The 72089-nt window shown below is 44.2% G+C and overlaps 1 protein-coding gene across 1 annotated transcript; it reads left to right on the top strand.

Annotated features, from left to right (window-relative positions):
- Positions 1–13572: 13572 nt before the first annotated feature.
- IL1RL2 (interleukin 1 receptor like 2) lies at positions 13573–41905 on the top strand. Its single transcript, XM_065927431.1, has 10 exons — positions 13573–13630; positions 14670–14901; positions 18503–18698; positions 24398–24557; positions 27061–27135; positions 28778–28907; positions 29828–29964; positions 34583–34726; positions 38784–38945; positions 41451–41905. The coding sequence occupies exons 1-10, from the start codon at positions 13573–13575 to the stop codon at positions 41903–41905; spliced, it is 1749 nt and encodes a 582-aa protein (XP_065783503.1).
- The last annotated feature ends 30184 nt before the right edge of the window (positions 41906–72089 follow it).

Here is a 72089-nt window from a genome sequence, read left to right as displayed (position 1 = left end):
ATCTAATCCCCTGAATCTATTTGTCACTTCCACTGTATAATCATAAGGAATTTGATTGAGGCCATGCCTGATGGTCTGGTGGTTTTCCCTACTTTCTTCAATTTAAGTCTGAATTTGGCAATAAGGAGTTCATTATCTGAGCCACAGTCAGCTCCCAGTCTTGTTTTTGATGACTGTATAGAGCTTCTCCATCTTCGGCTGTAAAGAATATAGTCAATCTGATTTTGGTGTTGACCATCTGGTGACATCCATGTGTAGAGTGTTTTCTTGTGTTAGAAGAGGGTATTTGCTATGACCAGTGCATTCTCTTGGCAAAACTCTATGAGCCTTTGCCCTGCTTCATTCTGTACTCCAAGGCCAAATTTTCCTTTTACTCCAGGTGTTTCTTCACTTCCTACTTTTGCATTCCAGTCCCCTATAATGAAAAGGACATCTTTTTGGGTGTTAGTTCTAGAAAGTCTTATAGGTTTTCATAGAACCGTTCAAATCCAGCTTCTTCAGCATTACTGATTGGGGCATAGATTTGGATTACTGTGTTATTGAATGGTTTGCCTTGGAAATGAACAGAAATTATTCTGTCATTTTTGAGATTGCATCCAAGTACTGCATTTCGGACTCTTTTGTTGACTCTTATGGCTACTCTATTTCTTCTAAGGGATTCTTGCCCACAGTAGTAGATATAATGGTCATCCAAGTTAAATTCACCCATTCCAGTCCACTTTATTTTGCTGATTCCTAAAATGTCTATGTTCACTGTTGCCATCTCCTGTTTGACCACTTCCAATTTGCCCTGATTCATGGACCTAACATTCCAGGTTCCTGTGCAATATTGCTCTTTACAGCGTCAGACTTTACTTCCATCTCCAGTCACCTCCACAACTGGGTGTTGTTTTTCCTTTGGCTCTGTCTCTTTATTCTTTCTGGACTTATTTCTCCACTGATATCCAGGAGCATATGGGGCACCTACCAACCTGGGGAGTTCATCTTTCAGTGTCTTATCTTTTTGCCTTTTCATACTGTTCATGGGGTTCTCAAGACAAGAATGCTGAAGTGGTTTGCCATTCCCTTCTCCAGTGGACCACATTTTGTCAGACCTCTCCACCATGACTCATCCATCTTGGGCAGTGCTACATGGCATGGCTCATAGTTTCACTAAGTTAGACAAGTCTGTGGTCCATGTGATCAGATTGGATAGTTTTCTGTGATTGTGGCTTTCAGTCTGTCTGCCCTCTGATGGAGAAGGCTCAGAGGCTAATGGAAGCTTCCTGATGGGAGAGACTGACTGAGGGGGAAACTGGGTCTTGTTCTGATGGGTGGGGCCATGCTCAGTAAATCTTTAATCCAATTTTCTGTTGATGGATGGAGCTGTGCTCCCTCTCTGTTATTACCTGGGGCCAAACCTTGGTGGAGGCAATGAAGCTAATGGCGCCCTCCTTCAGAAGGTCCCATCACGCACTGCTGCGCTCAGTGCCCCCCGCCCTGCAGCAGGCCACCGCTGACCCATGCCTCTACTGAGACTCCTGGACACTCATGGGTGAGTCTGGGTCAGTCTCCTGTGGGGTCACTGCTCCTTTCTCCTGGGTCCTGGTGCACAGGTCCTGTTTGTGCCTCCCAGAGTCTGTTTCCCAGTCCTGTGTAAGTTCTGGCGGCTCTGTGGTGGGGTTAATGGCGACTTCCTCCAAGACGGCTCATGCCACACCCAGGTCTGCTGCACCCAGAGCGCCTGCCCCTGCGGCAGCCCACTGCTGACCCGCACCTCCCCAGGAGACGCTCTGACACAGTTCTGGCTCAGTCTCTGTGGGATTCTGGGACCTGGTGTGCACAAGTTTTGTTTGAGCCCTCTGAGGATCTCTGGCAGGAATGGGGTTTATTCTAAATGTGAATTAGCCCCTCTTACCATCTTGCTGGGGCTTCTCCTTTGCCCTTGGACGTGGGGTATCTCCTCACCGTCGCTCCAGCGCCTATCGTCTTGCTGGAGCTTCTCGGTTGCATCCAACTCTTTGTGACCCTATGTACTATACAGTCCATGCAATTCTCCAGGATGGAACATTGGAGGGGGTAGCCTTTCCCTTCTCCAGGGGATCTTCCCAACCCAGGGATCGAACCCAGGTCTCCCGCATTGTAGGCAGATTCTTTACCAATTGAGCCACAAGGGAAGCCTGAGATTCATTTACTCAGAGTAAAAGTCAAGGAGGATGTCTCAGGTGGCTCAGCGGTAAATAATCTCCCTGCCAGTGCAGGAGACCTGTGTTCAATCCCTGGGTCAGAAGATCCCCTGGAGAAGGAAGTGGCAACTCACACCAGTATTCTTGCCTGGAGAATCTCATGGACAGAGGAGCCTGGTGGGCTATAGTCCATGGTATCGGTCCATTGTATCGCAAAAGAGTCGGACACGACTGAGCAACTTCACTCACTCACTCACTCACTCACTCACTACAAATCAATGAGAGGAAGGCAAACAACCAGGTGGGTAAAATGAAACAACAACAACAAAAAAAAAAAAAAAACATGAGAAAGAAGAAATTTCACACAGAGGACACAGGATGAACATCGCCAAGGATATCCCAACTTCCTAGTAATTAGAGAATGTAAAATAAAACATGATAGCTTTTATGTCACTGGACTAGCAAAAATGGCACAATGCACCAGATATTCCTACCAAAATTACCAAATGTTGGTAGGAACATGAAGTAGGAAATTCTTACCCTGTAAAGCAGTGGTCCCTAATTTTTTTTTTTGGCAGCAGAGACCAGTTTCATGGAAGACAAATTTCCCATGGACTGGGGTGGGAGAGATGGTTTCAGGATGTTTCAAGCACATTACATTTATTGTGCAGTTTACCTCTCTTATTATCACATCAGCCCCACCTCAGATGATCAGGCATTAGACTCTGGAGGTTGGGAACCCCTGCTCTAAAGGATACTAATGTGGAGAAAGCTAGGGATCACCTAATACAGTTGAAGATGTGTCTACCCAGTGATCCAGTGTTTTCCCCTCACTAGACAAGCTCTCCAGTGGGTTCACACGAGAATTCTGGAAAGACGATAATGTAGTAGAAGACCTTGAGCTCACCTCCTCTCACAAGCACAGCAAAACCACAACTGCTCAACCATCAATCAACTGGAACCTAGCAAACACATTGTTGTTATTCAATCACTTAAGTCGAGTCACACTCTTTGCGACACCATGGATGGCAGCATGCTAAGGTTCCCTGTCCTTCACTATCTTCCGGAGTTTGCTCAAGTTCATGTCCATTGAATCAGTGATGGTATCTAACCATCTCATCCTCTGTCATTCTCTGCTGCAAACAAGATATTCTACTCCCAAAGACAAAGAAGAAACCACAATGAGATGGTATGAGGAGGTACACTGACTAGGTAATCAAATCTCATACCACATGGGTCAGTGACTCACAAACCGGAGAACAATTATTTTGCAGAGGGTCTCCCACATAAGTGAGAGTTCTGCATCCCACATCAGCCTGGGGGTCTGGCATAGGGAGGAGAAGCCCCCAGAGCATTTGATTTGAAGGCCAGCAGGGCTTGACAGCGGGTGCTCCATGGAACTGGGGAAAACAGACACTAACCCATGGAGGGTGCCCAGGACCCAAGGCAGAAGTAGTGATTTCCTAGAGGGCTGGGCCATGCCTACCTGCTGGCTTGCAGGGTCTCCTGAGGATGTGGGGGGTGGGGTGTGACTGTGGCTCATTCTGGGGAAAGGATACTGGGGGCAGAAGTGTCAGGGAATACTCATCAGCACGAGCTCTCCTGGATACCTGCGTTTGGGCACCAAGACCTGATCCCACCAACATCCTGTAGGTGCAGTGACGCAATGCCTCAGGCCAAGTAACCAGCAGGGAGGGAACCCAGTCCTACCCATCAGCAGACAGGCCTGAAGACTCTAGATGCACCACTTGACAGGACCCTACCCACCAGAGCGCCAAGACCCATCTCTACCCATGGGTGGGCCAGTACCGCACCCTCCCGCCAGGACACCCAAAGAAGCCTCTAGACAGTCTCATGCACTAGGGTGCAGATACCAGAAGCAAGAAAATTACCATCCCACAGCCTGCAAAGATGAGTCTGCTGACACAGACCAGAACCTACCCTGGGACCAGCTGGCACCTGGGTGATGAGAGGGAGGTGTTACTGATGGGACAATAGGACATTCCCTACAGAGGCCACTTCTCCAAGGTCAAGAAACGTAACTAATCTTCCACATGCATAAAAATACACATAGAAATTTACACAAAATGAGACCGCAAAGGAATGCATTTCAGTGGTGATTTAGTCACTAAGTCATGTCCAACTCTTGTGACCCCATGGACTGTAGCCCCCCAGGTTCCTCTGTCCATGGGATTCTCCAGGCAAGAATACTGGAGTGGGTTACTATTCCCTTCTTAAGGGGATCTTTCTGACCCAGACATCAAACCCAAGTCTCCTGCATTACAGGGGAATTCTTTACTGACTGAGCCACTAGGGAAACCCAATGTTTTACAAGATGGATCAAAATAAAACCCCAGAAGAATAAGTGGAGAAGGCAATTTACCTGAGAAAAGGTTCAGAGTAATGTTGTAAAGATGATCCTAGAACTCAGGAATAGGATGGAGACACAGCAAGAGAAATATAGGAGCTTTTAAAAGAGAGTTAGAAAATATAGAACCACCCAGCAGAGCTGAAGGCTACAATTACTGAAATGAAAATACATGAGAAGAAATCAATAGCAGGAAAACTAGGCAGAAAAATGGTTAAGTAAGAAGACAGAGTGGTGGAAATCACTGCCATGGAATGAAGAAAAAGGAAAAGAATGAAAGAAGGTGAGGACAGTTTAAGAGACCTATGGAATAACATCAAATACACCAATGTTTGCATTATTGGTGCAATAATGGGGTTCCGGAAGAAGAGAGAAAGGCCTGGAGAAATGGTACATCCCTATGGAGAACAATATGAAAATTCCTTTAAAAAATTAGAGCTACCATATGATCCTACAATCCTACTCCTACGCATATATCCAGCCAGGAAAGACAAAAATTCTAACTTGAAAAGATACATGCACCTCAGTGTTCACAGCATCACTGTTTACAATAGCCAAGGCATGGGAGCAACCTAAATGTCCATCGACAGACAAATGGATAAAGATGTGATACATAGATACAACAGAATACCACTCAGCCAAAGAAAAGAGTGAAACAATGCCATCTGCAGCAACATGGATGGACCTAGAGAAGCGAAGCCAGACAAAGACAAATATCATATGATATTTATGGAATATCATATGGAATCTAAAAGAAGTGATGCAAATGAATCTATGTACAAAGCAGAAATATACTCACAGACATAGAAAACAAACTTTCAGTTAACAAAGGGGAAAGTGAGGAGGGGTAAATTAAGAATTTGGGCTTAACAAGTACACACTACTATATATAAAATAGATTACAAGGATCTCACGTATAGCGCAGGGAACTCTACTATTCTGTAATAACCTGTAAGGGAAAAGAACCTGAAAAAGAGTTGATATAGAAGTATGTAACTGAGTCACTTTGCTCTACACCTGAAGCTAACACAGCATTGTAAATAAACTATACTTCAATAAAAAAGATTTTAATATCTTTAATATCAAGGTTTAATATCAAGGTTCTTTATGGAAACTTCTGGCAGGACCAGATTAAAGGAGCCTACATGATAACGATGAGGCCATAACCCCCAGAATAATTATTAAATCCCTGTCAAAACTTCTTTGCCTTTTTTTCCCATTTCTAGTAGGTAACCCCTTTAAACATCTGAAGCTAGCATTGACTGAGTCAAGGAGGGCTAATGTGATTTCCCCAAATAGTGCTTTGTTGTTTAAAATAAAGTAACTAAGAAAGAGTACATTTAGAAAAATAAAACAAACAAACAAAAAATAGAGCCTATGTGATAAAGAACCAGAGATCATTTTGGGAAAAAAAAAACAAAACTAAACAAAACCTTAATCTTTATTTGGCTGTATTTGGTAGAAATGAGTGTAATTTTAGAGAGAAAAAGAATGTTTCAGAAGATATTAAATTCTAGTTTTGTTGATTGAGGTGTATTGACTAAGGCTCAGTTCCCAGATAGTTCCTTGCTGTTATGTTATATTGTTTCAATGTTTAATTAATTTATTAAAAGGATACTCTGAGTTTGTTTCTGATGCTTATTTCAGTAATCATTGGATCGAGATCGGATGCCCCATGACCTACAACCAGAAGATCATGTGTAATTAAAAGGCCTATCTCCAATTAAGATGGAAGGACCTTTATTAGATAGTCTGAACTATCTCCTCTACAGCAAAAGCAACTGGAATTGACTCTTGGATTAATATTTCCACTTAGAAAGGACACTGTACTTGTCTATATAGAGGACTATTGACCTCAAAATCATCTTAAAACACTGCTCAGAGAAAAAGCTACCAGATCAGGTTAAGGAGAAAATGACATCTGAAATGGAGAGCTGACCCAAGATGCTGGACCAGACCTGTATACCAATCGCTTTGATAATTGCTTACACATTTGCTTAGGAACCAACTGCATTTCATGCTCTTATGCAGAGTTAAGTTAACTCAATTGCTTGGTTTAAGCCCACACAGTGGGCTTCCCTGATGGCTCAGATGGTAAAGAATCTGCCTGCAATTGGAGAGACCTGGGTTCAATCCCTGGGTTGGGAAGATCCCTTGGAGAAGGGAATGGCTACCCACTCCAGGATTCTTGCCTGGAGAATTCCATGGATAGAAGAGACTGGCGGCTACAGTCCATGGGATCGCAAAGAGTTGGACACAACTGAGCCACTAATACACACACCTATACCCGATATTCTTGGGTTACTTCAGTGGATTTCTCCACTCCATGGCTCTTATTGGTTGGCTCTTAGGACATTTATTCTAGCGGAAAGAAATTATTGTCTGTTTCAGAGACTACTGACATTACTAGGTGGGTTTCCCTCATCTAGCCAATTAGTAATACGTGTTCTGACCTTGACCATAAATATGAATTTTCCTCTAAAGTTACTCAAGCTCAATCAAGGCAACAAGAAAAAATTTAGCCAAAATTTTATGGAATGGATTCTTGTCATTAACATCATTTAAGCTTAAAAACTCCCTTTTGTTGGGAACAATTAAATACTAAGCCTAGTAACACTAGGAAATTGGGCTGGGTGCCTTACGGACAATGCCAATAGATAATTTCTCTTGAAGATAAGAATTGATATAGACTAAGTCAGATGACCCGGGGTATACTGGGCTGTACCTAGTGGAACCTCATAACTTAAATTGTTCCTTATGACCTTAGTGGGGCTTCCCAAGTGGCTCAGTGGTAAAGAACCAGCCTGTCAATGCAGGAGATACAAGTTCAATTCCTGGGCTGGGACGATCCCCCAGAGAAGAAAAGACAACTCATTCCAGTTTTCTTTCCTGGAAAATCCCACCGATAGAGGAGCCTGGCAGGCTGGGGTCTCATCGGACATGACTGAGCAACTAAGTGAACACACATATGACCTTACTAATACTGCTATTAATAGCTGTATTACTTCTTGATCCCCATTCAGTAATCTCATGAACAAACTGTGTTAACAAGATAGTATCTAAAGAAAAAAGATCACCAGACATCGAGAAGACTGCACACAAGCCTATACACACTTCTGGTCTTTTCATGGCCCTCCAGAGGGGATGGAGCTGTGTCTCCTTGGCTGGGGTTTTCATGAGCACCATCTGCAGGCTGATACCTTCGGGTTACTTGCCTTCCAGGAATCCAATGCCATTGCCAAAAAAAAAAAAAAGGCATTTTGTTTTGCATATTTATCTTCTGTGTTTGTTTTTCAAAACTGAACACTTTAACAGCGGCATCTACCAATTCAGAAAGTGCATTAAGTTCATTCCAAATGCACTTATTTTGGCAATTTTTCTCCTAATATGAGGCGCTTTGCACCCCGTCTCTTCAAAAAAGGCCAAATATACCATTCTAATATTTTCAGGGGCGTTGGGACCTGCATTAGTATGTCTGTAGGCCCAATAAAGCTTTTCCAAGAATTCAAAGGAGTATTTATTATACTGAATTTCTTCCTGCTCAAGTTGCTTTGCTTTCATTCCCTTTTTCAAAGACCCCCATCAACATGCACTTTTGGGAATACTCTGATAAGGGCATCCCTCCCTCACCAGGGTCACAGTGTGGTTCAGCTGTGGGTGCTGCCAAGAGGGCTTCGGGTGGAACAGATCCTCTCTACAAGGAGGGTTGCAATCTTTCCAATTAAAGGTGTCTGAGAAACCCACCCAGCTGGTTGTTTGCATTTAGGTACCCTAAAAGCTGACTGTTGGGCTAGTGGTAAAGAACCCACCTGCCAATGAAGGAAACATAAGGATGCAGGTTCGATCCCTGGATTAAGAAGATCCCCTGGAGGAGGGCATGGCAGCCCACTCAAGTACTCTCACCTAGAGAATCCCACAGAGGAGCCTCATGGGCTACAGTCCACAGGGTCACAGAAAATCAGACATGACTGAACCAACTCAGTACATAAGGAGCACAAGCTGATTATATAAGAGGAACTCTCTGCCTTGGGAGTGGCTTCTGACTCAACCTGGGGGCCCTGTTGGATCTTAGATAGCAATACCAGGCCAAGTTCCTGTGCCGAAGAAACTAATACTGGATTTTCTAATTGATTCCTATGAGGAGGGATAGTCCTGGGCTTCCCTGCTGGCTCAGTGGGTTCAGAATCCACCTACCAACCCAGGAGGCACAGGTTCGATCTCCGGTCCTGGAAGATTCCACATGACGTGGCACGACTAAGCCCATGCAGGACAGTGACTGAGCTTGTTCTCTAGAGCCTGAGAGCCACAACTTTTATAGTCAAATGCCTCAGGAAGCAAACTCACTCAGAAGGACAGTGTGGATAGTGGAGTGCAGTTTATTACACCGGTGGGTCCAAGGCAGAGTTTCCTATTTAGTCAGGGACCCCAACTGATTTTTGTGACAACCTTTTATACCTAAAGCATACATGCCCAAGCCCACAACCCTCAAATTCTCTAAAGCCCAGTCTGGTCAATGTTAGTAAGAGATACAATTAGGTAACAGACATAAATTTACATTCTTGGTCATGCAGTCTAACTTACATCAATGGGTATTATTAAGATTACAGATAGTAATTGATTACATAGTGGTCATTGCATTCCTTTTGGCTCTGGGAGGTCTCAGAATGGAGTCAGCCTGGTCTGGTTTCCAGGTGCCCAGGAGGCTTACTGGTTGATGCTGTTTTATCTCCGTGACCTCCCAGATATATAGTCCAAAGTTCACCGAGAGTGTAAGATGGAGTCACTCCAGTCAGGGCAAACTTCTCCTTTCCTTCTTCATAATTACTGAAGCCTGTGTACCCTAGTTCCCGTTCTGCAACAGGAGAAGCTGCGAGGAGAAGCCTGCATAACACAACAAGAGGGTAGCCCCTGCTCACGGCTAGAGAAAGCCCTTGATGCAACAAAGACCCAGCACAGCCAAATAAATAAATTTTTAAAAAGGAGGGGTAGTCCTAAGCACATCAGGAATTGGGGCTGGAGAGACATAGAAATTGGGTTAAAAAAAAAAAAAACCTAGCAATTCTTTCCTCTAACAGGGTGCCCCACTCACAAAACAAACACAAAACAAACTGGCTTATTCCACAGAAGAAAAAACAAAAAAGCCCCGAACAAGAGGAAATAAAGTTTCTGGCTGCACACACCAGAGGGACTATCTTATCTATGGGGCAGCACCTCAGCTCCTAAATGTTGATTCCTTGCTTCAGTTGCCCGGTGCTGCGGCAACCAGAACTCTGAAGGGAAGCTCCTTGGCCAAGTGGTCCTGGCAACCGCCAGTGCCTTTCCCGAATATTCCCCAACCAGGGCCGGCTGGCCTGAGCCGCAAGGCTCCTGGCAGGTTTCATCAAAACTTGTTACCAAGTCTAATTGTATACTCCTCGCCACATAATAGACCAGTAAGTCCAGAGGTGAGTTGCTGGGGCAAGGAATAAGGACTTTATTGAGAAAGCCAGCAGACCAAAAATAGGACAGACTGCCACTCCTCAGGGAGCCATCTTGCCTGAGTTAGAATTCTGGCTTCTTTTATACTAAGCAGGGGCGGGGCAGGAAGGGGGGTGGGGAGGGCGGAAATAAGTCAAACACTTCCTGGTTCACCTCAGCCTCTGGAGGGGACCTGTGAATTTCTTCCTCTCTGCAGTCAGTCACAGACAAGCTCATCTGTCTCTCTGCTGGGAGCTAATCAGCAGTCTTTTTGGCTTAATGATCATTATCTGGGAGGCAGGGTTCTCAGAGATGGACCATTATGTCGAATTAAAGCTTACAGGCAACATCCCTTTAGTGATTAACTTATAACAGAATTCAAAGGTTTTCCCTACTACAGAAAGTTTTTGTCAGTATCTGAGATGGAATCTCAAAATATATGTTCTTAATTATATGTCTTGATCTGTACAAATGAAAGAACAAATTTATATAATCAAGAATGAAGCTTTTTCAAATTCTGAGGTTTGGGAGAGTGAGGGGAGAGGAGGGTATATAATTTTGGTGTCAGCTGCTTAAAATGATAACGTGTTGTTGTTTTTTGTTTAGTCACTAAGTTGTGTCCGACTCTTTGCTCTTAATACAGAGGAAACTCAATGCTGATGCCAGGGGAAAAGTAATAAAGATCTTCACTTCTGGCTTACCTAGGGGATCTCAGAGTAGAGAGCCCTAGGGCATCCCCAAAAGCCTTTAAAAAGATCTCTGAAGTCAAAGTCATTTGCATTGTAATATTAAGTCTTTCTTTGTCTTTTTATACTTGTTCTCTGACTTGTGGACAGTGGACTTTCTCAGAGGCTATATGACATGTCACATCATAAGAGACTGGCTATGAGAATTCAACTCTCTTAAGTTAGACATTTCTAAACTCTAAGTATGGGTATGTAGTGTTATGTAGAATACCACTGTTCTCAATAAGTCTGTTTGTTTTGGAAAGTAATTTTGCATAAAATATGGAAAATATGCATTAATACATAGAGAGTTTATTGTTATTATTTAAAATAAGGGACACTTCTCCTTCCAAGTCAGGGAGGCATGAGTTAGATCCCTGGTTGCGGCGGGGGTGGGGTGGGGTGGGGGCTGGTATCCCAGGTGACTTGCAGCCAAAATAACAAAAAATAAAACAGAAACTATTATAACAGGTTCAATAGGCTTTTAAAAAATGGTCCACATGAAACCTTTAGCAATAAAATAACAAGAAAATAAATATTTAAAACACTCGCCATCTTAATTTCTAACATAGTAAATATCGACAGACATAACGGACATAAACAAAAGCACTTTGGAATCCTCAATCGTTTTTAAAGAATGTAGACATTTGTAAACTGCTGGCTCCCAGTTTATCACAGAAAGCTTTGCTGGCATCTCCCCTTGCTACTATGGCATCTGTTTCACTGGAATGCCAAAAGGACCACCAGAACTGGCTTGGCCAGTTCTGAAAGGAGATTACATTTTATATACTTTTTCTAAGTCTCAGAGCCCTCATGGATATGTCTGAGTATCTCCTGATGATCAGGGCAACAAGTGCCTGTGGGTATCATTATCTGTTGTTGTTCAGTCACTAAGTTGTATCTGACTCTTTGCAACCCCATGGAATGCAGCACACCAGGCATTTCTCTCCTTCATTATCTCCTGGAGTTTGCTCAAACTCATGTCCATTGAGTCGATGATGCCATCCAACCATTTTGTCCTCTGTTGCCCAGTTTTCCTCCTGCCCTCAATCTTTCCTAGCATCAAGATCTTATCCAATGAGCTGGCTCTTCCCCTGCCCATCTCTCTGAGTGTAAAAGTGCCTTTGTTCAGGATTCTGTTCACCTATAGATGAGAGGAAGGAAGAAATAAACACACCCCGCTGCCTGAGGCAGGTCATTCTAGGAAGTATATGCAAAATCAATGTCCTCTTTACTTTGTTTCCTGACCTCCCCTGCCCATTTTTGAGTCATAAAAGAACCTGGCATCCAGACCCCGAACAAGATGATTATTTCAAGACATTAGTCAGCCATTTTCTCAGCCAGTCAGCTTTCCAAATAAAGTCATATTCATTGTCTCAACACCTTCTGTCTCAGATTCATTCACCTGTCCTGCACCTATCAGATCAGCTTGAACTAGGCAACAGTGGGATGTCTGCTTTACAGAAGTTGACCAACATGACTCAGGCAGATATTAATAAATGATACTCCTTAAAAGCCATCTGAGTTGGCTTCCACTTTGGGAGCATCCTATACAGGCCAATGCAAATAACAATTGCTCAAATGGAGCTCGGAAAGGAAGGAATAGTTCATTTGCTGGAATAATTTAGAATAGATTTCAGCAGACATTACTGGGGATGGGGATTCCTCCCTGATGTCTCAGACGGTGAAGAATCCACCTGTAATGCTAGAGACCTGGGTTTGGTCCCTGGGTCAGGAAGATCTCCTGGAGAAGAGAATGGCTACCCACTTCAGTGTTCTTGCCTGGAGAATCCCATGGACAGAGGAACTGGTGGGCTACAGTCCATGGGGTCACAGAGAGTCAGACACGACTGAGCGACTAACACTACTGGGTATGAAGGACTGCTTAGCTGCCAGACAATCTGGTCAAAACCCTTCAAAGCCACTTCCTAGTGCAATGGCAGTTTCCTCCTTAAACTCCCGCTGGGAAGGCAGGCCTGCCCCGCCCACGGTGGTGAGGAACGAGCCTGGTATGGAAATGCCACCACGGGGCTCAATCCCGGGCTGTCGGTCTGCACTTTCTATGCGATCCTGCGCGCCCATCCAGTCCGGCAGGTACACACCCAGCTGAGGTCGGCGGTGAGCTGCGCGCGGGCGGGGCGCCAGGCACTGGAAAGGTGCTCAGGGAAGGCGGTGGCGAAAATGCGCTCGACTGGGGCGGGGGCGGCGATCTGCACTCCCGGGCGGCCCCTGTCCGGCTGGGCGACCCTGGGGGAGACAACTCCGCCTCTGGACGAAGGTGTGGAGCACCGGTCCACTGCCCGTGCGTCTACCTACCTTCGTTCCTACTGGCCTTTGCCAAGCAGGCCTAAGCTGGCTTCTCCGGAGTGAGTGGGTGTTTGGAGTAGACTGCCGGGCCCAGAAGGATCCCGAGGTCAAGCGCCCGCAGGGGAGTCTTCGCGCTACACGCGGGTGGGGACCCGGGCGCCACCATGGGGATCAGGGGCCGAGGGCTGGGTGACAGAGGGGATGTCGCTGAGCCCCCAAGGGAGGACTGGGCAGCCTGGAAGAAAGGACCCGCCCAGAGGCCCCCACGGCGCCTCCGGGGGCGTGGAGGCTCGCACTGATGCCGGATTCTGGAGGTGGGCGCTCAGAGCGAGACCGGGGCAGGGGAGGGAGCAGTCTTGGGGGACACGTCCGGGTACACGTGGGGCCAAAGTTGGAGGACTCCTGGTGAAGAAGGGAAGGTGGGTGGCCCGGCTGGGATCTCTGAGATTCAGAGGTCTCACTACCCACGCTCTGTGTCAGAGGAGCGCGCGCCGTGCCCGCTGCGCCCCTTCCCACGCCATCCTCTTTCTTTCTCGCAGCTGACAGGGGAATGCTGTCCTTGCTCCTCTGCGTCGTGTCCATCGCTCTTCCGCTCCTTATCAGAGCAGGTACGTTCGCTTAGTTCGGGTCTCCGCGACTGCCCTCCCTCCCGGCCTCCCCGCCGTTCTGTGAGAGCCCCCGCGCGAGCCCTGGAGCATCGCGTGCGGTGACTCTTGCCCCAGCGGTCCGGCAGAATCCCGCGGGATGGGGAAACTGCAGGCTTCAGCTCTAAGTGTCTGATGCCCTGCGCGGAATGTCACCTTTGAGCTTTGAAGTGACTTGAAGTGGGGAGGAGTTGGGCAAAGTTGCAAGTCAAGACTCGAGTTAAAACGCACAAAGAGATGATGATGCCTCTGTTTTATATGTCAAAGGGACGTTTTAGACCAAGGTAAAAAGCAAAGAAACTAGCAATGGAACAAATTACTTTTAAGAAAAACTAAGCAATGTGTTAGAAATGAATTTTAATGTGAGGAAATTGTTTAACAATCCTTTGTGGGACAAAATATTTACAGGTTTTATTTGGGACAGGTTGAATTAATTGGAAGGCAGTGCTGAAGAAAAACAGGTCAAATAGGGCTCAGAATAGGAATGTTTTCTCTGAAGGAGGAGGATGAAGGAATTAGGGTCTTAGAATAGAAGAAAGTGTGAAGAAAGTGAAATTTGCTCAGTGGTGTCCTACTCTTTGCGACCCCATGAACTATACAGTCCATGGACTTCTCCAGGCCAGAATACTGGGATGGATAACCTTTCCCTTCTCCAGGGGATCCTCCCAATCCAGGGATTGAACCCAGATCTCCCCCATTGCAGGCAGATTCTTTACCAGCTGAGCCTCAAGGGAATAGAAGGGAACGAGAAAATCATTCCAAATGGGAAAGATGATTTGGGGATGGGGGGAGGATTGAACTCAGTAAATTCCCTCTTAGGGACAGATGGAAGGAGTTTGGGTTATAATTCCACATCAGCAGACTTTTTTAAGGAAACTCTCATGCTGAGCTAACTTTTAAATAAAATTTCAAATCAGCGAGAAAATTGAGGTATTTGTTTAAACAAATAATAATCAACACCAGCACTCTCAGGGGTGATTATTTTTTCCCTTTCCTTCCCTAGATGCTTGTGAGGACTTGACTCTGCAAGAGACGGCATCAGTAGACCAGCCTACAGCTTTTAATTGCATCTACTCTCTGCCAACATCAGGGAAAGTAGATGCAATGTGGTATAAATATCCTAGCAAAATCCCAATATCCAAAAACACACAGTCTAGAATTCACCAGGACCAAAATTGGATTTTGTTTCTCCCCGTGAAAGGGGAGGACTCTGGGATCTACCAATGTCTTACAAAGTAAGTTCCTCATTCAAAATAGAACTCTCTCTTACTCATATATGTATATGTATATATGCTGTTGTTGTATAGTCACTAAGTTTTGTACAACTTTTTTGCAACTCCATGAACTGTAGCCCACAAGACTCCTCTGTTCATGAGATTTCCTAGGCAAGAATACTGCAGTGGGTAGCCATCTCCTTCTCTAGGAGATCTTCCTGACCCAGGGATTGAACCCATGTCTCCTGCATTGGCAGACAGATTCCTTACCACTGAGCCATTGGGGAACCCTGTGTGTATATATGTGTTTATACATATGGGTATAATTCTTTTAGAAAAATTCTTGATAAACTATTAATCAATGTAGAAAACTCAATGAGAAGAATATAGTTTTTGTGATTGTTAGGAGATGGTTTCAATGAACAGGCTTTTAAACAGAAGAGATTTGTAAATCAGCTGTTGAAACAGGAAATGCATCTTTTCTCATTGAAATGCTGCCCAAGGTCAGCCCAGCTTACAAAGCCTATTTATCCCAATATGATTGCTACCTTCTTTCTTGAAATAAAAGTTTTTGTGACCAGCAACTCATCCAGATAGGTATATGCCTCCTTCAAGCCCTTTTTGGTAAGGAATCTGTTGTAGGAATTTAACAGTGTCCAAGCATCAGGTGTGTTCCAGACCTCAAGGTAAGGCTTGTGCTAGAAAGTAATGTGAGTGAGTGACACAGGTCTGGTGGGAAATAATTGAGTCTGGCGGGGACTGCGGTGAACAGGAAAACATATGCCTCACCAAAATCAGTAATCTGTTCTGTTCAGTGGTGGCACAGGCAGTAAAGAATCCACTTGCAATGCAGGAGACCTGGGTCTGATCCCTGCATTGGGAAGATCCCTTGGAGAAGGGAATGGCAACCCACTCCAGTATTCTTGCCTGGAGAATCCCATGACAGAGGAGCCTGGCAGGCTATAGTCCTTGGGGTTACAAAGAGTCAGACACAACTGAACGACTAACACACATACTCAATTCAGCTCAAGGACATCTTCCAAATTGTCAAGGTAACCTGGAAATTAGAATGAGTGTATATGCGGTTAACTTTCCAATAAGCTTTGTGTGTGTGTCCTAATTAAAACACATCTGTGGACCTAATTTTGGCTGAGGGTCCCCTTTTGTTATCCTCCTTTGCCAACGGGTATGACCTGCATGAATTATTTGACCTCCACAAGTCTTGGCTTTCTTATCTGTAAAGTGGAAATCAGGCCGGTCAGATAGGATTGAAGTAAAAATCACCCCAGGTCCCATGTGAAGTACCCCAGAAATGCAGCTGCATCCCTCCTCTCTCATGGTCCCTCGGGTCTCTAGGCCCCTTTCTGTGTTTCTGGATGACCGCATGCCTCTCTGGTCCCTGCCAGACTCCTCATTTCCATGTGCCTGACTCAGGGTACGCTGTCACCCCGTGGCCCACCTCCAAGTGCCCGTGGGCCCAGCCCCACCATTTCACTCTCTGCAGACCAGCTGCCCATGTCTTATGGGGTCTAATTTCCCATTTCCTTAGGTTATTAATTAACTGGAGTTGGAGATCTTATGTCACATGAATCTGTCTGGCTGTCCAGTCTGGATTTATTCATTTTCTGCTCTAACTGGGGCTTTATTTTTCTTTATTTTTGTTGGAGGATAAATGATTCACAGTGTTGTGTTGGTTTCAGGTGTAGAGCAAAGTGATTCAGGTATACATATACATATGAGAAGTGAAAGTTTTACTTGCTCAGTCGTGTCTGGCTCTTTGCGACCCCATGGACTGTAACCCGTCAGGTTCCTCTGGCAAGACTACTGGAGTGGGTTCCCATTCCCTTTTCTAGGGCATCTTCCTGACCCGGGGATCAAATACTGGTCTCCTGCATTGTAGGCTGATTCTTTACCTTCTGAGACATCAGGGACCCTGATGTGTTTCTCTCATTTCAAAATGTATTTTCTCTCAACAAGAACATTCTCTTACATCATCACCAAATAGTTATCACATTCAGGAAATTTAACCAACACAATACTTTTATATACTCCCTGATTCATATTCTAGTTTTATATATCTTCTAAGGATGACTTTTATAAATGTTTTCCTTCCTTTTCCTGTAGAGGATCCAATTCAGGATCATTGCATTGCATTTAGCTGTCTTTTTTTTTTTTTTTTTTAAATTGGAGGATAACTGGTTTACAGTGTTGTGTTGGTGGTCTTCCCTGCTGAATCAGTGGGTAAAGAATGCACCCACAATGCAGGAGACAACACAGGCAGATACGGGTTCGATCCCCAGGTAGGGAAAATCCCCAAGAGGAGAGCTTGGCAACCCACTCCAGTATTCTTGGCCTGTAGAACCCCATGGACAGAGGAGCCTGGAGGGCTACAGTCCACGGGGTCACAAGGAGTCAGATATGACTGAAGCAACTGAGCGCGCGCACACATTGTGTTGGTTTCTGCTGCCAACAGTGTGAATCAGCAATAAGTATGCACGTGGGACACGTGAGCCCCCGCTGAGCCTCGCTCCCACAACCCCACATCCCACCCCCTTGGTCATCATGGAGCCCCGAGCTGAGCTCCTGGTGCTACAGAGCTTCTTCGTGCTAGCTATTTTACACATGGTAGTGTGAATATGTCACTGTTACTCTTTCAATTCATCCCACCCTCTCCTTCTCCCTTATGTCCAGAAGTGAAGTCAGAAAAAGAAAAATGAATATTGTATATTAATGCATGCACATGGAATCTAGAAAAATGGTACAGATCAAACTATTTGTGGGGCAGGACACTATTTGTGGGGCAGGAATAGAGACTCATAGAGAAGGCACTGGCACCCCACTCCAGTACTTTTGCCTGGAAAATCCCATGGACGGAGGAGCCTGGTAGGCTGCAGTCCATGGGGTCGCTAAGAGTCAGACACGACTGAGCGACTTCACTTTCACTTTTCACTTTCATGGATTGGTGAAGGAAATGGCAACCCATTCCAGTGTTCTTGCCTGGAGAATCCCAGGGACGGGGAAGCCTGGTGGGCTGCTGTCTATGGGGTCACACAGAGTCAGACTTGACTGAAGCGACTTAGCAGCAACTTCGCAGCAATAGAGACTCAGATGAATAGAATGGACTTGTTTATTTTTAGTCTCTTTTCATTGAGAACAGATCTTCAGCCTGGTGTGTGTGTGTGTGTGTGTGTGTGTGTGTGTGTGTGTGTGTGACATTGACATTCTTAAGGCGTATAGGCAATTATTTTGTATAGTATCTCTTAATTTGGGTTTGCCAGATATTTCTTCCTCAGGCGGTTCAGGCTGAGCCTCCTTGGCTAGAACGCTATGGAAGTGGTTTGCATTCTTTTCAGACAGACAGTACCTCTTGTTCACATGCTTGTTCTTGGGGATGTTCGTTTTGATTATTTGGATAAGATGTCCTCCCATGTTTCCACAATCCAAATACTTTTTTTTTTTTCCTTTTGTAATGAATGACTTGTGAGATGGATGTTGTCTTGTTGAGGTAAAGGGTTGGGCACAGAGCCTGGAAGAGGATTGGGGAATTTTTGAAGATGGATGGAATCGTTTGGTTTTGTGACTGTTTGAGTTCCTGAAGTTACAATCTGTTGTTTTCTTACAGCGATACGGACATCTGTCCCAGAATGCAAGTCAACCTCACTGTGTTTGAAAAACATTGGTGTGGTGCTTCCGGAAACAGTCAACTGAACATGCCTCACGAGTACAAGCAGATCCTGCAGGTCGGAAGAGATGACATCCTTATATGTCATCTCAACTTCCCGAACAGTTTTTATTTGGATTCAGTAAAGTGGTATAAGGTAAAAAAAAAAAATCCTAATGATATTTTCCTTCCTGTTCTTTAAAACCTCGTTTTTTGTTTTTGTTTTTTTTAGTTAAAGTTACCTTTTTAAAAAAAAATAACTTGTTGGCTGTACTGTGTCTTTGCTGCTGCATGGGCTTTTCTCTAGTTGTGGCTACAGGGGGATACATTCTCAGTGTGGTCCTCAGGATTCTTATTGTGGTGGCTTCTCTTGTTGCAGATCATGGACTCTGGGGTGTGTGGGCTCACTAGTTCTGATCCATATTCCCTGGGCCCATTGGCTGCTATCATTAGTTCCTTGCAGGCTTTGCATCATCCTTGTGTAATTCCATACAAGCATACTGATAGCAGCCGTCCTGAGAGGCTCAGCATGCTGGCATAAGTCCTTTGGGAGAAGGTCACCCTATGTCCTAGTCCTTCCTTTTTTATGGAAATGGGGCATCATATACTCACCCTTCTACATCTTGTGTTTTTGCCTTCAAACTTTCTGCTTTCTTGACTGTATCAGTAGATAATAATGTATAAGGCATAATCCTTGGCAAGCAGGAACACAAGCTAGTATAGTATTTAATATTTGAACTAGTTTTCCCCCAGCTTTGCCTGCTAGCACTTGCCAGTACAACCATCTGGGTCATAAGTTCTCTTTGTGGGAATGTTTTCATCTACTGACTCAGTTTATTTAACAGTCATAGGATTATACAAATTTCTTACTTATTCTTGAATGGGTTTTGGTAAGATTTTGTTTTCTAGGAAGTTGTTCTTCTCATTAAATGTTACAGATGATCTGGCATGAAATTGCCAAACAGTTTCAACGATCTGCTTTTAATGTCTCCTTCTATAGTAAGGTTTACCTTTAATCCCAACTACAATGTGTTTCTCTGTATCTCTGTCTGTCTCACACACACACACTCTCTCTCATTCAATTAGTCTCATAAGAGATTTGCCAGTTCTGTTATTCCTTTCAAAGAACCAATCTTCAAAAAGCCAAATAAATAACCTAACTCTACACCTAAAGCAATTAGAGAAGGAAGAAATGAAGAACCCCAGGGTTAGCAGAAGGAAAGAAATCTTAAAAATTAGGGCAGAAATAAATGCAAAAGAAACTAAAGAGACCATAGCAAAAATCAACAAAGCTAAAAGCTGGTTTTTTGAAAAAATAAACAAAATTGACAAACCATTAGCAAGACTCATTAAGAAACAAAGAGAGAAGAACCAAATTAACAAAATAAGAAATGAAAAGGGTGAGATCACAACAGACAACACTGAAATTCAAAGGATCATAAGAGACTACTACCAGCAGCTCTATGCCAATAAAATGGACAACTTGGATGAAATGGACAAATTCTTAGAAAAGTATAACTTTCCAAAACTGAACCAGGAAGAAATAGAAGATCTTAACAGAACCATCACAAGCAAGGAAATCGAAACTGTAATAAAAAATCTTCCAGCAAACAAAAGCCCAGGACCAGATGGCTTCACAGCTGAATTCTACCAAAAATTTAGAGAAGAGCTAACACCTATCTTACTCAAACTCTTCCAGAAAATTGCAGATGAAGGTAAACTTCCAAACTCATTCTATGAGGCCACCATCACCCTAATTCCAAAACCAGACAAAGATGCCACAAAAAAAGAAAACTACAGGCCAATATCACTGATGAACATAGATGCAAAAATCCTTAACAAAATTCTAGCAAACAGAATCCAACAACATATTAAAAAAATCATACACCATGACCAAGTGGGCTTTATCCCAGGAATGCAAGGATTCTTTAATATCCGCAAATCAATCAACGTAATACACCACATTAACAAATTGAAAGATAAAAACCATATGATTATCTCAATAGATGCAGAGAAAGCCTTTGACAAAATTCAGCACTCATTTATGATTAAAACTCTCCAGAAAGCAGGAATAGAAGGAACATACCTTAACATAATAAAAGCTATATATGACAAACCCACAGCAAACATCACCCTCAATGGTGAAAAATTGAAAGCATTTCCTCTGAAGTCAGGAACAAGACAAGGATGCCCACTCTCACCACTACTATTCAACATAGTGTTGGAAGTTTTGGCCACAGCAATCAGAGCAGAAAAAGAAATAAAAGGAATCCAGATAGGAAAAGAAGAAGTGAAACTCTCGCTGTTTGCAGATGACATGATCCTCTTCATAGAAAACCCTAAAGACTCTTCCAGAAAATTACTAGAGCTAATTAATGAATATAGTAAAGTTGCAGGATATAAAATTAACACACAGAAATCCCTTGCATTCCTATATACTAACAATGAAAAAACAGAAAGAGAAATTAAGGAAACAATACCATTCACCATTGCAACAAAAAGAATAAAATACTTAGGAGTATATCTACCTAAAGAAACAAAAGACCTATACACAGAAAACTATAAAACATTGATGAAAGGAATCAAAGACGACACAAACAGATGGAGAAACATACCGTGTTCATGGATTGGAAGAATCAATATTGTCAAAATGGCTATTCTACCCCAAAGCAATCTATAGATTCAATGCAATCCCTATCAAGTTACCAATGGTATTTTTCACAGAACTAGAACAAATAATTTCACAATTTGTGTGGAAATACAAAAAACCTCGAATAGCCAAAGTAATCTTGAGAAAGAAGAATGGAACTGGAGGAATCACCCTGCCTGACTTCAGACTCTACTACAAAGCCACAGTCATCAAGACAGTATGGTACTGGCACAAAGACAGAAATATAGATCAATGGAACAGAATAGAAAGCCCAGAGATAAATCCCTGAACCTATGGACACCTTATCTTCGACAAAGGAGGCAAGGATATACAATGGAAAAAAGATAATGTCTTTAACAAGTGGTGCTAGGAATACTGGTCAGCCAATTGTAAAAGAATGAAACTAGAACACTTTCTAACACCATACACAAAAATAAACTCAAAATGGATTAAAGATCTAAATGTAAGACCAGAAACTATAAAACTCCTAGAGGAGAACATAGGCAAAACACTCTCCGACATAAATCACAGCAAGATCTTCTATGACCCACCTCCCAGAATATTGGAAATAAAAGCAAAACTAAACAAATGGGACCTAATGAAAATTAAAAGCTTTTGCACAACAAAGGAAACTATAAGTAAGGTGAAAAGACAGCCCTCAGATTGGGAGAAAATAATAGCAAATGAGGAAACAGACAAAGGATTAATCTCAAAAATATACAAGCAACTCCTGAAGCTCAATTCCAGAAAAATAAATGACCCAATCAAAAAATGGGCCAAAGAACTAAACAGACATTTCTCCAAAGAAGACATACAGATGGCTAACAAACACATGAAAACATGCTCAACATCACTCATTATCAGAGAAATGCAAATCAAAACCACAATGAGGTACCATTACATGCCAGTAAGGATGGCTGCCATCCAAAAGTCTACAAGCAATAAATGGTGGAGAGGGTGTGGAGAAAAGGGAACCCTCTTACACTGTTGGTGGGAATGCAAACTAGTACAGCCACTATGGAAAACAGTGTGGAGATTTCCTAAAAAACTGGAAATAGAACTGCCATATGACCCAGCAATACCACTTCTGGGCATACATACTGAGGAATCCAGATCTGAAAGAGACATGTGCACCCCAATGTTCATCGCAGCACTGTTTATAATAGCCAGGACATGGAAGCAACCTAGATGCCCATCAGCAGATGAATGGATAAGGAAGCTGTGGTACATATACACCATGGAATATTACTCAGCCGTTAAAAAGAATTCATTTGAATCAGTTCTAATGAGATGGATGAAACTGGAGCCCATTATACAGAGTGAAGTAAGCCAGAAAGATACCTGAAAGTATACCTTTACAGTATACTAACACATATATACGGAATTTAGAAAGATGGTAGCGATGGCCCTATATGCAGGGCAGAAGAAGAGACGCAGAAGTACAGAACAGACTTTTGAACTCTGTGGGAGAAGGTGAGAGTGGGATGTTTCAAAAGAACAGCATGTATATTGTCTATGGTGAAACAGACCACCAGCCCAGGTGGGATGCATGAGTCAAGTGCTCGGGCCTGGTGGGCTGGGAAGACCCAGAGGAATCAGGTGGAGAGGGAGGTGGGATGGGGGACTGGGATGGGGAATACGTGCAACTCTATGGCTGATTCATATCAATGTATGACAAAACCCACTGAAAAATAAAAAATTAAAAAAAAAAAACAACAACAAAGAACCAATCTTTGCCTTTGTTGATCATCTCTGTTATATATTTCACATTCATTTAGTTTGTTTCTGTTTTCTTCTCTCACAGGAATGTGGCAATGAATGTCCTTTCCCCTTCGTTTTATATTTTTTCTTTTCCATTATTGTTTCTTACAAAATGTTGGCTATAGTTCCCAATGCTGTATAGTAGGTCTTTGTTTTTTGTTTTATATATGGTAGTTTATATCTGCTACTCCCAAACTACTAATTTATTCCTGCATCCCTTCCTTTGACAATCATATATCTTGAGTCTGTTTTTGTAAATAAGTAGTTGTATCATGTTTTAGATTCCATATGTAAGTCATATCATATGATACTTGTCTTTCTCTGTCCGACTTACTTCATTCAGTATGATAATCTCTAAGTCCATCCATGTTGCTTCAGATGGCATTATTCCATTCTTCTTTATGACTGAATAATATTGAAATATACATAGATAGTTGCAGATACATACCTCAGATCTCCTTTATCCATTCATTTGTTGATACCCATTTTTTCAGTCAAGTCCTCACTTGGTGAATCAATCAGAAGGACTTTAGTACAGTGCCACATTGATCTTTAAGCTATTTGATAAATTGAGTTAGGAGGTGGGGATCATCAAGACAGCATGTGAGGTAGAATGGATGGAATGAGGGGGCATTCCTTATTCACCTGGGCTTGCAGCCTTACCTGGTGCCATTGGATGGCAGTGCATTGGGGGACTTGGGCTCTTGTGGATGGAGGACATTCTTGCTTGACCACTTCCTCCTACCAAACTCCTTTATGGAGCAGGTGTAATCCTTCCCCATGAAGTCTTCCTTCCTGTCTACACAGGCTTCTCTTCTCTCAACTCATATTTATAGCACTCACTCTAGCCTGTAGAATACTCTTTGTCAAATTTTCTGGGGATATATATTATATATTTGTATATATACTGATGTGCTCAGTCATGGCTGACTCTTTGCGACCTCATGGACTGTAACCCACCAGGCTCCTCTGTCCATGGAATTTTTCAGGCAAGGATACTGGAGTGGGTTGCCATTTCCTTCTTAAGGAGATAATATATATATATATATATCTTATATATAAATATATGCTTCTCTGGTGGCTCAGACAATAAAGTGTCTGTCTGCCTGCAAGACAGGAGACCCAGCTTCGATCCTTGGGTTGAGAAGATCCCCTGGAGAAGGAAATGGCAACCCACTCCAGTACTCTTGCCTGGAAAATCCCATGGAAGGAGGAGCCTGGTGGGCTATAGTCCATGCGGTCACAAAGAGTCGGACATGACTGAGCTGCTTCACTATATAAATATATATGTCTTCAATTAGATTACAAATTACCTAAGGTCTAGAGATCACATAGATTTCTTGTCTCTCTGTGGTTCATGGACTGGTGCTAGCTAGGAATGTAACTGATACCCTAAGATATTCTTTGAATTGAAAAAAAGTGTTTTTTTTTTTTTTTTTCCTTAGGACTGTATAGAGATAGAAGGAGAACGGTTTATTTCTCGGGGAAAAAAGCTTTTAGTGAAGAATGTCTCGTTAGAGGACAGAGGGAACTATGAATGTCAAGCCAGCCTCACGCATGCAAAGAAACAGCACACTGTTTTCAATAGCATCTCTGTGACTGTCAGTAAGTATGCACTTACCCTTCACCTTGACTGCTCTTGGGTTTGCTCGAGATGAGTGGTTTTGGGCAGAAGGGTTTCCCCATCCTGCTTTTCCTGAGGATTTACAGGCTCTCAAATATGTCTTTATTAGGATCAGAGGTTAGGAATAGTGGGGTAAAAGGGCATGAGCAGTTTAATTTTCTCATCTGAAAAAATAAAAGACTCAAAACTCCTGGTTTACGCATGAAAATTAAAGGAGATTGTGTCTATAGAGAAGTTCATGGGGTGCCTGAAAAAGTATAGATATTCAGTAAAGGTGAGAGCTGGACTGTAAAGAAGGCAGAGTGCCAAAGATTTGATGCTTTCGAGCTGTGGTGCTGGAGAAGGCTCTTGAGAGTCTCTTGGACAACCAAGACCAAACCAATCAATCCTTAAGGAAATTAACCCTAAATATTCATTGTAAGGACTGATGCTGAAGCTCTAATACTTTGGCCACCTGATACGAAGAACCAACTCATTAGAAAAGACCCTGTTGCTAGGAAAGATTGAAGGCAAGAGGAGAAGGGGGCAGCAGAGAATCAGATGGTTGGATGGCATCACCAACTCAATTAACATGAGTTTGAGCAAATTCAGAGAGATAGTTGATGAACTGAATGACTGACTACTCTTATGCTTTACTCTTACATTGGGAATTCTTTATAAGGTGAAATTTCAAAGGCAAGATGAAGAATACCTTAAGGAATCATTGAGTCCAATCATCTATATGTCACATCTTTGCAATAAACATTTACTTGTAATCTGTTATGTGCCAAAACTTGTTAAAATGTGATAATAAGAAAAATTTAAAAATTCTTTCTTCTACTGAGGAGCTATCAGCCCAGTTGTAGTGGAGCTAGAGATATAAATGGATTGTGTTAACATTATGTGGCAAAGAGAGAGTTATAGACAGGGTCTGGGGGAGCAGGAAAAAATCAGAAGTAGATGCAAGAGTGGCAAATAAATAAATGGTCTTGGAAGGCTTCTAAGAGGACGTATCTTCTCCACTGAAGTTTGAAGGATGAGCAGGATTTACAGAAGTAAAGAAGAGGGAGGAAAGGCAGAGATAAGAGACTCAGACAATGCATAGAAATGTGTGCCATCATAGTTCATGTTGGCTTTAAGAGTAATCTTGCTAAGGCATATAGAATTGTGAGCTGAGGAGTGATGGGAGTTGAGGTTGTGGAGTTAAAGAGTGGCAAGGTCAAGGAGGCTGATTATATACTGGCTTTACCAAGTTGCCACTTAGGAGTCCTTGAATGCATGCAAGGGCAGAGCCCCAAGGCTGTACTCATGATGGACGAGATCAATTCTGAGATGGTGTGAGGAGGAGTTGAAGAGGGTCTTGAGATCTAGAGACCACTTAGGAAGCTGCCATAGCATCATCTGGGTGTGATCATCTGCACTTGTCTGCAAGTGGGATGAGACGGTTCTTCAGACAGTCATGTATGGACCCTTTACTGGGGTCCGTAAGGTCATCAAGGTTAGGTCCTGTGCTGGGCAGGGAGATCATGATGATGAGAAGAGCCGGGACCGCTGTTCTGATGGAGCCCTGAAGTTTGAGCGGAAAAGAGGCAGAGGTGAATCAGATGATTCACGAATGAGATGGGTAATTTTTTCGCTTATTTAATTTTGGCTGTGCTGGGGCTTCGTTGCTGCGTGGGCTTTTCTCCAGCTGTGGGGAGTGGGACCACTCTCTAGTTGTGGTGTGCAGGCCTTTCACTGCAGTGGCTTCTCTTGTTGTGGAGCGCAGGCTCTAGGACGTGCAGACTTTGGTAGTTACGGCTGCTAGGCTCAGCAGTCGTGGCGCACCGCCTTAGTTGCTCCACAGCGTGTGGGATTTTCCTGGACCTGGGATCGAACCCATATCCCCTGCCTCAGCAGGTGAATTCTTTACCACTGAGCCACCTGGGATGCCCAGTTGCTAAATATTGGTGGACAAATGAAGAAGGGAAGACATGGAGAAAGTCAAAGGGTTGGGGAGTCAACACAAGGAAGACAGTTGTAACGTGACGGAGAAGGATGAAAAAGGTGAAGGACAGCAAGAGACGAAGGGCATGAAGAATACAGAAGGGCAGACTTGGAGAACGGAAGAATGGAATTGGCAATAGGCCGTTAGGGTTACTATTCCTCTCTGTCTAGTACTCAGGTCAGAGCTTCACTTATTGCCACTGCTTAGGAAGTATATTGGATGACCAAGCAGTGAGAATTTATCACACAATCTCATCCGTGTATATTTTTGTCATATATGTAAAACAGTGACATGACTTCTCTTGGTATCCCAGCCTTCAGATTTTTCCCTTAGCAATTCAATTATAACCTGGTTGAAAAATATTCATTTACGGAGTGATATTTTGTCACACCATGAGTTTTGTTTTTTCTTGACCAATGTTTATTGAAGGTCTGCTCGGTACCATGTTTTATGGTATGATTGCATTCAAGTAGCTGAGTATGTTTCTAACACAATCTCATGTGGTTATGATTTTTTAGCAGAAAAAGTGGGAAATGGAGGAAGAATCCCTAAGATCATTTATCCAAAAAACAATTCAATTGAAGTAAAACCTGGTGAGTAAACTTATTGGAGCCTCTGAAGTTGCTAAGGGCTGAAGGGCTGGGGCAGGAATGGGGCAGAATGAAAAGGGAGAGGAAGCTCCAGCAAACTGAGTCTCAAATTCAGAGAAACTCAAACATTAAAGATAGAGATGAGACAGCCTATAAGGCAAAACAGGAAATCAGATGTGTGTGTGCTCTCAGTCATATCCGACTGTGACCCCATGGACTGTAGCCCACCAGGTCCCTCTGTCCATGGGACTCTCCAGGCAAGAGTACTGCCATTCCCTTCTCCAGGGGATCTTCCCGACCCAGGAGTCAAACCGAGGTCTCTTGCACTGCAGCCACATTCTTTAGCATCTCAGTCACCAGGGGAGCCCATCTGCTTTAAAGTCTCTGGACCCACATGTTTTAAGGAGAGTTCTTGAGTTCTTTTGAATTTTCAAGGAAAGTTCAATAATAATAATAACAATTAGGATATTTGTTTACAAATCACTCACCATGTGAATACTCTTGTGGATTTCATAAACACCTACACAAGGTAAGTATACCTGTTATTAACTCTCAGTTAACTTTGTTCCCCTCTCCTGTCTTTGAAGATTCTAGTCATTGTGCTTAGATAATTAAGAGAGAAAAGATAAGCCCTTGGAAGAGAAAGATAGTCATATAAATTAATTTAAAATCTTCCCACAAACAGAAATCTGGGTTTATTTGGCTTTCCTGGTGAATTCTAAAAAACATTTAATAAAGAATTAACGCCAGTTTTCAACAAATTGTTTAAGAGAGAAGAAAAAGAGGAAATAATCCTTATTTCATAAGGTCAGGAAAACCTTGACACCCAAACCCAAGAAGGACAGTATTACAAAGGAAAATTTCAGACCAAATCATTCATAAACACAGATGAAAAATGTAAAGCAAATTGCTAGTAAATTTACTTTAACAATGTACGTAAAGGGCAAAACTGGGGTTACATGGGGCAATGCAAACTTGTTTAATGTTAGATAATTCATCTTTTGCATAAACAAGCTAAAGAAGAAGAAAATATGATACACTTACTGCATAGATACCGAAAAGTCATTTAGAAAACTTGAACTAGGAATTCATTATTTAAAAATAAAGATCTTTTAAAATTAGAAATGAAATGGAATGTGCTTAATCTGACTGGATTTGGAATTAGAAAACCAGAGTTCGTGTCTCTCTCCTTCTTCTGATGTGTGACCTTGAGCAAGTCACTTGATCTATCTGGACCTCAATGTTCTCATCTGTAAGATGGGGATAATAGCACTACTCCTTTTCTGCTCTGTAGGAGTGTTTTAGATATGAAGACCAAAACGTGTGAAATACTTTTTAAATTGTAGTGTTCTTTGCTCACTTTGCTAAGAGCAGAAGTAGTGTCTGTGCCCCTGATGCTGTGACAAACACTGACCCCAACCTGGTGATGTTTGGCCGCTTATCCTTGTCTCTGCAGTCCACATCCTGCACGGTCTCATGTCCTCCTCATCTCTGTCCAGGGAGAGAATAAAGTAGACGGATGTTGACCTCAGGGAGGATATTTTTGGTAATTGACAGCTATTCAAGGTTCAGCAGCAAGGTGCCTTTGTGAAGCAGGTCTCCTTGGTTGGGATCTCACTGAGTGTTTCTGAACTTGTTTGCACAGGCTCCATGCTCATTGTCAACTGCAACATAACAGACACGCGGGACAACACAAACCCACGCTGTTGGAGGGTCAACAGTACCCTGGTGGATGACTACTACGCGGACTCCAAGCGCGTTCAGGAAGGAATTGAGTGGGTGTCTTGCTTTCCTGGCTTCTCTAAAACCTAGCAAGAGTTTCTCCATCTAAACGACATTGGTGCTGGTACTGCTTGTTAGGCGACTCACAGCCTCTCCCTCACTTCTTTTGGTGGTATGTTTCAGAGAGCCAAGCATCTGGGTCAGAGAAGATGCTCAGAGACTTTGCTGGTGGTCCAGTGGTTAAGACTCCAAGCTTCCACTGAAGGGGGCATGGGTTCCATCCCTGCTCAGGGAACTAAGATCCCTCACGTCCCACAATGCTGCCAATCACTCAATCAGTAGTAAAAATAGTTTTTTAAAAAGATGCTCATGCTACCAATGCTGCTTCCATCTTAAAGAAAGGAGGCAAAATAATCAGGTATGGCTTCAAGCATCAGAGTCAGTTTTTCTCAGCTAGGCCTTATAATCAATCTCATTCCTACTTAGTTATATCATGAGCCATGGGCCTTCAAGGCTTAAACAGTGAAGTGGACAGTGACACGGGGATTCTTGGGGTAGATGGTGCGTGATCATTAGCTAATGGAGTGGTACAAACCCAACTGATGATGGTTCAAGTTGAGTGGTAGAAAACAAGGCGAATGAGGTCAGAGGACAGATGAATGTGTGTTGGACGTTGCAGTGTAAATAAGTTAGAATGGGTGGAGAGGAACAGGGGAGGACCCCTTAGGGCTGTGGACGGTGTCTCTAATGAGAAGGAGCACACTTTTGTGCCACTGTCTGAAAGAAAATGCACATTACATCTGGAGCTACATAATCCATTGCTTCATTGAGCCAGCGGGGTATTCTCAGGGTAAAATAATGGTTCCAAGTGTACTCCAAGAAAGAACTTTATTCTCCAAACAAAAGTTCATAAAAATCTGCTGGGTAAAGACAGCTCATGTATTTGTTAATGATGGACTCTTTTCTTTTATAGAAACTACACTGTTTTTCCAGAGCATATTTTTTACACAGTGAACATAACCTTCTTAGAAGTGAAAATGGAAGATTATGGTCACCCTTTCGTGTGTCATGCTGGAGTGTCCGCTGCTTACTTTATCCTGAGGCTCCCAGGTGAGGTCCTACTGGGGCATGCGCTGCTCAGAGAGTTCCGGTGATGGCGAGGAAGCACGCAGCAAGGAGCACTAAATGCTTGCTGTGAGACAGCAGGGTGGTTTTGAGTAAGGAAACTCAACATGAAATCTATTTAAAAACTGGTACCCTGTCTGAATATGCTCTCGGGGTCAGGCTGCAGTGTCCTTAGAAAGCTCCTTCTGAACATACGTTGAGATTTTATGCATCGACACTCCAGGAAGCAGAGGTATCCTTTTATTATGCCTGATTTGCTCAACTTCTATAGTCATGTGCTTGTGATTTTCAGCTTTTCGGTTGTTTATTAGAAGTCATGTGATATAAAATGCCAATGTATGTTGTTATCATGTAGCTTTGTAATATTATCGATAGCGGCTCAATTCGGTATTCGAGCAGGAAGGACCCTTCTCTTCTCTTGTGTCATCAGCAGGGGTGAATCGCTAACATCATTAGTTGTTGGAGCCTGGACTTTGCCTCCACGTGTGTAAGCAGATGGTGCACTTAGCTCTGTGCAGTGTGCTCATTATCTAATGGAGGCAATGGGATCAGAGAGTAGACAGTGAAGGGTGAAATCATCAGGAGAAAAATCAGAGGAAGTGTTTAAAGTACCCTGTAGGAGACTGGCCTGTGGTTTACCAAACAGCTTTTTACAACAATAGTTCTATTCATATCAACTCTTTAGTTTTTGGATCGCTGCACACAAGAGAGAAGGCTTTGATTTGCCAGCAGTGCTCCCGTAGAAGCATTTCTCTGTGGTTCATCATCAGGAATAGAATTGCTGGCAGAGTACTGCAGAGTCCAGCCCAGAGGAAAGAGGGGAATCTGATTGTGGGAAACCTTGGAGCTCACACAAGACCTGAAATGGCTATGACTGAAACCTGCCTCAACTAGCCTGAGGATGAGCAGTGAGATTTCTGTGTCAATACTGACTTATAGATCCTGACTGCATAGAAGCACTGTGTTCAGAAGGATTCTGAGGCTCAAAACGAATGGTGCTAGCGGTGAACACCTGCTTGATCATACAGGAGAAGGAAAGGTCCTTTGGCTGCTTTGTTTTAGGTTAGTTAAGAGACCTACACTTACTGACTCCATCACTGTTCCTGTTAATGCTGATTTCTTATCTCACATGCAGTGTATTTCTGGACAGGTGCACTCTGTTTTTTGTTTCCCCTAAATTCTTAGGAACTTAAATTCAAGCCTCTTCTTGGTTTACTTGAAACCAGGGGTAAGATCACAGCTTCTCCATTAGACTTCCTGATTTTTCTTGAAGATACCTATAGGTGTGAATCTGATTTCGTTTATCAGAAGTAGGATCTCTAGAGAGTTGTTTGGATTGGGTATGCCCTTCTATAAATTTCTTTTAATTGCTTGTTCTCAGCTTACCATCTCAGCTTGAGGCTGATGGTGGCCATGTGGACCTAAATGATAAATCCCACTTTGAATAGAGTTTTCACTCAGATACCTGATGTCTCAACAGAGAGTTTCCCACTTATTTCAGTTTCAAAGCCAATACTCCCTTTGAATTTATTCATTAGTTTCCTGTTTTGAATGTCATTGTCTTTTAGCTCATTATAAATGAGCAGAGAGAATCGACACTTATGAATGCAGTGAACGATCAACCCAAGAATTTCAGGCCATCACTCCTGTCTACTTTCCTGGGGGCTTTTTGAATCTCATAAGTATTGTGGGCAAGATCTCTTTATCATGATCGTTTATAATGCCAATATCCCTGACGTGTACAGTGAAGGTCCCCAGACACAGTGTTCCCAAAGAGACAGGTGGTACAGTTGGTCTGAGAGCTGGTAAAGGGTGAAGAAATCGGGGATGGTGGGAGGGAGGAGGGGGAGAATCCATCGAACAGTTAGGAGCTAGAGGCTCAGACAAGAGGTCAGGACCAACGGCGCCAGCGTGCAGAGCAGCTCCACTTGGCAGGGCTGGGACTTCATCAGTGGACTGATTTCAGGGGTACAGAAGGTGTTTTTATTTATCATGGTTTATTGTGTTGTATATTTGAAGACGTACAAGTGTGCATAAGGATTTCTTTGCAAAATGTTTGCAATATGGTGTGGCCTGGGGCAGCTTGTGACTGGCTCTTTAGTAAGCTCCCCTCCCCCGCGCCCCCTCCCCAACTCCCTACACACGCACACTTTCCAGTGGGGACCAGAGGACCAGGGGGGATGAAGGAAGTGGTAGATGTGCGGTGGATTCTAAGAATGGAGAGAATTTCTCTTCCCCTCTCCTGGTTCCTCTTTTCTGATTCTCTCCCTCCTGGAGTCTCCTTCTTTGGCAGCACAACTTTGGGCCATGGTAAGGCAGAAAGCTGTGGGCTGTTCCTCTTCTCAGATATGTAGAAGCATGTTTTCAGGGACTTGGAGTTCCAGAGAAACTGGTTCTGCTCCTTGGACATCTGCCCGTTGCTTTTTGCCTTAATTGCTCAGCAAGGTGCTCACAAGTGTAAACGCCCTTCCTGAGCTGGTGTCTTGCAGACAGGTGCCACCCTGGCTGCTGCTGGCCAACAGGGGATGAGGCTGGAGTTTGGTCCTCAGCCAGTCTTGTGCAGCCATGGGGATGGTTGCCAGGGGCGGCAGCTGGTGGTTCTTTATCTGTGATGGGGGCATGTGCATGCATGCTAAATCACTTCTATCATGTCCGACTCTGTGCTACTCTGTGGACCATAGCTCTTCTGTCCGTGGGATTCTCCAGGCAAGAATACTGGAGCGGGTTGCCACTTCCTTCTACAGGGGATCTTCCCGGCCCAGCGATCGAACCTGCATCTCTTATGTCTCCTGCATTGCAGGCGAGTTCTTTACCACTAGTGCCACCTGGGGAGCCCCGTGATGGGGGTCCTGCTCTCAATTCTGAGTTACTGGGAAGGTGATTTAACAGTAATATAACAGAATCAAGAATGGACTCAGTATTACATAGCAACCTAAAGGGGAAAGAATTTGAAGAAGAATATATACATGTGTATGTGTAACTGAATCCTTTTGCTGTGTGCCTGAAGCTAATACAACGTTGTTAATCAGCTGTAGATCATCTCAGTGCTGTCTGACTCTCTGCTGCCTCACGGACTGCAGATGACCAGGCTTTTCTGTCCATGGAATTTTTCAGGCAAGGTTACTAGAGTGGGCTGCCGTTTCCTGCTCCAGGGCATTTTCCCCACCCAGGATCGAACCCGTGTCTCTGTGTCTCCTGCACTGGCAGGCAGGTCCTTTCCCACTAGGGCCACCTGTTGTGATTCAGCCGCTAAGCGGTGGCTGACTCTTTCTGACCCCGTGAACGGCAGCACGCCTGGTTTCCCTGTTCTTCACCTGGGAAGCCCAATCATCAACTATGCTCCCATGTAAAAGAAAAAGTTAAATTAAAAAACAATAAGTAAAGATTGTCAATAGCAACTGAAAGACAAAAATAATAAAATAATAATAATAAAGAATGTGCAACAGGGAATGTCCAGAGCGGTCCAGTGGTTAAGACTTCGCCTTCCAACACAGGAGGTGGGGGTTCTACCCCAGTCAGGGAGCTAAGATCCCACTTGCATTGCAGCCAAAGAACCAACACATAAAGCAGAAGCAATACTGTAACAAATTCAATAACAACTTTAAACATAGTTCACATTAAAAAAAAATCATTTTCTTTTTTAAAAAAATTGTGCAACAGAATCACCCAGAGAACGTTGCCAATAAATGTGCTCAGGCTCTGCCTCTGAAGAGTCTAGTGATGAGTAAGGAGTTACCTGGCCAGGTGTGCTTTTCTTTTTTCATTTATTTTTATTAGTTGGAGGCTAATTACTTTACAATATTGTAGTGGTTTTTGTCATACACTGACATGAATCAGCCATGGAGTTACATGTATTCCCCATCCCGATACCCCCTCCCACCTCCCTCTCTACTCAATCCCTCTGGGTCTTCCCAGTGCACCAGGCCGGAGAACTTGTCTCATGCATCCAGCCTGGGCTGGTGATCTGTTTCACTATAGATAATATACATGTTTCGATGCTGTTCTCTCGAAACATCCCCCCTCGCCTTCTCCCACAGAGTCCAAAAGCCAGGTGTGCTTAGACAGGTGAGCAGTCTTCTGCTGTCAGAGCCGTATCGCATCTATCATCTGGAGCTAGGGGTCTACAGAGTTTCCCTCTCCAAGTCCCCAAGAGCACATTTCTTCCTCAGATTCATGGCCAAGACCAAGTTAATCTCCTCCCCACACCTATTATTTAACTGTGAAAAGATTTTGGGGCTTCCCAGGAGGCTCACTGGTAAAGAATCCTTCTGCCAAAAGAGATGTGGGCTTGATCCCTCGCTTGGGAAGATCCCCTGGAGGAGGAAATGGCAACTCACTCCAGTGTTCTTGCCTGGGCAATGCCATGGACAGAGGAGCCTGCTGGGCTACAGTCAAGCCCATGGGTTGCAGAGAGTCAGACATGACTGAGTGACTAAACAGCAACAAAAAAAACCTATTATTTAACTGTAAAGAAATCTTTGTGTTATTCTCATGAACATTTAATACATTTCTATTTGCCATATGTAATTGTATCCATATAAGTAAAGTGTATAATTGACTCTTTGTAGCATTATTATTTATTTATTTTTGCTGTCATTTGTAGTTCCAGATTTTCGAGCTTACTTGATAGGAGGGCTTCTCATCTTGACTGGTGCAGTGGTGTCTGCCATGTGTATCTACAACATTTTTAAGATCGACATTGTACTTTGGTATCGAAGTTCCTTCCATTCTGCAGGGCCCATGGAAGGTGAGTGTACTTGCTGTTGTTCAGTCGCCAAGTCAAGTCCGATTCTTTGCAACCCCATGGACTGCAGCACGCCAGGCTTCCTGTTCTTCACTATGTCCCAGAGTTTGCTCAAACTCATGTCCATTGAGTCAGTGATGCCATCCAACCGTCTCATCCTCTACCACCTGCTTCTCCTTTTGCCTTCAATCTTTCCCAGCATCAGGGCCATCAGGTGGCCAAAGTACTGGAGCTCCAGCTTCATCATCATTAAATCTGCTTTAATCTCTCTTAATTGGATAGAAAAAGGCATACATGGCTGAGAGAGGTCTGTCTGCAACTTTCTGCACGGAGATCCACAGAGGCACACTGTCAGGCCCACAGACTTGCATGCTGATGGGAACTCAGGGGAGTGGGGGGTTCAGGCACCTGTTAAGAATCCTTGTTGCACAGAAGGGTGATATTCACCCCAAGTGCCTGCTTTGCATAGAAAAAAAGCACATGCTTGTGCACAGGTTTGATAAAGCACAGGTGTCCTAGCTTGGAGTTTAAATGAAATTTCAGAATTCAAAATCAGCAGCCATTGAGCAACCTGGGAAACAACGAATTCTTTTTTGATAGCAAAATTCACTTGTGGAAATCGGCTGTGTGTGACCAGTGCAACCTGAAGCTCTTTTTTCTTAAGATTTTTAAAAATATTTATTTTTCATTGGAGGTTAATCGCTTTACAGTATTGTGTTGTTTTCTGCCATACGTTAGCATGACTCAGCCATAGGGAGACATGGATCCCCTCCCTCTCGAACCTCCCTCCCACCTCTTACTCCATCCCACCCCTCGAGGTTGTCACAGAGCATGGGTGAGCCTCCTGTGTCACACGGCAGTTTCCCACTGGCCATCTGCTTTACATATGGTGACGTGTATGTTTCCATGTTCATCCCACACTGTCCTTCCCCGGCTCTGTCCACAAGCCTGTTCTCTGTCTGCCCTGAAACTCGTTTAGCGCTGTGGGCAGTGGGCTGGGCTGAGCCAGGCTGTGGTCCCTGTAGACCCTGCTCCGTGTCAGCCCATCTCTGCCCGTGATCCTCCTGCAGCCGTTTGAGAAGAGGCTTCAGGGCAGCAAAGCCGTTTGTCTTTTCTGACGCAGAGATGCTTCATGCGTTGACGGACAGGGGCCTGTTGGGGTGTCCCCGGAGCTCCGCCTCTCTGACTCACTGGGATTCCAGGGACCGTGAGTGCAGAGTGTGTGCTGAGGCTGCCGCGGGTGAAGTCAGATGTAGCAGGAAGAGGAAAAGGAATTGCATGGTGTCTCATCCCGCGAGGCGGAAGCTGGACAGATGAGCGACTCAGGGAGCCCTGCCCTCTGCTCAGACCGGGCTGCTGACCATGCTCGGAACCAGTGGGCTGAGGACTTGAGATGGGAACTGACAGTCAGCCAGGGCTTCTCTTCTTCTTCTTTAAGTCAGCAACGTGCATGCGTCCTTTGTGACTACATTTCCTCCAGCCCAGTCTCTGATCCCCCTCTGAGCGTGACTTCAACAGTCAGTGAGTGATGAGACTCTTGAGGTGAACCCAGCTTTGGGCCCTTTGAGGATGTTCTCTGGTTATTTGGGAACATGCGGAGTCAGCAGCAGCAAATACCAGTGAAGAAGAGAAAGTGTGTCCTTCTCCTGATAAGTTTATTCCAACCAGACTAGTCAAGCTGCAAAAGTGATTCATAGTGAGGTGTGTCTAATTCACAATTATTAGGAGTCCTGGATGGTCTTGGCTAAAGTCCATACGTTCTATGTATTGTCTATTTAAAAAAAAAATATTTTTTTGGTGTATAGTTGCTCCACAATGTTGTGTTAATTTCCACTGCACAGCAAAGTGATTCAGCTCTATGTATACACACATCCCCGCTTTTTTGGATTTCATTCCCATTAGGTCACCACAGAGCATTGAGTAGAGGTCCCTATAGTATACAGTACGTTCTTGTTAGTTACTGATCAATATTTTACGCATGCCTGCTCCGTCGCTTCAGTTGTGTCCAACTCTTTGCAACCCCGTGGACTCCAGCCCACCAGGCTCCTCTGTCGATGGGATTTTCCCAGCAAGATACTGGAGTGTGCGCTGAAGTGCACAGGCTTCTCACTGCAGCGGCTTCTCTCGCTGTGGAGCACGGGCTCAGTAGTTCTGGGGCCCAGGCACACAGGCATAGATGCCCTGCAGCTTGTGGAATATTCCCGGACCAGGGATTGAACCCGTGTCTCCTGCATTGGCAGGCGGATTCGTCCTCCCCTCTCACCCCATAGTTTTTTAAAATGACTCAGACCTTGGATTTCTAGTGTCGGTTCTACCACGTTCATGCATCAAGGTGGCTGCAGAGTCTTACCCAATGCCAAGGGAGGGGAAATAGAATCCTCCTCTTTATGGGTGTGGCAAAGTTTGAAAAGAGCCTGTGGGACTGGAAATATTTCTGGGGCTATTTTTGGAAAATACAATCTGACCTAGTTACCCATATTGACTCAGGGATGAACTTTGTGAAGCTTCCTTTTCCTAATTTCATCAAACAAGTCTATGTAACGAAGCCTCCATACAAACTCTACAGGACAGGGTTTGGAGAGGTCCTGGGCTGGTGACCAGGTAGAGCCTGGGGAGAACAGGGCCCTGGAGAAGGCATTGAGCCTCTGCATCCTTCCCCATCCTTTACCCCATGCATCTTCTCATCTGCCTTTTGATTCATATCCTTTAAAAATCCTTTTATAATAAATCAGTGATCTAGTTATTAATGGTACCATGTTTCTCTGAGTCTGTGAGTTATTCTAGCAAATAACGGAACCCAAGGCAGGGGTCAGGGGAATCTCCAGTTTGTAGCTCGTTGGTCAGGAGCAAAGGTAACACCCTGGACTTGTGATTGGTAGTGTGTTAATGTGTTTGTTAATCGCTCAGTCATGTCTGACTCTTTGTGACCCCATGAACTATAGCCTGCCAGCCTCTTCTATCCATGAAATTCTCCAAGCAAGAATACTGGAGTGGGTAGCTATTCCCTTCTCCAGGGGATCTTCCCAATCCAGGGCTTGAACCTGGGTCTCCCGCATTGCAGGCAGATTCTTTACTGTCTCAACCACCAGAGAAGCCCTAGTAAGATACATGTTACCAAACTCAGGTCCAACTGCTCACCTCTCAAAAGTCACCACTCGAGAGACCGGGATTGGTTGGAAAACAAAAGGCTACTTTATTCAGGAGGCCGGCAACCTGGGAGAGGGTGGACCAGGGTCCCAGAACTACCTCCTAAGATTCTGCTTGGCTATGAACGTTTTTAAAGGGAAAAGGAGAAAAAAAATAAATAAAGGGAAAAGGAGAAGTAATTTTAGTTAATCATGAGATGGGGGCCAGGCTGGTTGCCATCTCCCACTGCAGGCAAGCTCCTCGAGTCCTTGGAGTCTTTCTTTAGAAGCTCTCTTGTTCACACCGTCAGCTTGTGAGCTGACTGAAGGGGAAGCTGGGGAAGAGATCTGGTCATCTTGAATTACTTATTCTTCATTTTAGCTTCTTTAATCTAAGAAAGGAGTCAATAGGTTAGGCAAGGTATTACGTGATCAAAAGATTTGAAAGGTGTGCTTCAGACAGATGAGTTAAGGCTGGAGGCACCTGATGTAAAGGTTAAATTGAAATATAGCTTTGCTGAGTGACAGGACAAAAGGGCCTCCTGCAAGGAGATTTTTGGATTTCCTTCCCGTTGAGGTCACCACAGTGCAATGAGTTGAGTTCTCTGTGTCATAGAGTAGGTTCTCATTAGTTATCTATCAATATTTTATGTCTTCGAGGAGCTGCTTGCATTAGGGGGGCGTCCCAGCTGGCTCAGTGATAAAGAACCTGCCTGCCGACGCAGGAGACAGGGGTTTTATCCCTGGGTCAGGAAGATCCCCTGGAGGAGGAAATGGCAATCCACTCCAGTATTCTTGCCTGGAGAACTCCATGGACAGAGGAGGCTTGTGGGCTATAGTCCATGGGATCCCAAAGAGTTGGACAGAACTGAGTGACTCACACACACACAATTTGGTAGGAATAATTTCACGAGCTTGCCCTGTTTCCTTTTCAGATGGGAAGCTGTATGATGCTTATGTCTTATATCCCAAGCCTCAGAGAGAAAGCCAGAGTCATGATGTGGACACACTGGTGTTGAAAATTCTTCCTGAGGTGCTGGAGAAGCAGTGTGGATACAAGTTATTTATATTTGGCAGGGATGAGTTTCCTGGACAAGGTATGTTTTCAGTGAGGTATAAAAATAAGAAATGAAGAACATGAAAAGGAACCAGAATTCCCTGGTGGTCCAGTGGTTAGCATCCCTCACTTCCACTGCAAGGGGGCATGGGTTCGATCCCTGGTCCAGGAACTAAGATCCCTCATGCTGAGACTCAATCAAAAAAAAAAAAAAAATAAGAAAATGGAAAGGGATCTCTTTCTTCCCTTCACTTCACAAATGGTGGGAAGTATGCTTGCCTTCTGCATGGAACCACAAGTAGCCCTTCACCTCCTCTGCCCACAGCCCCCAAGCTGAGGAGGTTAGGATTAATCTCTTTTCTCTCTTTAGGTTCATTCCTATAACAGGATAACTGTGATTCCTGGTTGGGTATGGATATGGTTGACCCATTTGTATGACCAGCCAGTCGAACAGAAACCTAGCCTTGACCAAGAGACCCAAAACAGACAACTGGTCATTGGCTGTGGAATCCTTGAGACCAATCACTGAGTGTTTTCTGTTGGTTTGAGTATGTAAATTAATTCATGTTTAAAGCTGGTTTTTATGAGCTTCAATCACCTCCAATCTTCCCCTTGTTGTTGTCATCAGTCAATAGGTTGTGTTCAACTTTGTGACCCCATGGGCTGCATCATGCCAGGCTCCTCTGTCCCCACCATCTTTTGGAGTTTGCTCAAATTCATGTCCATCGAATCGGTGATGCTGTCTAACCATCTCATCCTCTGCTGTCCCCTTCTCCTTTTGCCTTCAATCTTTCCCAGCATCAGGGTCTTTTCTAGTGAGTCGGCTCTTCGCATCAGGCGGCCAGAGTATTGGAGCTTCATCTTCAGCAACAGTCTTTTCAATGAATATTTAGGGTTGATTTCCTCTAGGATCAAATAGTTTGTCTCAACTAAAAGTCCTGCATTTGGGAACAAATATCAAATATCCGATGTGCCACAACTAAGACCTGGCAGAGCAAAATAAATAAGTAACGATAAAAAATTAATAGGGCTGCCCTGTTGGCTGAGTGGCAAAAGAATCCACCTGCCAATGTAGGAGACACAGTTGGATCCCTGGTCTGGGAAGATCCCGCGTGCCACCGAGCAGCGATGCCCATGTGCCACAGCCACCGAGTCTGTGTCCTGGCGCCCGTGCTCTGCAATAAGAGAAGCCCCCGAAATGAGAAGCCCGTGCCCCGCAACCAGACAGTAGACCCCACTTGCTGCAGCTAGAGAAAAACCCGTGCAGCAGCAAAGACCCAGCACAGGCAAAAATATACAAATAAAACTTAAGTAAATAAATAAAAGGTTTCTAAGTACCTTGGTTTTGTATGCTGCTCCTATCCATAGCTTATCACGTCTTTTCAAGTTATGAAATCCTTCTTCATGAAGAAATGAAAGTGTGATCCAGAGCGTGTTACAAACATGCAGAAAAGCTCTTGTTTCAATAACAGTTCATTCATTCACTTCTTCAACAAATATTTATTGAGCCCCTGCCATGTGCCAGGCAATGTTGTAGGCACTAGAAATATTAAAATAAACCAAAGAGAAGAAGGACATGCTCTTGGGGAGGTTATAGTCTGTTCTTATATCCTAAGGATGAGGATGATATAAAACTTGGTCGTTATTTCTAAAAGACACCAAGTTTATCTCCCTTCCCCAAGTCAGCAGAATATATTATTTGCTTTCAAGTTAGTCCTGTAAGTCCTGGTCATTTAAATATCCATGAAGCACAAGAGGAAAACACAAATAAGATTAGTACATTTGAACTGAGTACATGTGTCCTATCCTTTAAAAGTCTGTTATATAAAAAGTGAAAAGCGTTTATCCTCTAATATATACCACACATTTAGTTAAGTTTTGATATACAAAGTTACACATGATAAAAATGGGAATTATAACAAATACTGAATATTTATACATATGCAAGTAAATTATATACTATGAGCTTAACAAGTTTTGCATTAATCCAGAAAACTTTAAAGATCCCAATTGTTTACTATAAAACAGACAATAATAGACTTTTTCACCAGAATAGTTAATTCAGACAGTGGACTCTAGATATTATGGATCTTAGTCAATAAAGAAAACTCTTTACTAAAAATTTATTTATTCAGGTGGAGAAAATTCTAGTAAGCCCTGCACTTCCCATAGGAATGCTGTTTTGGGGAAATAAAAAAGACAGAAACCTTAAAAAAAAAAAAAGGTTAGACATAATAAGATTCTTGTTCTGAGTAGTTCATAACCAGTGGCTGTTTTATTTTTCATTTATTATTATATTATTATTTTAAAAATTTATTTTGCTGCATCTGGTCACAAGGGATCTTCTGTTAAAGCACATGGATTCCCTAGTTGTGGCTCATGGGCCTAGTTGCTCCAGGCATTTGGGATCTTAGTTCCCCGACCAGGGATTGAATCCATGTCCCCTGCATTGCAAAGCAGAGTCTTAATCATGGGACCACCAGGGAAGTCCCTGTGGGGCTGTTTTTATTGTGAGCTGTTTTACATCTTCTTTCTTAATTTCCAGCTGTGGTCAATGTCATCGATGAAAATATTAGGCTGTGCAGAAGATTGATCATCGTTATCGATCCCGACGAGCTGAACTTTGACCTATTAAAGAATCTGTCAGAAGAACAGATTGCAGTCTACAGTGCCCTCATCCAGGACGGGATAAAGGTCATCCTGATTGAACTGGGCAAGGTCAAGGACTACACGGCCTTGCCGGAGTCCATTCAGTATATCAAACAGAAGCACGGGGCTGTCCGGTGGAGTGGGGGCTTCACAGAACAGTCCCAGTGCGCAAAGACCGAGTTCTGGAAAAAAGTGAGATATCGCATGCCTCCCAAGAGGTGGCCACCTTCTCCTCCTGTCCAGCTGCTGAAGCACACGCCCTTTGACCTCACGGCTGGCAAGTGGGAGGCCCGCACGGGGTTCATCTCCCCTGATGGAAAGAATATCTTCCCGAGCGTTGTGCATAGTTAGACCAGGAAGCATTGCATCTGGGCTGCTTGCTTGAAGCTTACTGTTTCTTGTTGTGTCCTTATGGAAAGACCTGGGTTTATCTGCTGCCTTTGCTCAGAGCTGCTTCTTTAGGGGAAGACAGCACCTCTCAAGAGGCCCTCATTAACTGACTGGCTCGGAACACTCATGAAGACTTGTGAACGTGGAGTATTAGCCTTTGAGCCCCTGGGGAGGAGCCACGGAGGGTTTGGGAGTCATGGTTCAGCTGTCAGGAGGTTTGGCACACAGTGTGACCCCCGTGGGACTGGAGACAAGAGCGTGGGGGGTCAGATCCACGGGAGGACCCTGTGGGCTTGGGAAGGGCTGGCAGAGGTCACGCCTGACCAGCGTGCCGAGGGCCCTGTCCTCAGGGAGCACTGACTGCGTCTCTCAGCCCCTCTTACTCCTCTGGTGCAAATAAACAGTTTTGTGACGTTGCAGTCTGGGCCCCTTGACACGGGAAGCAACTTGAAAGTCACCTAGACCTGTGGGGCCAACTCTGGTTGCCCACGAGCCCCCCCTGCTGGTGGGTCTCCTGCTTTGCCTGTCCAACCAAAACAAGTCATAACGCCCTTATTTTTCCCAGCTGGCCTCTGGCAGCCAGAATGCTGAGCCACACGTGGTAGACACAGTCACCCCACCAAGATGACGGAGTTCTATTCTGAGCGGACAGAGTCATCCAGCCAGCGTGCCTTCTTCACAGGTCAGTTCATGATTGAACAACTCAGAAGGATCATTGACGTTAAAATCAGCTATAAAGTCTTATCAGTCAAACCCTGACATGCAGGAGCCTAGATACAGTCCAGCCCTTATTCTGTGGTTGACAACAGCAGCCTGCAAAGGTGGCTGCAGTGCGCAGAGAGTTCCTGTCCCCCAAAGTCACATATTTGGATGCTAACACCTGAACTGCGGTGCTGGAGAAGACTCTTGAGAGTCCCTTGGACTGCAAAGAGATCAAAGCAGTCAGTCCTCAAGGAAACCAACCCTGAATATTCATTGGAAGGACTGATGCTGAAGCTGAAGCTCCGACACTTTGGCCACCTGATATGAAGAGCTGACCCTGAATATTCATTGGAAGGACTTCAGATGAAGCTGAAGCTCCGACACTTTGGCCACCTGATGTGAAGAGCTGACTCATTGGAAAAGACCCTGATGCTGGGAAAGACTGACGGCAGGAGAAGAAGGGGAGGACAGAGGATGAGATGGTTGGATGGCACCACCGACTCAATGGTCATGAGTTTGAGCAAGCTCCAGGAGATAGTGAAGGACAGGGAAGCCTGGCACGTTGCAGTCCATGGGCTTGCAAAGACTCGGACACGACTGAGCGATTGATAAGCAGCAACAACTCCTGGCATCATCCTTTTAGGAGGTGGGGCCTTTGAGAGGTGAACGGGTCCTGAGGAAGGAGCCTTGCTGGGTAGAATCAGTGCTCCTATAAAAGAGCCCCCAGACAGCTCCCTTGCCCCTTCTGCCACGTCAGAAATCTGCCATGTGGAAAGGGGACCCCCACCCGGCCATGCTGGCCCCCGGGTCTCAGACTCCCAGCCTCTGGAACACTGAGAAATGAGTGTCTGTTGTTCCTAAGCCTCCCAGTCTATGGTATTTTGTTACTGCAGCCGAGCAGACTAGAGTGTGGCCCTAATGAAGCATCATAGAGGCTGGAGGGGGTCGGCCTGTGATCCTTAACATATGCATTTTCACTGGTTTGGGGGCACCCTTTGCTATTTTATCTCAGCAACTGAGCACATCTCTAAGCTGCTAAAGATCACAAAGTGTAAACCTCAAGGGACATATTTGCCATTGTGGATACCCAAGAGTTCTCAAATCATTCTTGATTTTATTACTAGCAGTTGCAGCACCTTCATTTTTAATTTCCACTCATTTTTAAATGAAACTGTAGGAAAGCAATAAGGTGAAAAGACAAATCATTGAGTTAGACTGGCTTTGAACTGAAATGTAGGCTGGCTGGTAAGGGCTGAGAACGTTCATTTGTCAGCTGACGAGGCGTGCGTGCGGCTGTATGTAGTCGCTCGGTCGTGTCGACTCTTGGCAACTCCATGGACTGTAGCCTCCAAGCACCTTTGTCCATGGGATTTCCCTGGTAAGATACTGGAGTGGGTTTCCATTTCCTGCTCCAGGGGTTCTCCCTGATTCAGGGAGTGAACTCTGCATTGCAGATGGATTCTTTAACACTGAGCCACCAAAGAAGCAACTCAGCTGACACGGGCTCACGCTCACTGTGCATAGAACAGAAGGCTTAAGTGTCAAGGAAGTGGACGAAAAGGCAGGGTGTAGGAGAGCTGAAGGCCACTGCTGGTTCGTTTGCTCATTTCAGCAGCTGGGCTTGGTGAGGTGAAAGGAGCTGTCTCCCCGTCCTTGGGGTGGGTCCCATGTCGCCTGGGCGAACCTTGGGGGACAGAAGCTGGCCTGGAGGTAGGGGTGATGTTAACTCAAGTTCAGGTGCCTGGTGCAGAGTGAGGTCAAACAAACGGAAACTTAGGAGGTTGGGCCGGAGAAAGGTTTATTTCAGGGCCATGCAAGGAGAATGGGTGCCTCGTGCCCTAAGAAGCCCCGAACTCCCTGAGGGTTTCAACAAAACCCTTTTAAAAGCCTGAGGAGAGAGGAGGGTCACAGATGTGTGATAAGCTCGGGCATTACTCTGATTGGCTGATGCTGAGGCAGCAGGTGATGTCATAGGGACAAACATCATCAGTCCCAGGGCTGGGGGCCCAGGGTTCAATCCGTGGTCAGGGAACTGGATTCCATGTGCCACTGCAACTTAAAACCTGGAGCAGAAAAATAAATATTTAAAAACAAAACGTTATCAGTCCTTAGGCTCCAAGAGGCCTGGGGCTGTGTGCTCACGGTTGTCAAGTAGTTAACATTTTCCATTTGTTGAAGAGGGAGGTTTTTATTTTATCTACCAGAAAACCTCAGGAAATGTGCACCCAATACTGTCATCCAGGTGCTTCAGCGGGGAAGTCAAGCAGAGGACACGGGAAGGCCCCAGGGGGTCCTGCTCCCTTACGGTGAGAGGTGAAGAGGTCAGAGTCAAGGTGACATGCAGGTGCTACGCCCCTCTAACTTCTGTTTCATTCCTATAATGACTGAGTGGCCCACAAAACCCACTTCCTTTGGTCCCTCCCCTCGAACACCATGCATCTGTCCCCGAGAAAGGGCAGCCTCAAGGCTGAGTCATGTCAAACAAAGGGTCCAGAGAGGGCTGGTCTTTCCCCCAAAGGCTGAGATGCAGATACACGCGTGAGAGCGCTTGGCACGCTCCCAGGTCGGATGAGGAGCTGTCTGACCAACAGGGAGTGGGTGGCGGGGCCGGTCCCTCAGTGCCTCCTGGCACCCTCTGCATCCCCCTGCCCCCACGGTGACTCAGAGGCTTCCTGCTGGCCCCAGGCAGCTGACCTTTTCCTAGCGCTCCATCCCACTTCACAGTCATAAACTTTCCTTCCACGCTCGCGTGTGTGGTTCATTTATCCAGTATCCGGGGGTGTGTGTGTGCCAAGTTCAGAAAGTGGAAAATTCCTCCTTGGTTTCCTTCTTAGAGATGATGATGAGTCCACAGCATCTGGAATAAATGATGGGGGTTGGGGAGCGCTGAGTTGCAGGACGTTGGGACGAAGCCCTGGAGGCCACACGTCTCAAGCGGAATTCTTCTGGGGCCCTTGAGCGACGGAGGATGGAAAGTGTGTGCAGCGATCCCTCTTCCCCTGCCAAACCCAGGCAGCTCCTAAGGGACGCTGATGTTTGTTGCAGTGAAACTGAAACCTCACCCTCCTCTTCTTCCTCCTAGAGGAAGGGGCAATCAGACCTTGAGCCCTGGCTCTTGCCCTCCTGAGTCACCTCTCCCCAGAGGCTCTTTTCTTCTTCTTCTTCTTTTTTAAATCAAATCCACAAAATCGAGAAAGCCAGTACAGTTCCTGCCTGTGAGTTGCAAAGGGAAATGCAGATTCCAAAACCTGCACATTTGCCAACCTGTTTAGATAGGTTTTTCAGGAATGTGTCTGCTTTTCCTTAAATAATCTGTTGGTTCTGGTCTACCATTGACTCAAACTCCTGAAACAGAGCAGAACCTTGTGGTCCCTCTCCCAGCAGGTCCTCTGCCTCCCCTTTGTCTGTGGGAAACTTTAGTCAAAGAATAAGTTTCATCAGAGAAATGAGAAATGCAGAAACAAAGGGAAACAGTCAAAGGAGACCACATAATCCTGGTGCAGTCATTAAGCACAGTCAAGGACCTTTAGTTTCTTGTCTAGGGCTATAGATAATATTCTCAGCTGTATCCTGTGAGCTGTCTTATAGATACTAAAACACCAGATGGGAGAAGTTAGCTACATGATGAAAAGACTGTCCAGAGGACATAAGCTGCCACAAATCCAAGAACTGGCCTCAAAGAAATGGGAACAAAGGACCCTGGAAATGAAGATAACTGTACCTAAAAGAATGAAGATGACACTGGTCCGGCCACCAGTGACCAGTCTGACGATGACTATCACGCTGCCTGTGCTGTTCCGCATGCAGCCCGCCCCCCTCCCCCAACCCCGGACTATAAGAGTTCTGTGGGGGGAGTTGGCTTTTGGACAGATGTCTGCCCTTACCCCCAAGTTGCTGGCATCTGAAATAAAGCAAACTTTCCTTTCCATCAGTCTGGCCTGTTTATTGGCTTTTGGGCATCGAGCAGTCAGACCCACCCCACGCCTTCCAGTAACCGTCTGACAAAACACAAAAATTAGTTTTTTTTACTACTTTGGCAGGAGATAAACAAGCTGCTTTAATATGGCAAGCGGTTGTTTGGTTTTTCCTGCCTTTCTCGACTGCTTTGGGAGGGTTTGCAGTTGAAGCTGTCTTGATCAGAGGCTCTCTTATTAACAACTGCCACGCCCCACCTCTGATGCCCTGACCTGACTGTTCCTAGGAGCGCAGCAGATGCCGATCTGCAAGGACCTCAGTGACTTTACTGAAGGAGAAGAGAGAGCAGGAGAATGGAATCCACAGGGAGATGTCATCAGAGAACTGGACCTCAGGCGGTTTTCTTGTCTTTATCAGGAGGCTGCCCAGCCCCCACCTCCCAGCCCCTGGGAAGGGGAGAAAGCGCATCTTTTCTGAATGCAGGTCCAGAAAGGGGCCGTGGGGGACAGGGGTGCACTCACGTCAGCTGAAACAGGCGGCACTAAAATGTCTCACGGGACGGCTCGTGCTGTGTTCTGCTCTGTCTCCTCTTCTCTGCCTGCCTCCAGCTTCCTGCTGCAGGAGGGGCTGGGGTGGGATTCTTAGACCCACCTGAGCTCTGCCACAGAGGAGAGCTGGATGGGGTGAGAGCCAGTGGTTCTGGTGGACTCAAAGCCTGTGCCTGAAGACTGTGTACCCCTGCCCCTCTGTCCAGAATGAAATACTGTGTTATTGTTGTTCGGTCACTCAGTTGTGCCTGACTCTTTGTGACCCCATGGACGGCAGCACGCCAGGCTTCCCTGTCCTTCACTGTCTCCCAGAGTTTGCTCAAACTCATGTCCATTGAGTCGGTGATGCCAGCCAACCTTCTCATCCTCTGTCGTCCCCTTCTCCTCCTGCCCTCAATCCCTCCCAGCATCAGGGTCCTTTCCAGTGAGTTAGCTCTTTGCATCAGGTGGCCAAATTACTGGAGCTTCAGCTTCCACATCAGTCCTTCCAATGAATATTCAGGGTTGATTTCCTTTAGGATGGACTGGTTGAATCTTGCTGTCCAAGGTACTCTCAAGAGTCTTCTCCAGCATCACAGTTCTAAAGCATCAATTCTTCGGTGCTCAGCCTTCTCTATGATCTAACTCTCACATCCATACATGACTACTGGAAGCACCATAGCTTTGACTATACGGACCTTTGTTGGCAAAGTCACATCTCTGCTTTCTAATATGCTGTCAAGGTTTATCATAGCTTTTCTTCCAATGAGCAAGTGACTTTTAATTTCATGGCTGCAGCCACCATCCGCAGGGCTTTTCTGCTGGCTCAGACAGTAAAGAATTTGCCTGCCAATGCAGGAGGTGCGAGTTTGATCCCTGGGTCAGGGCATGGCAACCCACTCCAGTACTCTTGCCTGGGGAATCCTACGGACAGAGGAGCCTGGCAAGGCTGCAGTTCATGGGGCCACAAAGAGTCAGACAGGACCAAGCAACTAACACTTTTCAGTCACTGTCCACAGTGATTCTGGGGACTAAAAAAGTAAAATCTGTCGCTGTTTCCACCTTTTCCCCCTATTTGCCATGAAGTGACGGGACTGGATGCCATGATCTTCGTTTTTTGAATGTTGAGTTTGAAGGCAGCCTTTTCACTCTCCTCTTTCGCCTCCATCAACCGGCTGTATCACGTGGCTCCGGCTCCTCTCGGGTTGCATAACTTCTGGGTCAAAGGGCTGTGTTTGTTATTCTGTGACCGCAGGGCAGCAGAAGTCTTCCCTCCAGCCAAGTCTTGAGCCAACAGAACTTCCTGCCTGTGTAACAGGATGACATCAAGAGGGAAAGAAAGCAGCCCCGTGGGTGAAGGATCTTGTGAAAGAGAAAAGCATTTCCTCTCTTGAGACCGGGGGAACCGAGGTTAACGCCCCAACTTGGAGCCATCAAAGGTCTCCCCGCGGCGCCACTGCGCCCTCTGCTGGCGAATCCGAGTGAACGCGCCCCTTGTGTGGGAGCCTGGAGCATCCCGGACTGAGAACGCAGCATCCTTACCCTCGCAGCGGCCCGCGCAGCCTGGCGGGGTCTCCACCTTAAGGCCAAGAGCCTCCTCCTTCTTAGGCTGTGGGAAAGGTTGAGAGAGCGCCATTTTCTAAGCCTGTCACTGAGTTTGTAACCCTTGGGCTTCCAAGCCTGAGCCGCCTGTTCACGAGTTGTGACGGGGACCAGGAGACTGTGCTTTTATGCCCACGAGGCAGGGGTGTGAGGCGGTGGTTCCTAAAAGATTGCCCCGCCGCCCTGCTGCCTGGATTCCAACCGCAAATCCACCACCTACCAATTGAGTGCATTTGCTAAATCTGTTACTTCTTAGCTCCTCAAGGCAGGTCACATATTCTCTGTTTTAGTTTCTCCCTCTGTAAAAAAGAAAAAAAAATACAAGTACCAATATTGCAGGACAACCAGCCAGTAAAATACTTCTTGGTGCCTAGTGAGACCTCACTGAACATTGGCTTTTATTATTCTTATATAGTTACAATAATTCATGGCCTTCCCTGGTAGCTCAGCCGGTAAAGAATCCGCCTGCCAATGCATAAGGCGCAGGTTCCATCTCTGGGTCAGAAAGACCCCCTGGAGAGGGAATGGCAACCCACTCCAGTATTCTTGCCTGGAAATCCCATGGACAGAGAAGCCTATTGGACTACAGTCCGTGGGGTCACAAGAGAGTCGGACATGACTCAATGACTAAACAACAACAATAATAATTTATATTATTTTTTACTGTACTGTTATTTTTACTATAGTTATTATTTTGCACTTATTAATTTTGTTGCCACACTAATGATAACAGCAATAAGTAGCATTCAAGTAGTACTCACAACATTTCAGACCTTTTTCTACATGCTCTGTACATAATGGTTCATCATCAGCTCTGTGAGGTGGCACCCTAAGGATTTCCACTTTGTAAGTGAGGAAGGAAGCTTGGTCTGGTGTTAGAGGGGCTTGGGAAGCAGAGAACCTGGGTTCCAGGTGGCTAATCTCTCTGTTCCATTAGCCCAGTGAGCTGTCTCTAGAATCCAGGTGACGGTAATACTTTCTTGACAGGGAGTGGTAAATATTAAGTGTGATATGTGGAAAGGACTTGAAGCCCTACACACAGCTGCTAACCGTTATTACTGTGAATATGGTTTACCCTAGACTACTGTATACGACTGAGTTTACAGAGTGTTTCCATCTTAGGAAAAACCTGATTTTGCATATATAAAATAAGCTCATGAGCTCAGAGAGTGATTATATTGGGTTGGCCAAGACGTTTGTTTGATGTTTTCCATCACATCTTATAGAAAAACATGAGTGAAATTTTGACCAACCCAATATTTTTGCTTTTTTAGTGAAAATAGATGGTGGGGCTCATTTAGTGAGTGATTCTCAAAGTTTATATGAACCGAATAAAAAACATAAAAACACAAAACACTGAAAAAATATAGATTATATATTATACTGGGTCCAAACAAAGGAAAGGAAGGATGTATTTTCCCACATAATTGTAAGTAAAATAGAAAAGCATAGAATAAACTGAAGAAAAAAATGTGAGCAAGCATAAGAAAGATAAGCGTTGCTACTCTTAATGCCCACTAGAAAAGGGGCCAGAAGATATGAATAGGAAATTCATAAAATAAGGGCAAATTCCTACAAATGCCTAGTAGAAGAGGAAGTGGAAAACACAGCAAGTCGCCTGTCACTGCCAGGTTAGGACGCGTGCAAGGTGCTGGACCCCTATACTAACCTCTTTAATATATTCTCTCATCTAGTACTGTCAGTGACCTTATGTTTTCTCCACATTAAAAATGAAGATGTTAAGGATATAAGAGGTCACCCAGGAGTAAGCAGTTGCAAGAAATGGCCCCAGGGAGATGCATCACTAAGTGTTTAATGGTACTGTAGCTTTGCCCTTAAATGTCTTGATGTGATAACAATAGCACTGTTATGTTTCCAAAAGAGTCCTTGCATTTTGGATGGGATATAATGAAGCATTTATGGATGAAATACTAGGACGTCAGAGATTAGCCTCAAAATAATTCAGCATAGAGAGAGGAGGAACCCTCTAGAGAATGGGTGAAAAAAGATGACTGTGAATGATGCCCATGGGTGCCCATGGTATTATTTTCTCTATTTTATATAAGCTTTTCTTCAAAATAAGTTGGAACCTTCCACTAGGTTAAAAGGAGATTATAAAAACAAAAAACAAAAAAACCCAGCTAACTCTCAGACACTTGAGCAAATTTGTCTATGAAAAAAGAAAAAGATTTGTTTTTCTAGCTAAGGGAAAAGGCATGTGGTTTTCTTTTAGTTTCAAAAATATATGGATGCATGAGACAAGTGCTCAGGGCTGGTGCACTGGGAAGACCCAGAGGAATGGGCTGGGGAGGGAGGCAGGAGGGGGGATCGGGATGGGGAACACGTGTAAATCCATGACTGATTCATGTCAGTGTATGGCAAAAACCACTACAATATTGTAAAGGAATAAACCTCCAACTAATAAAAATAAATGAAAAAAAAATAAAGAGCTTTTCATTTTCCTGATTATTTGTCCTTTGGAAAGATTTGTAAAGATGTGAAATTATTAAAAATATTTATTAATCTTTTGATATATATGAATATTTACATAAACCTTATCTCACAATCTGTACCTAATTGTTTCCCAATAGCAGACTAATATGTCAGCATTCCAGCATATCGTGGACATAATTACAATCCAATAAGATAGAACTACATGTTTTGTGTTGAGATGTAATTGACATATAACTAAACTAGTTTCAGGTGTACGACATAATGATTTGATATTTGTATGTCCTGTGAAATGGTTCCCACAATAAGTCTGGTTGATATCCCTCATCATACATAGTTATCATTTTTCTTCCTGTAATGAGAACGTTCAAGATCTCATTTCTTGGCACCTTTCAAACATATAACACAGTATTATTAACTATATTCCCCACCCACCATTTTTAATGGTTGCCTAGCTTCCTATCGGAGAATGCAATGGCACCCCACTCCAGTACTATTGCCTGGAAAATCCCATGGACGGAGGAGCCTGGTGGGCTGCAGTCCTTGGGGTCGCTGAGAGTCAGACATGACTGGGTGACTTCAACCTTCACTTTTCACTTTCATGCATTGGAGAGGGATATGGCAACCCAGCCCAGTGTATTCCCCACCCACCCTTTTTAATGGTTGCCTAGCATCCTATTGGAGAAGGCAATGGCACCCCACTCCAGTACTCTTGCCTGGAGAATCCCAGGGACGGGGGAGCCTGGTGGGCTGCTCTCTATGGCGTCACACAGGGTCAGACACGACTGAAGTGACTTAGCAGTAGCAGCAGCATCCTATGGAAATTCCCTCATTGCTCAGAGAGTAAAGAATCTACCTGCAATTCAGGAGACCTGGGTTCGATCCCTGGGTCAGGAAGATCCCCTGGAGAAGGAAATGACAACCTACTCCAGTATTCTTGCCTGAGAATACCATGGACAGAGGAGCCTGGAGGGATACAGTCCATGGGGTTGCAAACAGTTGGACACAACTGAGCAAATAACACTAGCATCCCATTGGATAGAAGTATTATAGTTTTTAAACTAATCCTTGATTTTAGGATCTTTTGGGACTTCCCTGGTGGTCCTGCGGTTAAGACTTCACCTCCTAGTGCAGGGGATGGGGGTTCGATCCCTGGTCAGAGAGCTAAGATCCTACATGCCTCATGGCTAAAATTCCAAAACCTAAAACCAAAGCAATATTGTAACACATTCAAGAAAGACTTTTAAAAAATGGTCCATAAAAAAATCTTTAAAAAATATTAGGGAAAAAAGGGTCTTTAGGTTTTTTCCAATTTATTGCTTTTGCAAATGTGATGCATTCATCTGATGATTTGCCTTGGATAGGTGACTGGAAATAGAATTTCCAAGTTAAGCCATCTGAAACATCCTTCCAAATTCCCCTTAAGAAAACTTGTGGTTGTGACTCATACCATACTGGTTGAAGATACCAGCGAATGAAATATTTATTCATAGATAAAGAATTTCAGGCTCGTGTTTGAATTGTTGTTTTGGTCATCACAATGGAAAATTTCTTGTTTCATGCATTTTTGTATGCTTCAAAAGAGATGATCGACAAGATGGGGTGGGATATTTGGAGTCTTGAAGGACCAGGTCACACACTTCTGGGGGCTGGGGAGCAGCCGTGTAATTCCCAGGCCTGTCTCCCTGGGGCGTGCATGGGTGAGACCGTGTGCGCTATGATGCTGGTGGCCCTGGGGGGCGCGGTCTCCAGCAGTACCTTGACTTGATGGTGGGGCCGCTCCTCAGGTCTGGGCTCTCTTGCTGCCGCATCCAGTTGCATCCTAAAACCTTGACAACCCGCAGTATAGGGATGAGGAGAGGTACAGGGCTCCAAACAAATGAAGGGGAGGGCATCGAGGCACCGCGTCTGCCTGCTGCCCGCTCCGGTAGAGTAAGTTACTTACACAACAGCGATGTCACAACTCTGTTGTGTTTTCTCCTTTCCCTCCCCACCCCAGCTGAAAGAGGCCGAGGTCTTTGGTTTTAAGAGGAGAGGACAAAGATGAGTCAGATGGGCTGCCGTGGAGAGCTGCTCCCCTGTGAGGAGTGTGAGCCCCTAAAATTAAGGGGAGGCTTGCAATTGGAGGATGTCCCTGCCCTGCTCCGAAGTCACTGATTCTGAGTTAATTGTGTATAGCACAGGTGACAGGCACAGATATTCCTGAGAAGAGATGCTTGGGGAGGCTGTAGGTCTTATGAGTAGGTATTGACGTTAGCTTGTTGGGGAACTGGGTCATTCATAGAAATGTGGCCGGACCTAGAGACTGTCATACAGAATGAAGGAAGTCAGAAAGAGAAAGAAAAAATCGTATGTTAATGCACAGATGTGGAATCTAGACAAATGGTGCAGATGACCCTATTTGCAAAGCAGAAATAGACACACAGATGTAGAGAACAAATGTATGAACACCAAGTGGGAAAGAGAGGGTAGAAGGAACTGGGAGATTGGGACTGAAGCATATTCACTATTGATACTGTGCATACAATAGACAGGGCTTCCCAGGTGGCTCAGCGGTGAAGAAAAAGAAAAAACAAAAATATCTGCCTGCCAGTGCAGAAGCCTCAGGAGATGTGAGTTCGATCCCTGGGTCTGGAAGATCCCCTGGAAGAGGGCGTGGCAACCCACTCCAGTATTCTTGCCTGGAGAATCCCATGGACGGAGGAGCCTGGCGGGCCGCGGTCCAGAGGGTCACACAGAGCCGGACACAGCTGAAGTGACTTGGCGCGTCCAGAGTGACAAGTAGGAACATGCTGTACCGCCAGGGAGCTCTGTCTGATGCCCTGTGGTGGCCTGAATGGGAAAGTGCAGACGGGAGGCCATAGATGTATATCTGCCACGGATTCATTTCGCTGCACGGTAGAAACTCATACAACGTCGTAAAGTGAGTCTACTCCAATAAAAATTAATTTAAAAAAATCTGCTTGTTGGACTAAATCAACAATGCAAAATCCTTTCCTGGGGTGGGTGGAAAATAGCAGGACATGTACTCCAGACCTCCGTGTTTGAAAACCATTCCCTTCTGAGGTTTCCATCTTTTCCACTTGGAATAACATCAGTCAGCTGGGAAAATCCCCACAAACGACTGAATGAAGGAGAGGCAGGCTCTGTCCATCTCATTCAGGGAGGTGGTGGCCCCGGATCGGGGAAGGTTCCGCTTTGCTGATGGCAGAGAATCTGGAAAGGAATGGCTTGTCCTCAGGGCTGCTGGCCCCATCCCAGGGAAACCCCCAGCCCCCTGCCCCGCCCCCAATCACGGTTGGCAGGCCTCTGGCGCACAGCCTCTCCGTGAACCTCCCTTGGGAGGTAGCTGCCTGTCTGCCCCCAAGGACCAGAACTGACTTTAAACCCCCCTGCAGACAGACAAGGGCTTCCCTGGTAGCTCAGCTGGTAAAGAATCCGCCTGCCATGCAGGAGACCCAGTTCGATTCCTGGGTGGGGAAGATCCGCTGGCGGAGGACATGGCAACACACTCCAGTGTCTGGAGAATCCCATGGACAGAGGAGCCTGGTGGGCTACAGTCCGTGGGGTCCCACGACTGAAGAGTCAGACACGACCGAAGTGATTAAGCACAGAACAGCAGACACACAAGCTGCGGGAACACCCCCAGACCCCAAACCTGGCGTTGATGCAGGCGGCCCTCGAGGCATCTGTGTTGCTCCAAGTGTCCTGCAGGGGGAGCCCTAGCATTTTTAAAAATTCAATTTCAAGGGTTTCTGTGAAGGGTTGAAAGGTTGATTTGACACAAAGCAATGAGAATCTCCTGTTCCTGTTGCTCAGTTGTGTCGACAGCTCACTCAGGGACAACTCTCTCGGGCTTCCCCCCACCTCCCAGGAGAGTGGAGAAGGAATAGGCTCTTTCCATGAACCAAACACTCTTAACAGAGGTGGCCCATGGAATCTCTTCAGGCTTGGTGTGGTTGTTCCTTGGGGTGGGGAGTGGGGAGGGAAGCGGTCAGGCTGTTGCAGCGAAAAGGAAAAGAATTTTTTTTAAAGAATGAGTTTTGTTTTTTTTCTTTCCCTTTCCCAAGAACAAGATGATAAAGAGAACATTGAACAGACCTGACCATTCCTAGTTTTTTTTTTTTTTACTTTAACTGCTCCTTTTTTTCTCCATTTATTTTTATTAGTTGGAGGCTAATTACTTTACAATATTGTAGTGGTTTTTGCCATACATTGACATGAATCAGCCATGGATTTACATGTGTTCCCCATCCCGATCCCCCCTCCCACCTCCCTCCCCATCCCATCCCTCTGGGTCTTCCCAGTGCACCAGCCCCGAGCACTTGTCTCATGCATCCAACCTGCGCTGGCGATCTGTTTCACCCTTGATAGTATACTTGTTTCAATGCTATTCTCTCAGAACATCCATCCTCGCCTTCTCCCACAGAGTTCAAAAGTCTGTTCTGTACATCTGTGTCTCTTTTTCTGTTTTGCATATAGGATTATCGTTATCATCTTTTTAAATTCCATATATATGTGTTAGTATACTGTATTGGTCTTTATCTTTCTGGCTTACTTCACTCTGTATAATAGGCTCCAGTTTCATCCATCTCATTAGAACTGATTCAAATGAATTCTTTTTAATGACTGAGTAACATTCCATGGTGTATATATACCACAGCTTCCTTATCCATTCGTCTGCTGATGGGCATCTAGGTTGCTTCCATGTCCTGGCTATTATAAACAGTGCTGCGATGAACATTGGGGTGCACGTGTCTCTTTCAGATCTGGTTTCCTCGGTGTGTATGCCCAGGAGTGGGATTGCCTAACTCTCCATGTTTGCTTTTCTGCCCCCCAACTCTTCAGGAGCTGCACTTCACACCTATTATCCTTGGATTCTATGCCTAATATATCCTGTATCTGGTGTTTATCTTTACAACACCCTTCCCCCTGTAGTTAGATGTCAGAAAGTAGGCCCCAGAGCCACCGAACTGCCAGACTCAATTACTGGGTTACTGAATCCAGCCTATGACTGAAAGGGTGGAGGGAAGGAGCATGAGAGGCAAAGTCAGATCTGGGGTCGTCATGACACAGGTTGGAACAGGCTCAAATGGGAGAGAGCTCTTTAAAAGACAAAGTGAAGAGCTCGTGAATGACAAGCATCTAACTTTCAAGTTACAGAAGCACAGAGTCTCAGATCTGTCTTCTGGGTGGTCACTTAGCTTTGTGACCTTGGGCACATCGTTTATCAGATCTGGGCACTGGTTTCCCCATCTGTAACAGTGGGACAAATGATTCACCCTGCAGTGCTCTGGGAAGACTAGCTTTAGCATCCATAATGAAAAGGACAGAGGACCCCTGATGGAAAATGTTACTGATCTTTGTAACGTCATCCAAAGGAAAAGTTGACTTTCATAGAAAATTTCCCCAAAGTCCTTAAAATTAAAATTACATTACACTATAAAATTATATTACAAAGTATATTAAAAATTATTGATCAGAAGGAAGATTTCTAAATGAAACGTTTTAGAAATTTAACTATCAAAGAAAACCCGTGCTCGCGGGCTCAGTTGTGTTGACCCCATGGACTGTAGCCCTCCAGGTTCCTCTGTCCGTGGGATGTCCCAGGCAAGAATACTGGAGTGGGTTGCCATTTCCTCCCGCAGGGGATCTTCCTGACCCAGGGATCGACCCCGCATCTCTTGTCTCCTGCATTGGCAGGCGGATTCTACTTGCACACAATAATAAAAGATAAATATCTGAACTATGAAAAGAACTCCTAAATATTAAAGAGAGAAAACAACAGCAACAACAAATAGAAAGGTGATATAAACAGGAAAACCAAAACAGGACAGAGGCCAAGTGGCCCAGGCACGCAGGGAAGCCCAGTCTCAACAGCAGTGAGAGAAGTGCATGAAGTGGCAAGATGCTGCTCTGTGGCTGGCAGATCAGCAAAGTGCCAACACTGGCAAGATGCTGGGGCAAACGGAGCGCTCCTCCTCTTCTGATGACGCCACACGTTGGTTAAGATCACTGTGCAGAGAGTTTGGTAAAAACCAGCATAGCTGTCTAAGGTATGACCTAAAGACATAATCACATGTGCGAACAAAGACCCACGTGTAAGACTGTCACCACGTCCAAGGGTGCTCTGCTCCACGTAGGACAGGACAGTGAATCTGAGAGACAAGGGGTTGAGGCGAGGAAGAGCCTTTAACTGGGGAGCCAGCTGACCGAGAAGATGGCACCTCAAAATAGCCAACTTGTCAGGGCCTGGTTGCCAGGTTCTTTTATGGATCAGAAATGGGGGGTGGGGCAGGGAGGAGGGGAGGAAATAAAGTAAAAAGACGATGCAGCCCTTGCACTTGTCCCCTAGAAAGGCAAGCCTCAGATAGGGTGATGTGTTAGTTTCACTTCCTTACAGTCCTCCACAGGTGGGCGGCTCAGGTTATCTCCCAGGGCAGGCCATCCTGTGTGCTTATAAAAACAAAAAGGGTTAAAGTCACTGAAGTAGAGCCAGTGTAAATTTAAAATTAACCCTCCCCGCGTTAAAAGAATGCTTATTGTTGCATTGTTTGTAAGAATGGAAATTTGGGAGCAAACTAAATATACATACATATAGGAGAACACCAAAGCTGTAGTACCTTCCCCAGATCAACTCTTATTCCCAGTTTAAAAAGAATGAATCTGGGCTTCTCTGGTGGCACAGTGGTTTAAGAATCTGTCTGACAATGTAGGAGACATAAGAGGCGCAGGTTCGATCTTTGGGTCAGGAAGATCCCCTGGAGAAGGGCGTGGCAACCCACTCCAGTATTCTTGCCTGGAGAATCCCATGGACAGAGGAGCCTGGTGGGTATGGTCCATGGGGTCACAGAGAGTCGGACACCACTGAAGTGACTTAACCTGCACACACTCATGCAGTGTAAAGAAGAATGGTTCCTTAAGAGGAGATGTCCCCAGTGGCTTTGTTCATGCACTTGCAGGGGAAAGTAGGTCGATTGTGTCTCAATGTGACAGGTAGCTAGAAGGAGCAGAGCTGTAAAACGGGAGATTTGCTTCTGGAGAGGAGTGAGGGACTGACATTCAGGGTGGGCTGCTCTGGGGAGAGGGCATCGTGGCCCCACTTTGGGGGCAGTATATGTTCTCTGCACATAAGAGGGAGTGAAAAGTTAAATGAACGTGGGTGTTTGCAAAACCACATAAACGTGTCACAGGGCATGACACCCGGTAACTCAGTGACTGTGGGGGTTGATTTTCGTTGAGCATCTACTATCTTCCAGTCACTTAGCTCACTCCATCCTTGTCAGGTACATTTTGCAGATGCTAAAATTGAGCTTCAGAATTTAAACGTTTTTCTAAATACACACAATATTTGAAGGCAGTGTTAGTTGACTTAAAAATTCAATATGCCATGACGTCACTGAATGATGATTTTCCTCCTATTTTACTTCTTGTTCCTACACAGGACTTGGGTTTGTGGTGGACCACACTTTGGGTCTGACCTATACATTGTCTAACCCCTTCTTTGATCCCATTGAGAAACTCCTACTTGTATGTATATGGACCCTGTGGTCTATGACCCAGGCTCAGGCAATCTTAATAAACCATTGTCTTCACAGTTTGAAGATAGTCTTGAGACCCAGGATGGATGAACCAGAATCCTCCATGGTTCTTTTCAGCTAGAATAAGGGGAAAATTGTCTGCTTTCTTCTCTGTCTCTCTCTGTCTTTCTTTCTGTCTTGGAAGTGGGTTGCTAATAGCAATTTTTCTTCCCATAAACATAGAAACTGTCAGAATTAAGAAAGAATCATGCCCAAAGTGAAGAGCTACAAAGATAGGCAGAATCAGAGAAGGAGAAAAGAGTGCTGGAAAGAGAAAGCCTGACTCATGACCTTGTTGGAGATGCTGGATCCTGCTGCACCTGAATTCCCTAGAATGCTCAAGTTCAGGAATTAGATCTTCCTTCTTTCTGCTTAAGGTGGATGTCTGTTTCTTGCAATTGAAAAAATTCTGACAAATATAAGCCTCCTCAAGATTTTCAACTTATTCTTCAGATGTTTTTATTGATATCAACCATAAGCAATGCAAGTTTTCCTACAGAATAATATCTATTTCTCCTTTTTAAAAAAGGAGAAATAGGTTTGAATCTCCTTTGATGAAAGGGATTTGAGCCATTGTAAAATGACTCAATGGCTCAGAAGCAATTTTTAATGTATCAATTTGGTATAACTTGGCCAAATAAGTAGGCTTTTCAGATGGTTCAGTGTTGAAGAATCCACCTGCCAATGCAGGAGATGTAGGTTTGATCCACAAGTTGGGAAAATCCCCTGGAGAAGGAAATGACAACCCACTCCAGTATTTTTGCCTGGGAAATCCCATGGACAGAGGAGCCAGGCGGGCTATACTCCATAGCGACATGACTGAGCGGCTTAACAACAACAACACAAAACCTCACAAATGCTTTCGATAGCTGATAAAATGAAATGAAGCTGAGCCTCCAGCGGCATGCTTCCCTGGCCGTCCTTCCATATGCCTTCCCGCCACAGGTCAGGGTAGCTGAGTGAGAACTGGCCCTAGCTGCTAACATAGCAGCTTGGAGCAGATGGGTCTTTTATTACTGGATCTCTCCTGGGCAGCTGGCAGGCTAGTAAGAGACAGCACACCCAGGAGAGAAGTAGGACTGTCGCCGCTGTGTTTGGGTGGTCCAAATGATGCTACAAGACATGAGGACAAGCATGTACCAAGTGACGCAGCTTCCGCATGGCAACAGGCCAATCAGCCATGGAAACGAGGGCTGAGCACAGGGACCTTTACTGTGAGAGGGATGGCTGTCATCACAGGTCCGTCCAGCTCACGGATCCCGGAGAGGAATGTCCCAACTGTGAGCCTTTTCCATCTTGGTGCCAACCGGGCCAATTGGGATGCTGAAGGATTTTCCTTTTCATACCTGACCCAACCAAATAGAGAGGAGAAGTCTCTTTCTCTCCCTCTCTCTTATTTTCCCCAATGCCTGATGTAAAGACTACTTAAGTCACGGGATTTAGATAGGGCATCATGCAACGGGGTGACGTGCCAGAAGGAATCAGCTGCTGATGATGGTAATGGCTTGGTGTGCTGTCTTTTGTTCTGCTTGTTTGAAGGCGGGAGCTTAAGGAAGCTGCTGTCTGGGATGGCTCTAATAATCGTGCCTTTTATTTTAGCTGAAACCATGAGCTAGAATTAGCAGGGCACGATGCAGTTTTTTTTCTTCCTTCCTTTCTTTCCTTCTCCTTTTCTTTCTTTCTCCTCCTACTCATCATTCGTCTTCTTCATCTTCTTTTTTCTCTGTCTCTCTTTCTCTGATGTTGCTACCTACCATGTACGGGATAAATTGCAGAAATACAAAACAAATTCTGCAGAAAAATATGCAGTTGTTTCCTCTGGCCAGGAAGCTCTGATTCACTTACCACCTCGTCCCCAATACCTTGTGTGAATTCCCAGGTGAAAAGACAAGTCTGTTTGCTTCTAGTCGTTCCTGAACGAAAGAGTTAATTTATGTTTTGCTCCCAGGCTGGACTTACTAATATGATGCCTTCCTTTTTTTTTTTTTTTTAAGAGGAAAACAAACAAAAAACAACAAGCAAATATCGTAGAGAAGAAAGAATTGTAAGATCCCCACTGATGGGAGGTTGTAAGATCCCCACTGATAGGAAGAAGTTCAAAAGGAAACCACCAAAGATCAGAAAGAGATTTGGGTCATTGATGTGAAAGGGTAAAACATAAACAGAATGGGCAGAGGCCAGAGAGTTTTGAACAATAAAACATGAACATTTAGCGAAGGCTGCGATGGGAACCGTTTCTGCCTTCGAGATCACAGCAAAGGGTTATGTATAAAGACTTTAAACACCTCTCTAGTTTAAGTTTCTCTGTGCCTGTTTCCAAACAGACAACAAATCTGCCTTAAAAACAGAGCTATACACATCCCTTGTAACATTACCACTTTGTGTTTAAAAAAGATACTTCGACTGAGAACGATAAGCTAGTTTTAAGTCCCAGGGTTGGAGAGGAACAAAATATACCATCTCAAAACCTGCCTGTTTGGCTTAAGGAGAATATATTTTGAGCTGATTATTTTTAAGCCATGGGCAGATACAGGAGAGGCTCTGAACAGAGTAGAAATTAGCCTTTTCTAAGAGAAATTTACATTCATAAAGGAAGTCTCCATTTGTAAATCTACCCTCAGTACCAGAAAGAAGATGACTGTAAATCATAAGAAACTGGTCCAAGGTGAAGGCATCTAGTCATATCTGCCTTACAGCCTTACCCTTTTTCATTGTCCACTTACTGATGACTTCCCATAACTGTCCCCCACCTCCAACAGCTTTCTTGTGTCTTGAGCTGGAGGTGGTATTTACCATGGCAACTTCGGTCATTTCAGGGAGTTTACTAAGATTTCCTGGGTACCACCCATACAGAGAGTAGGTGTACATGTTATTCAACTTTAGTTTGTTTTTCTGTTGTGAATCTTTTTTTTTTTTTTGTCGGGGTGGTGGGGCGTGCTCAGTTACAGAACCCAGAGGGGTAGAAGGGACATTATTTTTCTTTCCTTTCAAGATTAAAACATGAATGAGACAACCAATCTTGAAAATAATCTGATTAAGAAATAAGTGGAAGAGTTTTCTGCATAAGATAAAGTATACCTCCTTCATCTAGAGGAATACCAGCTTCAATCTAAGAGTTTCTTTTATCAGTTCTCTTATTTACACATGATTTTAATGTGACATGAGAAGAGCAGTGAGGATGGGGGACAGGAGGTCGGGGAGAACTTTCTGGGAAATGTGACCCCTTATCAAACTGAAGCCAGAGCATAAAGCTGGAATGAGGGAGAGGCTGAGAGGTGAGTGAGCAGAGGGTGAATGGAAGGGAGTGAGTGGGAGCCTCAAGCAGGGCAGAGTGAGAGGTTTAGGATTTTGTACATAGCTTACATTTTCAAAGATTTCTCTTGTTTATAAATACTTGAGTAAAATTTTGAAAATGCCACACACACACACAAAAAGCATAGGATGTTTTTCATTCATAAATCTGGGCAGAAACACTGTCTATATTTTTATACTCTATGTCTTAATGGGCTCCCTCCGCCTACCAATGCAAGAGCCACAGAGACTCCAGCTCCATCCCTGGGTTGGGAAGATTCCCTGAAGGAGGAAATGGCAACCCACTCCAGTGTTCTTGCCTGGAAAATCCCAGGGACAGAGGAATCTGGTGGGCTACAGTCCATGGGGTCACTAAGAGTCAGACACGACTGAGCGTGCATTTACGTGTCTTAACATCTGGAAATGTGACCTACCCCTTACTATTATACTTATTATACTTTTTCCCCAACACTTTCCTAACTCTCCCTGTTTATTCATTAGTTTCTCAAGTTTCAACAAATTTCTAAAGGTATTTTGATTAGAACTGCCTTGGATTTATGCATTAATTTACATTAAAGCGAAGTTGCTCAGTCGTGTCCGATTCTTTGTAACCCCATGGACTGTAGCCTACCAGGCTTCTCCATCCATGGGATTTTCCAGGCAAGAATACTGGAGTGGGTTGCCATTTCCCTCTTCATAATTTACATTATGCCTTTTTAAAAACATGGAATGTCTCTCAATTCAATATTTGTTTCATGTTTAACATTGTGCTTTAATAATTTTTTTTTCTATGTAGATCTTTGCCAAAGTTTCTTAAAGAGTTCCTCTCCAGAAATTATTTTGTTTTTGTTATTATTGGAATTGTTACTAGGATCTTTTTTTAACCCCATATTTTCCAGCAGTTAATTCTTGACTAATGGGGTACTGTTGATTTTTGTATTTTTGTTTTGTAACTGGCTGATTCCTATTAGTTTTAACATTTGGGAGCAGATTTAACTATGCTTTTCCTACATAGATGCTTATGAAATTAAAAAATAATCTGAAAATAGTAATAGGTTTTTCTTTCCATTATGTATGGTACCTATTTCTTTTTCTTTAATTGTTAAAATGTCTAGAATTTTATTCATAGAAGTGAGCATAGATATGTTTCTATGTTTTAACTTTAGCTATGCTGTTGACTGTTGTTGTTAAGATTTTTAATTATTTTAGATTCAAATTGCTTTAAATACAATCATCTTTTAGTCCTAATTTACTAAAAGTATCGGAATGTGCTTGAATTTTATTATGTCTTTAGCATATATTAAGGTGATTATATACTTTTTCTTCTTTGACTTTTTGATTAAACGTATTAATATGTAACCTTGTATTAACCATTTTTGCATTCCTGAATGACGACTGTAATCTTATTTGCTGATACATTTCATTTATCAAATTTTATTTGGAATTTTCATTTATATTTACAAATGAAATTGATCTTTACTTTTTAAAACTCTGCCTGTAGATATTTTGCTGGCTTTATAGAAGGAATTTTGAAGCTTTCCATCTTTTATTGGCTCTGGAGTGTTAACATAGATAGGGAGCTCTTTCTTTTCTATAGATCTGAAGACTTTGCCCATGAAATTGTCTGAGTACAGTATCACTTTGATGGTGATTTTACACTGTATTTGTTATTTCTATCACATTTATTGATTAATTTGGTTACGAAAGTTTTCTAAATCAATTTTGCTAATTTATAATTATCTAGAAATTGTGGACATAAATTTATTGCCATGGAGAGATATAAATAAATTAATCCTTCTAAAAGCCCTTAGGTCCTAAATATATACATTATGGTTCTTTTTTCATCTCATTTGTTTCCTTTCACTTTCACTTTTCCCTCCTGCCTTTTGACCAAGCAGAGACGACTATCTCATCGTCTCCTTCCATTGTCTTGCTGTTGTCTGACTCTTTGTCACCCCATGGGCTGCAGCACACCAGGCTTCCCTGTCCTTCACCATCTCTGGGAGTTTGCTCAACTCTAGGAGATGTCCGTTGGATCAGTGATGCCATCCAACCATCTTATCCTCTGCTGCCCCCTTCTCCTGACCTCAATCTTTCCCAGCATTAGAGTCATTTCCAATGAGTAGACTCTTAGCCTCAGGTAGCCCAAGTATTGGAGCTTCAGTTTCAGCATCAGTCCTTTCAACGCTTGGATTTATTAATGCAAACATTTTCTCCTAGTCAATTAATTTCTTGTTCTTTTTATCCATAAGTATCTGTACCTTTCTTTTCAAATTTATCTGTGATTACTGACTTTTCTAACTTCTCAAGATAAACGCTTAATTAACAAAGAATTGCCCGCTCAGTAAAGCTTTCACCATACCCCAAGTTTGATATGTGATGTTCTTGTGGCTAATATTCAAGCTTTGATTTTTAAATTGTTTCTTTCCACTTTTACTGAGATTTAATTGACATAAGTTTAAGATGTTCAGCATAATGATTTGACTTACTTCAATCATCAGTTTAAGGTGTATAAATTTATATATATAAATATAAGTATATGTTTTAAAGTATAAGTTTCCTTATATAAATCATGGAATGAGTACCACATGTTTGGATTTTTTAAGTCTCGATTCCAATTTGAATTCAATTTTGATGACTTTCTTTTTTTCCTAGTGGTTCGGTTTGTTCACATGTAACATAGTTAATTATTTTTAGTTTTATTTCATCATAGTTAGAAAATTTATTCTTCACCATTTATAACATAATGTAATGGTAAATAATATCTTGGCACCCATTGTTGCAATCCCATTGGCATTAGAAGCGAGATGATAGATTTCCTATTTGCTACTTTAATGCTCAATTTGCACACTCTCAAATCATTTCACTCACAAATGGCTAAGTCTACAGGACTGAGTCCAGCCAAGCATAACTTTGGCACAGTTCAAAGTGCAGTCAGCGTACCTGTTGTGAATTGTGTGCGTGCATGTTTAGTCACTAAGCTGTGTCCGACTTTTTGTGACACTGTGGACTGTAGCCCGCCAGGCTTCTCTTTCCATGGGATTTCCCAGGCAAGAATACTGGAGAAGGTTGCCTTTTTCTTCTCCAGGGGACCTTCTGGACCCAGAGATCAAACCCAGGTGTCTTGATTGGCAGGTGGATTCTTTACCCACTGAACCACTAGGGGTCTTCCCTCTAGCTCAGTTGGTAAAGAATCTGCCTTCTCTGCAGGAGACCTGGGTTCGACTCCTGGGCCGGGAAGATCCCCTGGAGAAGGGAATGGCAACCCACTCCAGTGTTCTTGCCTGGGAAATCCCATGCACAGAGAAGCTGAGCGGGCTACAGTCCATGGGGTTGCAAGAGTTAGACATGATTTAGCGACTAAACCACCAGCCCTAGAAAGCCAGCACACCTGTCCCCAGAGGGCAAATGTGAAAGGCCCTCTCACCTATAACTGTCACTTCCTTCCCCAGCCCGGTTCTGATAAGGGTGCTCTGATAAGGGTGCTTCTGGTGGTGGAGGCCTGGACTACAGAAACACTGCACTCTGGGCTCTGTCGTAAGTACAGGGTGCTGGGGGTGACTGGGCGACTCTTGTCTAATAGAGCGCTGCTCTGGGGGGTCTCACGGGCAGGCGGCATTCCCTGACCTGGCAGCTACAAGGGGCTGAGGTGGGGGTCCATCTAGGGCAGCCTCCACTGTGGCCCGGAGCCCCCGTCTGCTCCAGTCTCTCCGGCCGTCATGCCTTCTCTTCCCCCCACAAGAAAGCCACTGCTCTTTTCTCATATCCCCGCATCTAGCCCGGTAAGGGAGGACCTTACCAGTGGTTTCAAGGTAATGTGATGTTTACGTGAGGATGGCCTCACAAGGAATCTCACGAGATGTCTTTTTTGAAAATGTGTTTATTTTTGGCTGTGCTGAGTTCATTGCTGTGCATAGGCTTTCTCTGGTGCAGGGGCTTGGGGCGGGGGTGGGACTACTCTCTAGCTGGGCTGTTTGCTCGAATTGTGGTGGCCCCTCTTGTTGCAGGGCGTGGACCTGAGGGCATGTGGGCTCAGAGGTTCTGGTGCAGGGGCTTCGTTGCTTCAAGGCGTGTGGACTCTTTCTGGATCAGGGATCACACCCACATCCCCTGCCTTGGCAGGCAGACTCCTGACCACTGACCACCAGGGAAGCCCCTAGGAGATGTCTTATTCTCACTTACATTAGGGCATAGTGGAAACTTCTCTCACTTAAGAGGACCATTCCCTGCATATATATTCAAGAATACAAGAAAAAAATAAATAATCCCTGAGTTTCTATTTTCTTTCTTTATGTGGAGACTACTAATAAAATGTCACATGTATACTTTTAAGCATCTAAGTGGACCATAACGAGTTGCTTTGCCATTATTCTTGTCTCCTTTAATATTGTCTGTGTCTTTTTAATTATCCCTGAACATTCTTCTCCAAAAAAGTATGTTCTTGCTCAAAGTTAATAGCCACTGCCTGGGAGAAAGTATCAAAATAAATGAAAAGAGAGTCACTGGCATTTACAAAAGCCAGCTCCTTCTCCTGGTAATCTAGCTCTTTTTTAGAAACCTTTTTAGTTTCTATGAAAGTATAGCTGATTAACGACGCTGTGATGGTTTCAGGTGGACAGCAGAGGGACTCAGCCGCGCAGACAGATGTATCCATTCTCGACTCCCCTCCCGTCCAGGCTGCCACTCCGCGCTGAGCAGACTTCCCCTGCTCTGCAGTGGGCACTTGCTGGCTATCCATTTTAAATTTAGCAGTGTGTGCATGTCCGTCCCCAACCCCCTTCCTCTCGCTTGCCCCCATCCTTCACTCCTGGCAACCAGAAATTTGTTCTCTAAGTCTGCGAGTCTGTTTCTGTTTTGTAACTAAGTTCACCTGTATTATCTCTTTTCAGATTCTACATATCAGGGATGTCAAACAATATTTCTCTTTGTCTGACTCACTGCACTCAGTATGACAATCTCTAGGCTCTTTCTAAAGTGACCCCATTGCACCTTATTTTGTTAAAAATACCACAGTCTATCATTAGTTCTAGTCCTTGTTAGAACAACAGAAAGCATGGATGACCCGGGTTCAGAACCCAAGCCAGGATCATAGTATCTGGGTACCTTAAGGATACTGTTTACTCTTTGCTTTCTGACCTGCAAGATGTGGTAACATATGGACATGTTTGGGGATGAAAGCGAGAACCAGTATACTGTAGGCCATCCAACTGTAGCTACCGTTGCTGTTATCGTTACCAGCCATCCTCCTCATTATGTTGCCCACAAGATGCCCTTTTCTCCAGTCTGTTGCTGTGTTCAGTCCCCATCTCTGATGCCAGCCTGTGCACACTCTCCCCAGAGCAGAGCTCTCTGCTGGAACATGGTTCTCAACTCAGTGAAGGGGGAACAGTGCCCCAGGGGACAGCTGGCAATATCTGGAGACATTCTCTTTGTCATCATTGGGTGATGGCTACTGGCACTGAGAGGTCACTGAACATCCTAGGATACACAGGGCACGTGCCCCAAGTAGAGATTGCTAGGAGTGACCAGCCCATTTGTCCATCGTGCTGAGGGTGGGAAACCCTCAGAAGCACCTGGGAGTTTGCTTCAGGTGTGGTCACCTAGGGATTCTGATACGCACTCTGGAAAAGGGGCAGAATTAAGCCAGGAGATTTAGTATAACAGTCCTGCAACAAGATGATGAAATCATCTAAATGAAGCTGCTCTGGTTTCTCTAAACTCTACTGATGACTCTTTCATTGGCTTAATTGTATCAAAAAATCCAGAGAGTGGCTTCTAAGAATGCCACTGGCTTTGGTTACCTCCTATAAGTGAGGTGCAGAGTGAGATGCTCTGAAAAGGGAATCTATCCCCTTCTTCTGTATTCTAAGCTCTCTAGAACCTGAGGCCATGTCTGCAGCCTCTGTCTGCAACGCAGGGGGTGCTCATTTAAAGAGTCACTCACTGGTTGCATGCCAAGTCACTTCAGTCCTTGTTCAAATCTTAGTGACCCCATGGGCACTCTAGCCCACCAGGCTTCTCTGTCCATGGGATTCTCCAGGCAAGAATACTGGAGCAGGTTGCCGTTTCTTCCTCCAGGGGATCTTCCTGACCCTGGGATCAAACTCCTATCTCTTATGTCTGCCTACATTAGCAGGTGGGTTCTTTACCACTACTGTGACTAATACTAAAGAAATAACTCTTCATTTCACCAGTGGGAGTGGTAAGATAGATTTAGTGACAGGCAATTCAGACTCTCAAAACCGCAAGTAATGTATCTCCTGAAAGCAGTAAGTAACAAAGCCAAAAGAGAAAAAGAAAAACTTTTCTTTCCTTTCTGAGAACATTTCCTTTCTCAGAAGAAAAGGTGCTACAATCACTTTTTCTTGTAAAGTGGTAACTAGAAGCCACCCTTGGTTGCAATTGCTGATTCAGCTGGTCTCTAGAAGGTGTTTTGTCTTAGGTGCTCGCGTACACACACACACGATTATTCTTTCCTATGTGCTGCTACTTGGAAATATTTTAATTTGCAAGTGCACTTTTTTTAAGTTTTTATTTTATATTGAAGTATAGTTAGCAATGCTGTGTTAGTTTCTGTACAGCAAAGAAGTTATACATTTATCCGTTTTTTTTTTTTTTTCTTTTCACATTTAGGTTGTTACATAATGTTGAGCATCATTTCTGTGCTATTCAGTAGGTCCATGTTGGCTATTCATTTTATATAGAGCAGTGTGTACATGTCCATCCCAAACTCCCTAACTATCCCTGTCCCTGTTCTTCCCCCCCGATAAGCATAAGTTTCTTCTCTAGGTCTGGGAGTCTGTTTCTGTTTTGTAAATAAGCTCATTCATATAATTTCTTTTTAGATTCTACACTTAGGTCACTCAGTATGACAATCTCTAGATTCATCTATGTTGCTGCAAATGACACCGCTTCATTCTTTTTAACAGCTGAGTAATATTCCATTGGGTATATATGTACCACATCTTTATCCATTCCTCTGTTGATAGACATTTAGGTTGCTTCCATGTCTTGGCTAATGTAAACGTTTCTGCAATGAACATTGGGTCCGAAAACATGGTCAGAAAAGACACATGCAACCTATTGCAAGTGCACTTTTTTTCCTACAAGGAAAGAGTTACTTCACTTGTATCTCAGGGATGATTTTTGTTTAAAAATGTAGTTTTGTGTCTTTTATGTGAAGTTCATCTATAAAATTCATGTAAAGTTCATCTATAAGATTCCATGCTCCTTTCCTGCTTTATGTGTACACTTTTTAAAAATGCAAGGTTTTTTTCTCCCTCAAACTCTTGAGAATTTACTTGGGTGGAATTTTTCATTGTCCCTTCAGGTACTATCTCTTTTTGGTGTCACCATTGATAAAGGATGTTTCTTCTACTGCTTATAAAAATTAAACTATAAAATTTGCAAGTTAGGTAAATCTAAAATCTTTCATAAAATCATGTCAGGTTAGGTATAAACCCTGGTTTAAAATGAGAAGCATTCAGATCAACATTATAATTTGCAAAAAAATGCATGTTTTAAGATGAACAAATAGTTATGAATTGATTTTGTAAGCGTGGTTTTTCAATAGAATGGAAGAAAGCTTAATGCTTCTTCTACTGTGTATTCTTAAATAGTCTGCAGCCTTAGAATGAGGTTTCAAATACTAATGTAGATTTCCCAATATAAACCAGTTCTCTCACCAATAATTAGTATAAATGACTACTTCTTAATTTTCCGCCTAAATGCGTCATTTTCTTCTCCTTTATCTTTTGGAGACATTTTCATTTGTCTTCCTTTCCTGGATCAATGTGTTGCGTACCTTTCCTGCTTGTTAGGCTCTCGGGTATTTGGACAATAACTGGGGAGAAGGAAATGGCAACCCACTGCAGTACTCTTGCCTGGAAAATCCCATGGATGGAGGAGCCTGGTAGGCTACAGTCCATGGGGTCACAAAGAGTCAGACACGACTTCACTTTCACTTTCAGTGGTCCTCAAACCTGGCTGCATGGAAGAACCACCTGGAGAGCTTACAGAAACAAATACATAATGCCTTGTCCAGCCGCAGTTGATTCCAGTGGTAGTCAGATGTGAGACCCTAGGCAGAGCTCTTAGACTATTTCTAGCGTTAAAATTCTGTGATCTGACAGAATCAGATACGTTTTGGATTGACAAGTCACTGATCTCAGGATGGTTAAGTTGGATGGTGATTCTCAGGGCATGTTTAATTACAGACAGCAAAAGGTTTTAAAACGTACCTAACCTTTGATCCAGCAGTTCTGTTACTAGGCATCTATTCTTAAGAGAAAATTCATGTGGTACCAAATATTTAGTTACAAAGATATTGACTTAAGCAGTATATAAAATAGACAAAAGTAAAAATCAATCTAACTGGGAAGTTTTTGAATAAATTATGGTACAACCATTGAGTGGAATACTATTTATTAGACATTAGAAAAATAATTCCATAGAAAAGTATTTTATGTCATCAGAAAATGTTCATGAAACAAAGTTACAATTACGTAATATAATAATTTCATTTGAGAGGTAAATCATGTGTATATTTTAAACATAAGTATAATATTTATAAGGTTATAGAGCAAAATGATGACAATGTTAATCTCTAGGTGTAGGGATTAGAAGTAATTTTCATTTCTCTTCTTTTAATTTATCTGTGCTTTTCTAATTTACCTACTGTCATTGTATATTATTTCTTTAATTAAAAATGTTAGTCTCAGGGACTTCCCTGGGGGTCCAGTGGTTAGTACTTCACCTTCCAATGCAGGGGGTGAGGGCTTGATTCCTGGCTGGGGAGCTAAGACCCCATATGCCTCAGAGTCAAAAAACCTGAGCGTAAAACAGAAGCAATACTGTAAAAATGTCAATAAAGACTTTTAAAGTGGTCCACATAAAAAGCAATCATAAATAAATTTTACAAAGAGACTTCCCTGGTGGTCCAGTGGATAAGAATCTGCCTTCCGATGAAGAGAATGCAGGTTGAATCCCCAGTCAGGGAACTACAACCCCACATGCCGCGGGGAACTGAGCTTGTGTTCTCTAGAGTCCATGAGCTGCAGCTAAGACCCAAGACAACCAAATAAGTAAGTACATATTTTTAAAAAGGTGAGTTTAAAGCAACTCTTTAGCTCCTCCAAGATTCACCTGCATCCTTCTCAAGGTCTCTTCTAGGCCTGTTTCCCAAACTGCAACCTGATACTGCTTAGCTACAAACCCGGGGTTACCAGGAATGCTGAGCTCAGAGCAACGTTATGTGTGGGCGCAGTCTGTGTCTTGCTGCCAGATCACCCAGCAATGGAGCATATAGATTCCTATTCAAAATCACAAGTCAAGCCAGAGTGACAGAAGTGCTCAAGAAATGTGTAACCATTCACACAGGGAACTAAAGAGGAGGTTCTGAGCTGGGAGCAATGCTCAGTACCTTCCCAGGCAGAAGAGCGTTGGAGAGCGGTTCTCAGCAGGTGGTTCTGCTGCAGGGGTGATGGAAACAGACACACCAGGTCGTTCCAGTACATTGCATATTTGGGGAAATTAGGAGATTCAGGTCTGAGTATCAAATAGGGAGAGGAATGTGTAAGTGTTAAAGAAGAACCCTGAGAAAATCCCAGTCCTTACTGTACCTCTGGGCAAACTGGGGAAAAGGGCTTCCTCCTCTGACCAAACTCAGACTCAGCTCAGACCAGGCAACCCATTGGTGACTAGGGCATGGGTTGGATTTCAGCTTCTATGTGCCTCGTCAGCTGGGCACACTTGTGCCATGTACAATCTGAGCAACTGTTCCTACAACAACACTCTGAGGTGAAGATAGAAAAGCTTGAGGAAGGTACATAGTTTCTCCAAAACCCACCGCTCATTTGGAAAAGGGACACACATCTAAAGAGAGAAGACTCTTAAGCAATGCATTTGAACATTATTGTGAGGACTGTTTGATCAATCACTGGTTTTTGAGGAGGACACTAAATTGAGTGCCCTAAAACTGGGGTAAACCTGGAGAAGAGTGAGGAAGCTGTTGCAGTAGTCCTGCTAAAATGGTGAAAGTCTGAACTGGGGACAGGCTCAGAGGTTAAAGCGTCTGCC

Source organism: Muntiacus reevesi, chromosome 3 (genome assembly GCF_963930625.1).
Source record: "Muntiacus reevesi chromosome 3, mMunRee1.1, whole genome shotgun sequence".
NCBI classification, from domain to species: Eukaryota; Metazoa; Chordata; class Mammalia; order Artiodactyla; family Cervidae; genus Muntiacus; species Muntiacus reevesi.
The sequence above is the reverse complement of the archived record's forward strand: the minus strand, read 5'-3'. Positions and strand labels throughout refer to the sequence as shown.

What these genes read in the sequence shown, in the direction of transcription:
- IL1RL2 (XM_065927431.1), top strand. Translation starts at nt 13,573, where the DNA reads ATGCTGTCCTTGCTCCTCTGCGTCGTGTCCATCGCTCTTCCGCTCCTT. An exon ending in CTTTATCCTGAGGCTCCCAG is followed by an intron (nt 29,965 to 34,582) that starts GTGAGGTCCTAC and finishes TGTCATTTGTAG; the next exon opens with TTCCAGATTTTCGAGCTTAC. An exon ending in GGATGAGTTTCCTGGACAAG is followed by an intron (nt 38,946 to 41,450) that starts GTATGTTTTCAG and finishes CTTAATTTCCAG; the next exon opens with CTGTGGTCAATGTCATCGAT.